Here is a 69154-nt window from a genome sequence, read left to right as displayed (position 1 = left end):
AGAACAAATGTACTAACATTTCCTATTTATTTATTTATTTTAGAAGGTGTCTCTCTATGTAGCCTAGGTGGCATAGAACTCACTGTATAGGCCAGGCTGGCCTAACACTCACAGAGATCTACCTGCCTCTTCCCCTGGAGTGCTGGGATTAAAGGTATGCACCATCATTCCGAGACTACTTTTTATTTATTTGTTTGTTTTTCAACAGGATTTCTCTGTGTAGTCCTGGCTGTTTTAAAACAGGGATTAAAAGCCTGGTGATGATGGTGCACGCCTTTAATCCCAGCACTCAGGAAGCAGAGGCAGGAGGAGCTTTGTGAGTTTGAGACCAGCCTGGTCTGCAAGAGCTAGTTCTAGGACAGCCTCCAGAGCTTCAGAAAAACCCTGTCTCGAAAAACCAAAAAACAAACACACAAACAAACAAAAACGTCGTGAGCCACCACTGCCTGGCTTTATTTTTATTCGTGTGTGTGTGTGTGTGTGTGTGTGTGTGTGTGTGTGTGTGTGTGTGTGTGTGTGTGTGTACATTCTCATTCGTACAAGTGTACAGGTGCTGATGGAGGTGTCAAAAGGCCAAAAGAGGGCATTGGATCCCCTGGAGCTGGAGTTATATGTACTCGTAAGCCACCTGATGTGCATGTTAGGAACTAAACTCTGATCCGTAGGAAAAGCCGCAAGCATTCTTTTTTAAATTTCATTTATTTTTATTTCATGTGCACTAATGTTTCTGCCTGCATGCATGTCTGTATGAGAGTGTTGGATTCCCTAGAACTGAAGTTAAAGACTATTGCGAGCTGTCATGTGGGTGTTAGGATTGAATCTGGGTCCTCTGGAAGAACTGCCAGTGCTCTTAACCACTGAGTCGTCTCTCCAGCTCCAGCAGCAAGCACTCTTACCACTAAGCAAATCCCTGCAACCCCAAATTTCATTACTTCAAACACACACACACACTTTTTAAAAGATTTATTTTTTAAAGATTTATTTATTTATTATACACACAGTGTTCTGGCATGCATGCCAGAAAGAGGGTATGAGATCTCATTATAGATGGTTGTGAGCCACCATGTGGTTGTTGGGAATTGAACTCAGGACCTCTGGAAGACAGTGTTCTTAATCTCTGAGCCATCTCTCCAGCCCAAGATTTATTTATTTTATATGTCTGAGTTCTGGAGGTTTCTTGAAGAGCTACTGATCTTCAGTGTGTATTGGAATCTCAAAGAAGTTGATTTTAATATCAGAGAAAGAATGCCTCAGCAACAGGATAGTTGAACTTGCCAGTGAAGATGAGGGCAAGCAGGCAAACAGCAATTTCCTTCTTCTGTGTCCTTTTGTCTGGGCTGCTATGAGAAGGTGCTGCCCACATTGAAGGGGGTCTCCCTGCTCCCAATAATCTGACTGAGAAATCCCCTCACGGGAGTGCGGAATGGCTTGCACTGCAGTTGGTTCCAGATGCAATCGAGCTGACGATGTAAACAGCAACACAAGATAGGAAGTAACCGAGAAAGACATCCAGTGTAGACCTCAGGCTTCCATAAGCACATGCAAACACACGAACATACATACACACATATATACACCACACACATAAAATAAGTAACACAGAGTACCTTCCTGACATCCACAAGGCTCTGGGTTAGATTCCTAGCATTAAAAAAAGAAGAAAGTGATAGGTAAATCCAATAGAAAGGAAAAATTCCAGTAACCCAGAGGGAGGCAATAAAAGGAAGCACAGACATGAAAAACAGAGACAAAAACAAAAACAAACAATATAACAAACAGCTAGTTCCAGGGCAGGCTCCAAAGCTATGCAGAGAAACCCTGTCTCAATAAACAAAAACAACAAACAAACAAGCAAAAAAAGAAGGCAGATCTCTCTGAGTTCAAGTCCAGCCTGCTCTGCAGAGTGAGTTCCAGGACAAGCAGGGCTACGCAAAGAGACCCTGTCTTGAAAAAAAAAATCAGATAAAAGGCAATTAGATCAGGCAGCACAGTAGGCAGAGGGTAGATTGGGTAGAAATTTTGAGAGTGAGAGAATGAAGTTCAGGAATTCCAGCTAGAGAAGATGGTTTTTTATTTTTTATTTTTATTTTTATTTTTTTTTGGTTTTACGAGACAGGGTTTCTCTGTATTGTTTTGGAGGTTATTGGGAGAAGATGGTTCTTAAATTTCATTATATTATTATGAAGATTAATTTTGAAAGTAAAGGGATTGAACCTAGGGCAAGCCAACTCTCATTGCTTTTTTTCTTCTTTCTTTCCTTTTTTTTTTTAAGGCAGGGTCTCACTAAGTCCTCCAGACTGGCCTTGAACTCATCAGCTTCCTGCCTCAGCCTGCAATTATAGGCATGTGCCACTAGCACAGGCTAAGTGGTCTCTTTTTTGTAGAAACTCATTTTTTCTTTGTGGCCGTACAACTCCTCCAAGTGTCTGGTGATAAAAGCAGTTCACTGGGATGACTCAAGTGCCAAGGACTTTATGAGCTGCTGTTTGAAGTAAAGCAGATGGGGTCAAGTTTGGAAGATGCATGGGAAGGTCAGGAGGTCATGGGAGGTCAGGAGGTCCATCTTAGCAGTGAGGAAGGGGAAAGCCACCTTCTTCTCCTGTAGCCCCATGACCTACCTTGCATACAATGTGGATTTCCGTGACAATCCTGGGGCATATTCTGGGGACAGGACTGAATCTCTGATGCCCCGGAGGCATCCATGCTTTGGTGCTGGGCTCCTGGTTCCTTCACGCACTAGGCGAATCCCTCATAGACAAGGGTTAAACTTGGGCATTTTCATTCTCAGGATTTCAGCCAATTGGGGACAACCTTTTGTTTTGTCTTGTACTTACGGCTTAAAGTAAGGGTCCTAGCATGTCAGCATTTGACAGAAGCACCTGGAGAGATATTGAACAGATTTGGCCTGCAACTACCACAAATTCTGATTTCACACAATTGGAGTGGGGTATGGAACTTATGTGTGCAGATGTAGCCAGGCATGGTGGCATCAGTAAGCCCCGTATCCAGAGGATGGAGGCGGGAGGACCCTGGGCTGGGGAGATGGCTCAATCGGAGTCAAAGCAAAGCACAGAGGGTATATATTTGTAACCCAGCACTGTGGGGCTGAGATAGATCCCAAGATCTCATGGACAACCAATTGCAGAGCTCCCGATCTCAAAATACAAGGTGGAGAACCAGCTGTCTGGAAGACACCCGGTATCAGACTCTGGCCTCTATCATGAATACACTGTACTACACTACACACATGCGCGAGCCAGGCGTTGGTGGTGCACGCCTTTAATCCCAGCACTCGGGAGGCAGAGGCAGGCGGATCTCTGTGAGTTCGAGACCAGCCCGGTTCCAGGACAGCCTCCAAAGCCACAGAGAAACCCTGTCTCAAAAAACCAAAAAAAAAAAAAAAAAAAAAAACACATATATGCACACACACACACACACACACACGACCTAGTTTCAAAAAATCTAAAAAAATAGCCGAGCAGTGGTGGAACATGTCTTTAATTACAGCACTCAGGAGGCAGAGGCAGGTGGATCCCTGTGAGTTCAAGGCCAGCATGATCTACAGAGCAAGTTCTGGGACAGACTCCAAAGCTACACAGAGAAGAACAAACAGACAAAATCTAAGTAAACAGATAAAAGTAAATAATAAAAAGTAAGTAAAAAATAAAGTGTGATGGTGTGGTCTGCCCGAGCTTGAGTAGGGAACAGGTGAGTGCAGCTGAGTGTGTGGTCGGTGGCAAAGTATCACAGTTGGACGAGGTAACACGGTATTGACTAGACGTTGGGAGGTGAGGTTCAAAGGCTGGGAGCTGATGTGGGATTCACCTCCAGAAGATGCAAGGCAACGTGGGCTTTGGAGCACAGGGAAGAGTTGGTGTGACTGAGCTGGTACTAGCAGTGAGAGGAGGGTTGGGTTGCCAGGTGGAAACTTCTGTCCTGCAGTTCGGAGGAATACGGCGTTGGCAGAGCTCGGGACCGGGTGTGGCTCCGGGAAGGGGCGTGACAGCGCCAGCGATGGGCGAGGGCGTGGTGGGGGCGTGGCGCGGCGCCAGGGCGGCGCGGGGCGTGGCCTCAAGGGGCGTGGCGTCCAGTGATCAGGAGAACCGGTGCCTCCCGAGTCTCCGCTGGATCCGGACCTGGCGACTGCGCCTCGCTCCAGTCTCCAATCCGAGCCGTGCGCCGCCACCCCGCTGCCACTGCCAGGCTGCGTCGAGACGCGGGCATGAGCCCGCCCTGCGACTTGCGGAGCCAGCGTCCCCGGCCCGGGCCTCGGCGCCCAGGTAAATAGGGGAGTGTGAGGCGGGGAGGTGGTCCCTAGGCCACACCGAGCTGTGAGATCCCGGCGACGCTCACCCTGGGGCGTCCTCGGTCACCTCGGGAACCTGCGGGCTCTCCCACCACGGGAGCGTCTTGCTTTAAAGGAGGAGGGCTCAGACGCGCCCCTCGAAGCCAGCGGGACCCTGTAACTCCCTGAGCCGTCCCCCACCCAGCTCCCATCTCTGGGAAGCCCAGGTCTGGACCTTACCTCACCTGCACCTCCACGTATCCCATCAGAGCAACCCAGATCCCCGGCTCCCTTAGCCTCTTTCAGGAAGCAGCCTTCCTCGCCTTCCTGCTCCCCAAATTCCAAGAGACTAACCCCTACCGGACTTGCAAGTGGTTTTCCTATTCATTGCAGTCCTCCGGGCCAGTCCTAAAAATCTTTCTCCTGGTTCTAGGATTCTGTCCACCTTCTTTTCTTGGAGCCAGCTAACTGGTTTCTGTCACTGCAAAGGGACAGGAGCAGAGCCTTGAGCAGACAGGGGCTCTGTTCAGCCTGCCTGCCTGGAGCTGTGGGAGCAGAAGTTGCCAAGCACTTGGATGGAGGGCTGGGGCGGAGGGCTTTGATAAGCCAGGCGCCCGGTGTCAGCTCCAGCACATTCCAACAGCCGCCAGGGGTTTTGCTTCCTGCACATTCTTTGCCGGCCCCTTTCAGGGAAATGTGGCTGCTGTGTAGGCATCCCAGGTGGATCCTGGAAGCCGTGTCCCTCTGTTGCTTTTCTCTGTTCCTGGGTGCTGGGTATTCCTGGGCAGGGCAACAGACTGAGCGTGACCTCATCCAACAACCCCAGCTAAGGTGGGGCCCCTAGCCGAGCTCAGAGACAGCGTCAGCAGCAGCACAAGTCCCCTGAGGCAGCTTTGAACCAAACTGTGGATCGTGGACCCCACTGGCTCTCCTGGTCTCTGGGACTTAGCTGGTCCTGCCAGTTGGTGCTGACATACAGAGAATTGAGAGCCTGCTGCTGCTTGCATTCTGGCAGCAGAGCTAAATAGTGGTAGTGGGGATGGGGGGAGGATGGGGACAGCCCTAGATAAAACCAGTGTCCCTCCCTAGATTGGGCACCCACTCTGTCCTCTGTCAGTGTCCTGGTCACTGGGATGGAGCTATAGCTAGACTGAAGAGACTCGGACATCAGGGACCTGTCATTGTAGGTGACCAAGTGATAGATAAGAACAGGAAAATCTCAGAGTGGCCGCCGAGTCCAGAGTGTCAGGAGGTTTCTGGGAGGAGGCAGACCTTCGGCTGAGATCTGAATGAGGCAGTGGAGCATCCTTGAGACCACGGGAGGAAACTGTGTTAGAGGCAGGGAAAGGCAAGTGCGGTGAGCTTCCCTGAGAAGGCATTTGCATATTGAGAAGTGGCGGGGTAGCAGTGGTGTAGGGCATTGGACCACGTGCCTGGGCAGCATGAGTGTTCAGATGTCCTGCCTTCCTGGCGCCCCTCTGCCCAGTTTAGTATTTGGTCTGTCTTTGTGGCCTTCTGGGGCAAGGGAACCTGTGGGAGCGCACCCTACTGGCCTTAGATAGCAACCACATAAGGATGGGGTAGCTGGGTCAGTAATGGGGAGTTCTTCATGCAGGAGACAACCCACCTGCAACCAGACCTCTGCTGTGAGGTAGAAAGATGGCTGACAGTGAGATGGTGTCCAGATAGGGCTGATCTGCAGCCCTAGTAAGATCTGATCTGTTGGGCGGGGCAGTGTGGCCAGGCAGGCAGTACTCAGGTTCTGCCACTGGTGGAGGAAGCCTCCTGTGTTTGTTCTAGAGCCAAAGCCTCCAGGCCAGATTCTGGGAGGGAGCACTCAGTGCTGCCCCTGGGGCCAGAGGGTAGGAGGGGCCCCAGGAGGCTTCCAGCATCCTCCTTATGGGATGCTGCCCTTCCTTAGGAGGGCAGCAGTGTGTTGTTCAGTTTGGCTCTTTGTAGTGGCCTGGCCCGGGCAGCTACTGTCCCTCCAAGGACAGCTAGTCACACTGATACCAGGATAGAGGAGAGGAAAATGTCTACTGGAAACCCCTCTTAGCCATCTAGGTAAGAATACAGTACTCAAGGGCTTTATGCCCAAAGCTGAGGTGCTACATCTCGGGTCCTGTCACATTGGAGGTATCTGTCCTTTTGAGAGGCTGGTGGTGGCCATGGAGGGACAGGGCCTTTCTCACTGCCCTAGTTCTTGCCTATTGAGCCTTTGAGGGACCTTCTTGGGGCAGGCTGGAGATGGCTTTCTGTTTAAGACTGTACTCCGTCTTGGCAGGGGGAGGGGTGGGCACAGATCCCTCTCCTGGTGCTCCCTTCTCCATCCTCGTCTTCCCAACCCTCTTTACACTCCATTGTGGGCCCCGGGTCAGTGTTTGCTCCTACAACCTGACTGGGGACTGAATGAGACCAGAGGCCAGAGCAGGCTGCCAGGTCTTGGGCTTCCCTATAAATGTTGCGTCTCAGTGGTTCTAGGGCTGGATGCTCTGTGGACAGACACAGCGGGAAGCTCTGAGACCTTGGTGACCCATTGGCCCATGGGTTGTACAGGGGAGATGGCGGATGGAGCCAACAAGGAGTGGCCTGCCCTGGGCATATGGAGGCTGGTTTGTAGTGGGTTTATGCCTGGACTGGGCAGGAGGGTCTGGAGAATATAGTTACCTGCTACTTTCTCATTTCAAGTGGAAAGATTGGCCTTGAACTCGTGGCATTCCTCCTGTTTCTTCCTCCCAGGTGTTGGGATTACAGGCATAGATCACCACATCCTACCCAGATCTTTTTTTTGGGGGGGGACCTAATGTGAGGGATTACACAGCTTACTAGAGTCATACTGTCTGGGCTACCTTAGATGAACGCTGAGCTTGGTGGCTTCTGGTAGGCAGGTCGGGAAACTGGCCTTCAGTGTTGTGGACTGACTGCCAGGGTCAGCTTGCTAGTCATCTTAGGAGGGAACTCCATGGAGCCAGAACGTGTTCTTGGGACAAAACAACCCCAGAGGCAGGCGGTGGAGACCCCTCTCTGGCTGCCAGAGCCCAGGTGTGCCAGGGCTGGTGAAGACTAGGCCTGAGAGAGGCAGAGCACTTGCTGTGGGGAGCATCCTAGACATGGGAGCTGCGAGAGGGTGTAGGCCAATGGGTATGGCTGAACACAGGGGAGAGGTAACCGCTCTACCCACCTCTTGTTTGCATGTGCCCACTGGGGTGCCCCATCTGTTCCTTGTTAGGGACTCAACAGACAGGCCTCCAAGAGATTAATTAGTGCCAAGATGCTGGCAGACTGAGATTCCTGCTTGCTTGCCCTAGGGCCCCATCCTGGAAACACAGATGTCCAGCTGACTCCAGAAATGCTATTGCATTGCCATTCAGTGTTCATGGAGACGTGGGGAGTGATGTTGCTTGCACAGCCCTGACTCCAGAGGCCTCATAGCAGAGAAAGCTTAGGTGGTAGCAGGCAGCCAAAAGGGACTTCAGGACAACGTTCCACTCGGGAGCCTCACATTCCTCTTTCTCTGTGTCCTGGGCTTGCCGTGTGACCTTAGGCTGGTGACTTACTCTCTCTGGGCAACTTTCTTTTCCAATGTATAGTATGAAGGTATAAGATTGGGTCACTGCTGGGAGTGCCTGAGTCCGTGTTAACGAATCCCAAATCTCCTCCTGCTGCCTCCATTTTTCCTGCGTTGCTCTGGGTCATCCTTCCTATAGTTAATGCCTTACCATGCTCAGGACATAACATTGTTTGGCTAAACCAAATGGCCTGCTGGGGCCGTGTGCCCCCTCTCAGGCTGGCCCACTGCTCCTAGCTCAGGGCCAGGGTAAGTGTCTACTTCCTCAGAAGCCACAGCCTACAGTCCCACACATTCCTCAGACTTATCTAGGAGCCCCACCCCCTGGACTCTGCCCTCCTACCCAGAAAACACCAGCGCCCAGAAGAGCTGCCCAAGAGTTCAGGGGCCAGGAGCAGATTCTGAATGACTTGAGCTGGTGACTCCCAGCCTCTCATCAGGGCTGGAGAGAACCAGGTATAGTGTTGTGACCAGAGGGCTTGGGGTCTGTGAAACCAAGAATGCATAGTCTATAACCTGGAAGTGCCGGCTTCTCTAGATACAGGATCCTGGGCCATTTCCTGGAAGTTCTCCACTGAGATTCCAGTACCCAGGAGCAGGTTGCTCTGGCAAGTTGCTTTAAGTCTGCCCCAAAGTTGTAACAGGATGGCCAGGCAGGCGCTGCCAAGCTGACGGGCCAGGCTCCTCCAGAGGCAGCTACCTCTGGTCCTTCCCCTCTTTTTTCTGTTTTTCCTTTATTTTTTTTTCCCCCATTACCTCCACAGTAAGCAGAAAGGAAGCCAGCCAGCCAGCCAGCCCAGGAAGGGGTTAACTGCCAGCCCCAGCCTTGAGGGAGGGGACTGGGCTGGACCATTTTCCTGCTCTGCCTCCACCTCGCTTTTCCTGAATGGTTCTGCCGTCCCGGGGTGGGGAGGAAGGGAAGGAGGAAGGGCGGGCGGACCGAGGGAGGGAGGAGTGTGGGAAGAGGAAGGAAAAAAGACCGAGACAGCCAGGGTAGAGAAAGATGTCACTGGCGCTAATCTTCCTGTCATTTGCGTTTCCAGCAGGAGCGGTGCGAAGGAGCTTCTAGAACAATGCTGAGGCGGGGGAGGTGAGGAGTGTCTTGAACAGGTGATCAGGGAAGACCAAGACACCTGGGCTTTTCACCTGGGCACCACTCCCGGCCTCAGCCCAGCCGGCACCCCAAAGACAGAGGGGCAACCATGGCGACCAATTTCAACGACATCGTCAAGCAAGGCTATGTGAAGATGAAGAGCAGGAAGCTTGGGGTGAGCCACCCTGGCGGGAGGGGGGCCCTTGTCAGTAAACAGTACTGAGGACGGGTCTGGAGGCACGGGTGTGTGAGGGCCCGCCAGCGCCGGGTGATTGTGGTTCAGGGCTTCTCAACACTGGCTGGCCAGCATGTGCCCAGCCAGCCTCTGCCTACTGCATCTCTTGCCCAGCTGGGCTGGCTGGCATCCCAGCCACTGGACGAGTAGTGGTAGCTGACGGTCTGGCAAAGGCATCCCTGCTATTGTTGAAGTTGTGGCCATGGCAGTGGCAGTGACTGACAGCAGTGGAGGTGGCAGTCACCCCCGGGTAGCAGCATAGCGGGGTAGCAGGAAGGACTGGAGAGTGAGGCTGTCAGAGAGAGAGCAGCTTCGACTCCTGGGCCTCCTCCCCTTGCTCCCACCCCCCTTCCTCTGCTTCCCACCTCTTCTGTCCCCTTTTCTTTAAAGTGACCCCCCACCGCCACCACCACAACCGCGCGCACCCTCTTCTCAACATGTTCTGAGCCTGGATTTACCGTATTTTAGGTGGTTGTTTTGGGTGCTAGAGATGTGTGTTAGGGGAGGAGAGTGCTTGTTGGGAGGTAAGGGTATGGGGGCGGGGCAGAGGCTGACACTTCCCCTGATGTGTGGGTGAAATGGCCCTTGCTCTGGGATAGGCTGCTTTCTTTGGAGTTGCTGGCATTGTTGGCCGTGGCCCTGAGCTGGGGCGTGGAGGGGCACGTACCCCTACTTGGCCCATGCAGCTTTCCAGCTGAGGAAAATCCCCCAGAGGCTAAGTCGGCCCCAGGGTCCTTTTGACACCTCTGTTCCCCTGCCCATCCCTTACTTCCAATGAGAGGCTTTTCCCAGCAGGAAAGCAAGCCCTGGTGACAGTGACTCAAATCTGATTTATTCAGGACTCCTGTCTCTCCCTGCTACCTTCATGGGTTAGGCTCCAGGCTTCCTGGGCTAGCTTGAAGGTGAGGAGATGCCCAGGGGATCACCTGGCTTCCTCAGGGCCACCTTGGAGGGCGTTGGTTCTTGTTCCTCCTGCCCCTTCTGGGGATGTCTTGTGTCCAGAAAAGGGCCAGCAGCTCACTGCCATCAGCTGGGTCATCAGTGATTGAGGCTGGGCCTGTTAGGTGTCTCACTGGCCCAAGCCTGGTAGAGACCTTGCTCTTTCTGAGACAGAACAAAGAAGGCGGCTGAGACCAGGTCCAGAGGCCCGGAGAACGAGGACCTTTTTTTTTTTTTTAATTTTTTTTAAAATTTTATTTTCCAGTTTAAATTTAGATAAGAAACAAGGTTGCTTCACAAGTCAGTTCCAGGTCCCTCTCCCATCCTGTCACCATTTCTTATTGCCATGCTTAGATCCAACAAGTCCCCAGGGGCTGGCAGAGCTGAGGCTCTGTCCAGGACAGGGCTTGCCAGGAAAGCACTGACTACAGTCTGTCAGGTGGGGGACAGTGTCAGCCCTGCTCCCAGGAATTCCTGGACCCCAAGTGGAGAGTGGACAGACCAGGGGAATGAACTGGCAGGTGGGGTGTGGCCTGGCCCAGACTTGTGTCTACTCTATCCAGGGACTTCTACTCTCCACAGACCTGAGCTTACCCTGCTAGCGTGAGGGGCTGAGTCTGCAGCTGCCCCAGGCAGCATTCTTGTCTGTCTCCAGAGAGCAGGGGTGGGGGTGCTGAAAGGTTGGAAAAGGGATAGAGCCTGCTCTCCCCTCCTACCTGCCAGGGCCTCCCTCCTTCCCTCCCTCCCTTCAGAGTAGCGCCTGGCAGAGTGCTTAGGAAGAGGGGATCAAAGACCTGTGAGAAGCTCTTGAGTGCATGGCTCCCTGGGGTTGTGAGTGTGTATCCTGTAACCAGGCAACCAGAGTGCTGGGGAGGGGGGCAGGCCTCTACTCCCATGTTGCTGCCTGCTGGGGGCGGGGGTGCTTGGGCAGCTCCCTCCCATTCATTTATCTTCCCATTCACCCGTCTGCCCATCTTCCTGTCCATCTGTCCTTCACATGGCCACTCACCTGCTCAGCACAACTGTTAGTAATTGCTAGCAGGTCTAAGCAAGGTGTGTGAGACTATGCTATCCATGTCTCTGCTTGAAACGTTCAAGTGGACAGACCAGGGCTGAGCTAGGGACAGGGATGCAGGGGCAGACACGCTTCCCAGGGTTCCAGACAGGACCTTTGTGACCTGCCTGCCAAAAGCCTGGTGTACCTATGGCATAGGCAGAGGAGGTAGCTGGGTTGGTGGCCAGCTCTTGGGACTGTGGCAGTGGCCTCCTCCCCTCCTCTACTCAGCCCAGACACCCTTTAGGAGCCTCTTGTTTGTAATGGCAGTGACAGGGATACCTGGGGAACAGACCTGCCAGTAGGAGAGAGGGGCCTTGCATGAAGAAGTCAGATGGGCATTTATGGAGGTGCTAGGACCACCTTTCGTGGTGTCTGACAGGTCACCTTGTCTCTGGAGAAAGCTCAGTGGCCTGGAGTACAGGGCATTAGCAGCTGGGACAGGCAAGAGACTGCTAAGGGAAGGAAGGAACTGTGCGGTGTGGTCACAGCTAGTTCTGAGCTCTGCCCCTTACCCTCTGTAGGCCTCTGGTCCCCACGGGAACCGTGGCACTGCTCGTACACTGGTGGCGAGGGAAAGCCGGGGGCTAGAGTGACGCCCCTCATGCCTTACCTGGGGTCAAGCACAGAGCCCAGCCGTGGTGAATCAGAGCTGGCTGAGTGCATGGGGCCTCACTGTCCCTGGAGACCCTGTATGGAGGCCACATCGGTCTGTCCTGTGGGGAGCGGTGTGTCCGTCTTAACAGGATCGGTCTGTCCTGTGGGGAGCGGTGTGTCCGTCTTAATAGGAGCCACACCACCTGTTAAGCTCCCTGCCTTCTGCACGGCCCACTTGTCTCTGAAATGGAGGCAGCAGTAGAAACTGGCCTCAGACCCTGACAGTGACTGGCTAGGAAGCTCCTTCCATTACCCCAGTCCTGTTCAGCACGCAGAGGATCATAAGCAGCTGACAGAGATGATCAACACCTGCCTTGGCCGTGTGGGGGTGGGCTGCCCCTCCGGTGACTGCTGTAGGGCAGTTACCGTCCCCAGCGTTTCTCTCGGCGAGGCTCCAGGAAAGGATGGAGTACTGTTCCCCCAGGAGGTTGGGGTAACTTCAGGGGTCCAGCAGCAACATGAACTCTGTTCTTGACCCACAGATCTACCGGAGGTGCTGGCTGGTGTTTCGGAAATCTTCCAGCAAGGGGCCCCAGCGGCTGGAGAAGTATCCCGATGAGAAATCAGTGTGCCTCCGAGGCTGCCCCAAGGTTAGGGGCCTGGGCCCTAGCTCCCCCCACCTGTGAGCAAAGATGACTTGCTGAGTCCTGAGGTCTGAGAGTACCTTCCTGGGGGGGGGGGCACAGCTTTGGGAGGTAGGGAGAAGTACCCCAGCCAGGCTAAGTCTCTTGGGATATCCTCCCAGGTGACCGAGATCAGCAATGTCAAGTGTGTCACACGGCTCCCCAAGGAAACCAAGAGGCAGGCAGTGGCTATCATATTCACGGACGACTCGGCTCGTACTTTCACCTGTGACTCAGGTGAGGCCCCAGGGCTGCAGGCTCTAACTGTTCTCCTCAGTGGTCCAGGCAGCAGGGTAACAGCAGGGCCAACCCTGTTAGGAAGGGCGGGAGAGGTGTGTCCCTGGTGAAATAGGCCCCCAGACTGAGGTGGGCAGGTAGCAGTAAGGCCTTGCCCTCCCTGCAAGGTGCAATGACTTAAGCCAAGGCAGACTGGGCAGGCTGCTGGGGACTTTGAGAGTTGGTAGAACTATGAAGCACAATTTCTCTCTAGAGCTGGAGGCAGAGGAGTGGTACAAGACCCTGTCCGTGGAATGTCTAGGGTCACGGCTCAATGACATCAGTCTGGGAGAGCCTGACCTCCTGGCCCCAGGAGTACAGTGCGAGCAGACAGGTAAGGCTGGTGCTGGGTCTCAAGGTGGGGAGGGGGAAGGCGGGGCCCCCAGTCAGCCCCGCTGTCATCCTCTGCCGCTGCAGACCGCTTCAATGTCTTCCTGTTGCCCTGCCCCAACCTGGACGTATATGGCGAGTGCAAGCTGCAGATCACCCACGAGAACATCTACCTCTGGGACATACACAACCCCCGCGTGAAGCTCGTCTCGTGGCCTCTCTGCTCCCTGCGCCGTTATGGCCGAGATGCCACACGCTTTACCTTTGAGGCGGGAAGGTAGTATTCTCTTTCCTCCTATCCTATCCCATCCCATCCCATCCCATCCTATCCTATCCTATCCTATCCTATCCTATCCTATCCTATCCCACACGGTCACTATGGAGACTGCGCTCTGCATGGCGTCAGGCATACTCACTCCCCAGCACCGCAACCCAGGGGGATATAATGCTCAGTTTTACAGACGAGGAACTCAAGGCCCAAAGAAGTAATTAGCTTCTAACAGGCAGGTAGAGCGAAGCACAGCTCTCTGGCTCAGCCACTGCCGCCTTTGTGACTGTGGCCTCAGTACCAGTTTCCTATAGGGAGTTAAAAAGCACCCAGCCTGATAGGGAAGGCCCTTGCTGGGACTCAACTAGCCCGCTTAGACTTCAGCTCTGACCACCCTCTGTGTAACCTTGGCTGAGCTACTCATACTGAGGAAACTCTTCAGTGTGCAGACCAGAAAAGCTGCCTTGGTTAACTCGCGCCAAGCTTTCAAACCTCCGCTGGGTACGTGGTAACTGCTCAGCCCATGTATACTGTGGCCCAGCCCCCAGACTGTGGCCACCCTGTCCCTGAAGGCCTTGGTCAACCAGAGCTGGCATTCAGAACCTGCACCTTCACACAGTGGAATTCCTGACACTTTGCCCTCCCTGCTACCCGTGTCCTTAGGATGTGCGACGCTGGGGAAGGACTCTACACCTTTCAGACACAGGAAGGGGAGCAGATTTACCAGCGGGTTCACAGTGCTACCCTGGCCATCGCTGAGCAACACAAGCGGGTCCTGCTGGAAATGGAGAAGAACGTGAGGGTGAGGCAGTGGCTGTTGCTCCCGGGCACTGGGAGGTGGGCAGACATGCCAGCTAAGTCCACCAGCGTGTTCACAGGTGAGGCAGGAGGGCCCTGGGCTGGCAGCAGTGTCCCGAGAACTAACACTAGGGACCCCTTCTCTGTGCCACAGCTGCTGAACAAGGGCACCGAACACTACTCGTATCCCTGCACACCCACCACAATGCTGCCCCGCAGTGCGTACTGGCACCACATCACAGGGTCCCAGAACATCGCGGAAGCCTCCAGCTATGGTGAGTCGTTGCTCAGTCCCCTCCCTGTGAAGGCCTCTTGGGCAAGGGGTCTTTGGTCCTGGATTCAAATTGTGAGCCTGCGTCTCGATCCACAGGTGAAGGGTATGGGGCAGCCCAGGCCAGCTCAGAAACAGACCTCCTGAACAGATTCATCCTGCTTAAGCCACAGCCCAGCCAGGAGGACAGCAGTGAGACCAAGACCCCTTCCCAGTGACAGCCGGACTGGTGGGTCAGATGACTGCTGGGCCACTTGTTGGAAGGCTAACTGCAGCAGCCCATGGACAGCCTTAAGGAGCTGTTGGCCACAAGCCTGAAGAGAGCAAGCTGTCCCTCCTTGCCCTCAAGGGTGAGGCTGGACCTCAGCACATGGCTGGCCACACCACCTGAGCATGAGGGGCTAGAGCCACCGTGGGACTATATACTGTTGATGGTTTTAATATATATGGCTTATGACATATTCTGTATTAATGAGGCTTCCCTTTATCCCTCCCCAACACATACCCATTTTTAATTCCATGACCAGTTATGGTCAAGGCTGTTTTTGAGTAAGAGGGCAGCCGTTCCTGTCCTCAGTGATACAGCTCTCTCCTGCTGCCAAGACTGTTTGAGCTGCCAGGGTCAGAGGAGGACAATCAGCCTGGTGCTGTCTGTAGGCTCTTCCTCAGAAGTCTAAGGGCCAAGATAGTAGGTAGCTTCTGTCCTCTGGGCCAAAAGTGACACAGGAAGGACCCAAACTTCACTGTACCACGTGGTAGCCTGGCTTTAAGCAGAGGTGGCATCTGGTTTTAAAATGCACTTTCTGCACTGGCTCCTTCCTGCTCAGTAGGCTGAAGATGTCTTCGGACAGGGTGCCCATTACCTCAGCGGTAGAGGATGGCTGGGCCAGCCCAGAGGCTGCAGCAGGATTGCTGTGGGGAGCACCTTGCTGCGCCCTTTTACTGAGCGGGGGCACAGTGCTCCACTAAGGGGAGTCCCTTGCCTGGGCCGGCCACCCCAGGCCAGATTCTAAAACTAAGACCTTCCCATCTCCCCACAAGGTGCTGAGGCTCCCTGCTGAAATGCAATTAAAGCAATTGATTTTCTAGTGCTGGTATTTATTGACTACCGTGCAGAAGGGCTATCTTTCTATTCACGTCAAACCTTTTGTTCCGTGTTTCTCTTTTTTAATACTTTAGGGTTCTGATTTGTGGGAACAGACCTTGTAAATAAGCACTGCTGACATCTGTGGCAGGATGCTATAAGGAGGCTCCTCCCAGAGAGGCCCTAGAGCCAGGGAGGTGACTCGGCCAGCCCAGCTCTGACTGTGACCTAGGCAATGACCACCCAGAGGTCAGCTAGTCTGTAAAAGAAACGGGCCCAAATCCTCCAGAGGGAGGCAGAGCTGGCTCAGTTAGTAGCACGATGACGCATGAAGGAGATTATGTTGTGCTCTTTATTGCCAAAAAATAAAAACCTGTAAAAAGACAACTACTGTTGATCAATAAATATCCCTTTCTTTCTGTGCTGGTGTGTGCTTCCCCACAGGCTGCCCGAAAACCACTATGGGCAGGTCTGCTCCTACCTGGAGACATGCTAAGGGCGGGGCCTGAATGTCACTAAAGAGAAAGGAAATGTGGGAGGGGTCTGTGGCAGCCCCCCCCCACCCCCAAAGTCAGGGCAAAGTGTCAAACAGCAAGTTTACCCGTGGACAGAGGGGTCTAATACTAGTCCTAAAGGGTGACATCTCAGCTTAGGGACGCCTGAAACTTTACGTGTCAGTAAAGTTGGCCTTGACCCTGGGAAGGACTTGAAAGGACACAGGCTGCTCCTATGAAAGTCCTAATACTCAGTCCCAACACCAGAAGCCTAAGACAGCTGTGAAAACTCCTTCCTTGGGTAGAGATTTAAAAAGCTGGAGTGACCAGATGTCTAGGCAGTGGCTCAACTAGGAAGCAATAAGGCTCCCTACAAGTGAGTTAGGAAATGGGATGGAAGGGGTACGTGGTGTTCTAAGGAATGCCATGGTGATCAACAAGGTAGGGCCCAGAATGCTAAATGCCTAGTGAAAGAAAAACTGCCCTGTCTAACACCAGTGGAACCCCTGGCAATCTCTCCACTGGCCTTCCAGGAAGCTTGAGCAGCTGTAGTCCAGAGCCCAGGAACCAGAAGGGCTCCCGAGACCTGAAGACCTTGAACCTAGTCTTCTGCAGCAGGCGAGCTACAGCTAGTTTATAGTGAGCACGTCACTCTGGATCTCATGGCTTAACTGAGTCTGTAAATCACTCAGCTTCTTCTTTAACCCAGAGAGGGCTGAGAGGACAATGGTTTCAGGGCGCAGTGAGCCACAGGACTCCACATTGTAGTAAAACCTGAGAGACAAGAGTAGGGTGAGAGCCGTCTTGAGGCAGGCTTCCCTTCTATCCTGTGAGACTTGATTTCATTCCAGGGAGGTGCTTATCTTAGGACAGAGCTGACTTCCCTTTACCTCAAACGTCTTATGCAGAGTGGTCAAGATCCACTTTGCAGTTCCTCAAGGAAGCTACAGCTACTTCAAAAGGGCATTGTTGAGCTGGGTAGTGACACAGACCTTTAATCCCAGCACTTGGGAGGCAGAGACAGGTAGATCTCTGTGTGTTCGAGGTCAGCCTGGTCTACAGAGCGAATTCGATGATAGCCAGGATTGTTACCCAGAGAAACCCTGTCTTGAATCCCTCCCCCCAAAAAGAGGGCATTGTTGGAAAACGCAAAATGACTGTGTATGTACAATTCTACACCAGAAACAGCAGGAAAAGAGAAAGAAATCACACATGACTGTGGCTACAGCTCTTCAGTTCTTCAGGGCAGGGCTAAGCATGGTCAGTTCTGCTCTGCCTGAGCCTCGACAGGCAGGCCAGAAACAGCATGAGGTAATAATAATAAGGCCCCTTTCTTCATGGTGACCAGAGAGGGATGAAGACCATCGCAGAATGTATATATGAATGACAGTTCTTCCATCACATGGGGAGGGGGCATGGGGGGGGGACTGACTATGTGACTGCCTAACAACTTCCCACACCTATACTCTTAACAATTATAGTCCCAAGCAGGACCGGGTTCTTACCTCTCTGGCTTGCCGTTGGGGTCATAGGGGGCCTGTGACTCATCCTCATCCAGCTCAGAGTACTCACTCTTTGGCCTGAGGGAAAGCGTGTGAAGCATGAGCGGCCACTTCCACTTTTAGCAAGGCTCTGGGAGCACCTACCCACCCCTCACTACAGCCCTTCCCCAGAGCATACCATTCCTCGGGCTTGGGATACACCGTGTGCCTAAGTGCGTTGTCTGGATCATATTCAAAAGCTACCCCTGCAGTGGGGTTCCACTTGGCATGTTCCTTGCCAAAGCCCTTCTTGGCATAGGCTCGAAGTCTCAGCTCCTGGCCCTTCCTCAGCTTGACAATAAGGATGTCTGCAGGGAGAGGGGAGAGTGAGCCAGGAACCAAAGCGGCCACTTCTCCAACTTCTGACCTGCAGTACTGCATGAAGACAACCCACAGCTGGGCAAACGGCCTAAAGATGCGCGACAGAGGCCAGGCAGCTCGAGAGGGTACATCTGGTCTCTGCACCTTCTGGCCACCAGCATGTCCACCCCCACCACCCCCACCACCCCCTACCACCCTGCCCCACCCCCTTGCCACCCTGCCCCACCACCCCCTACCACCCTGCCCCACCCCCTTGCCACCCTGCCCCACCACCCCCTACCACCCTGCCCCACCCCCTTGCCACCCTGCCCCACCCCTTACCACCCTGCCCCACCCCCTTACCATCCTGCTCCACATAGTCATTGGGGTCATTATCCCGGTTCCGGGATGTCACCTGTAGGAAGTCCAAACAAGTATGCATTAGCGTCTCACCTCTCAGTTCCCCTGGCAACTGTCTCCCATAAATCCAGGCTGTAGTCTGTCAAGCCAGGGAAAGGAAGCCCGAGGAGGAGGTGGCAGAGTTGTCCAAACAGCCCGATAGCCTTTAAGAGGGTCTTTGGACAACACAGGGCACATAACACCAATACGGTTCTGTTCAATCACTCAGGAACCAGCATTTCCAGGTGGCAGTTAAAGTAGTTGGTCACCGGGCAGGTGGCTTTATGACATCTCATAAAGATCCACTCCAATCTGTCCCACTTGGAGCCAGAAAGAGAAGAGCAAAGGCACTTACCGGAATAACCCGGGGGCTGTTGGAGATGAGATCTCGAGAAGTGACGTGGCGAGTCTGGTCTTCATTGCACCTCACGTCAAGAGTGAATTCCACAGAGCACTCCGGGCAGAACTCTTCACACGTGCAGTCCTGAGGTAGGAAGGGCAGTAGGAATGAACAGACTGGACTCCCTGCCTCTACTGACCAGCTCCCTTCAGTTTCTTCTGGCGAAAAGGGGCTGACCACAGTCCCAGGCCTCCCTGGGCTGTGACACCTGGTACATCATCCTCATGGTTGCTCAAGCTTATGGACATCCCATCTACTCCCTGACAACTACACTTTCTTTCCATGGCCACAGCTACAGGCTACCACTAGGGGGCACTCTGCTACAGAGGACCAAGGTTGCCAAACTGCAGTTCTGCAGTGCTAGGCAGACCAGCCTGGGAACTACTGAAAATACATCAAGCAAACGAAGAAGAGAAATTAAAATAGATAAATAAATAGGCTGGCCTGGAATACACTATATAGGTGAAGATTCCCCTGTTACTACTTCTCAAGTGCTAGGATTACATAGGCATTCAGCGAATCTTTACTTCAAATTTCAGAAATTACGGAAAATTTCACCCATATACAAAAACAGGACTGATTGCCACTTATCACATACCCACCTTCCAGCTTCTTAATTATCAACATTTGCTAGTCTCTGGGGTGTTTGGTACATTCCTAGACAGGGTATGTCTCACTAGGTAGCCTCTGAAATAGTGGGATACAGGCATTCAGGGTTATAGCACACTGACACGTGCTCAAGCAGTTAGAGAAGGGTCAGGATGCTGGTAGCTTATTTTCTAAAAGGTTAGGGGAACATAACACTATATAAAAAATAAGGCAAATGTAATGAAACATTACAGTCAGACATGTTAGCACATGCCTTTAATCCCAGCACTCAGGAGGCAAAGCAGGCGATCTCTGGGAGTTCAAGGCCAGCCAGGGCTAACATAGTGAGATCCTGCCTCAAAAACAAACAAACAAACAAACAAAGAAACAAACAAGCAGGGCTGGAGAGATGGCTCAGAGGTTAAGAGCGCTGACTGCTCTTCCAGGGGAGTTCAATTCCCAGCAACCACATGGTGGCTCACAACCATCTGTAATGAGATCTGGTGCCCTCTTCTGGCCTGCAGGCATACATGCAGGCAGAACAGTACATAAAAAAAGAAATCTTTAAAAAAGACAAAAAACAAAACAACAACAAAAAACCCCAAACCCCCAAAGAATGACTGTATGTGGGGAGGGGCTGGAGAGATGGCCCCGCTGGTAATGGCACTTGCTGCTCTTGCAGAGGACTCAGTTCTCTGAGTCTACATCTAGCGACTCACAACTGCCTGTAACTCTAGTTCCAGGGGCTGATGGCCTCTTTTGACCTGTCTAGCACCTAGCCCATCTGCACACACACACTGAAGCAGACACATACACACTTGTCACATAAAAGCGAAAAGGCTACCTTTAAAGAGAATTAAGAAGCCGGGCGTTGGTGGCACACGCCTTTAATCCCAGCACTCGGGAGGCAGAGGCAGGCGGATCTCTGTGAGTTGGAGGTCAGCCTGGTCTACAAGAGCTAGTTCCAGGACAGCCTCTAAAACAATATAGAGAAGCCCTGTCTCGAAAAACCGAGAGAGAGAGAGAGAGAGAGAGAGAGAGAGAGAGAGAGAGAGAGAGAGAGAGAGAGAGAGGCATTCCAGGGTGTGTATCCCCTTCTGTGAGGCTCACTGATGAAATGCCTGGATGTGCTGAGAACAATCATTTTGAAGCCCCATCAGAACCAAAGATCACAGTATTAAGACATCATTTCCACAATGGCTTTCTAAACTATGCTACAGTCAGTCAGAAAGAAGGAAGATTTCTGGGAGAACTAGTAAGCTCCCCCTCAGTGCCACACCCACGTCCTGTGCCTCCAATCTACCCATCAACACACATACCCGGGAGTACTGCAGCTTGTCCACAATGTCATCACTAGTGAGGGGGATCAATCCTGCAAGACACAGAAAAGTCGTTTTGTAGTACAGCTAAGCCATCACAAGAACCTACAAGTAAGTCCCTTGGGCAAGAGGGCAGGAAGCCCCCACTTTAATCCCTTCCCCTTTTCAATGCCCTGTCCAGACTCACCAAGCCTGTGAGCAATGAATTCATCGTGAAGGACTGAGGAATTGGCATCAATCTGAACCCAGTCAATGGCTGGAAAAGGCAACAGAACAGCACGAGTGAGACCAACCACCGTCTGAGACTCTGACATCCTCCAGCATCTCCGGACACAAAGCACTGCTCTCAAGACTCGAGAGTTACTCAGTGCCCAGCACCCAGAAGGCAGAGTCAGACAGATCTCTGTGAGTTCTAGGACAACCAGAGCAACACAGAGAAACCTTGTCTTGAAAAAAAACCAAAACCAACCAACCAACCAAATTAAAAAAAAAAAACCCAAAAACAAATAACTAAACAAAAAACCCCAAAACCGCTGGGCGTTGGTGGCGCACGCCTTTAATCCCAGCACTCGGGAGGCAGAGGCAGGCGGATCTCTGTGAGTTCGAGGCCAGCCTGGTCTACAGAGTGAGTTCCAGGACAGCCTCCAGAACAATACAGAGAAACCCTGTCTCATAAAAAAAAAAAAAAAAAAAAAACCCAAACCAAACAAACAAAAAACTCGCAAAAGAAAGAAAAGCCCAGGCCAAGCTACCATAGACTGCTTCCAAAGTGATAGCTTGAGGTTCAGGCACCCAATTTAATGAAACCACACATACACCATACCTAACACCTTCCTGCCCCCAGTGAATTGGGTACAGGACTTACTGGTACCATAAAAAGAAACACTCACTTAGAGAGTTATTTTAGGAGTGGGATATTTAGGGAATTGAATTTCCCTAAAGAACACTTTAAATCTGCTATCCACGTTAATGTCCTACCCAAGAACAAAAGCTATTTGGACACTTAGAAGTTGGGGTAAACATGGGCTGGAGGCATGGCTCAGTGGTTAAGAGGTTCCGAGCACTCATGGCAGGCGGCTCACAACTGCCTGGAACTCCAGCTCCAGGGGGATCTGAGACCCCTAGTCTCCCCTAGCACCTGCGTCTACCCGCACATACACAGACGCAGGGATGTAATTAAAAATAACTTTTTTAAGTTAGGGAAAACATCATAGAACTAACACTGCTATGGTCCACATCTCATTTTATGAAATAACCAGATCACCTCTTAGAATTTCAGTGTTACTACCATCAGTGGATGTTCACTGAGTGTCTTCAATAGGGAAAGAACACTAACAACAAAACCCGATCCCTCCCAGTTCATAGTTGGCAGTATAGGACTATGTGCTTATAGAGGCTTTACTTAAACACATCCCTAGTCATTCATAAGCAAACCACTGCATGTAAACAATGGAATTCAGAAATCAAATGGTGTCAGAGCCCAGTTCTCAAATAACTGGCATGGACACATGGAAGCGTTAGAAGACCAGACAATGATAGGCCCAACCTGCTCTGCCCTGCAGTACTTCCTCAACCCAAGCAAGGACCACATCCGAGCTTTCTCATGCCCTTACTCTACCTCCCCACCCTGGCAGGAAAGCTCCCAGTCTCTAAAAACCTCTACAGATGCTGCCCCTCCCTCCTTCTGAGCTCCTTCCTCTCTCAAACAAACAAACGAAAAACTGCTGAGAACCCCCAAGACACCTGTCATATTTTGCCTTGTGTTTGTCCACATCTTGTCTCTACATCTAGCTTGGAATTTATACATGCAGTGGAAGTAAGAGATCCATTTTTTAAAAAGAGACTTACCAGAACAGATAAAGAAAATGTGATATTACACAGAGAGAGAGAGAGAGAGACAGAGACAGCGACAGAGAGAGAGAGAGAATTATTCAACCATAAAGAACAAAAGTTTGGCCGGGCGGTGGTGGCGCACGCCTTTAATCCCAGCACTCGGGAGGCAGAGGCAGGCGGATCTCTGTGAGTTCAAGGCTGGGCTGGACCGATAGCCTCTGAAACAATACAGAGAAACCCTGTCTCGTAACCCCCCCCCCAAAAAAAAGAACAAAAGTTTGCCATTTGCAGGAGGAAGTCATAAGAACATGCTTTCTCTCATGTGGAATCTCAACTTTTTTTAATTTCCATTTTTGAATCTCAACTTTTAAGAAGGGTGAGTTCGGGGCTGGAGAGATGGCTCAGAGGTTAAGAGCACTCACTGGCTGTTCTGCCAGAGGTCCTGAGCTCAATTACTAGCAACTACATGGTGGCTCACAACCATCTTTATGAGATCTGGTGCCCTCTTATGGCGTGCGGGCATACATGCAGACAGAACACTGTATACCTACTAAATAAATAAGTCTTTTAGAAAGAGTTCCAGGCTGCGAGACGGATCAGCAGGGTAAAGGCACTTACTCGTCAAGACTTGAGTTCAATCCCTGGACTCATATGGTAGAAGAGACTCCCTCCCACAAGCTGTAGAACCTCCACACATGCACCGTGGCGCGCTCCTGCGCCCAGGGACATAATACATACATAACTAAATACAATGTTTTAAAGAGACAGGCAGAGACAAGAAAGTATTGCAGGGTACTATCAGGAAGGGCGGGAGATAACAGTGGGAGGGGAATAAAAGGAAGGGATGGAGAAATGAACACAATTCAAGTATTGTGTGTGGGCGGGAGTGTGTGAAAATGTCATAAGGAAGCCCATTCTTTTATACAACTAACATACATTTTCAAAAGACACCCACTAGTATCCAACTCTGATACTAAAGGCGCGATATCTACACGACTTCGGTAATCCCGGGTATCATCTGCTAACGACTCCTAGCGTCTACACCCTCCGGATGAGGAGGCCGCAGCTCTCAGCTGCTTAGTAGTGCTCAGTCTTAATTTATCCGTTGCTTTCGGGTAGTCAGAACCGTGCTGGAATCCACACTGCCGAGCAGGGCACGCACCGAGGCCGGCCTAGGCGGCCCCAGCGCTGCGTGCAGCACGGCAGTGTTCTCAGCCCCCCGCCTGGAGCGGAGGCCGGCGGCAGGGCCCCCGAGGGAGGGTCGCATACCTATTATGGGCACCTCGGCGATGAAGACCCTCCGAATGGAATTGGCCACCCTACAGGAGGAAAGCCAGACCGTGTGAGCGGCCCCGAAGCCACGGCCCCGCAGGGGGCCCGAGGACCCGACCGTCCGCCCGCCTCTTCCCCGCCGCCTTACGCCAGGTCCGTGTTCTCGATAATGAACTTGACGTTCTCTTCGGTGAGTTCCGTGATCCGCACCGTCGGCTGGTTGGCGTACGGCATTGCGACCCGCAGCCAATCTCCCGCGCCAAGTCACACAGCGCTCCTTCGCCGCCACCAGCAATTTGTCGGCGGGGTCCCCGGCGCTTCCGGCTAGACGTGCGCGCAGCGCCACCTGCTGACCGGAGGCCGGAACTCTCCTGGTCTGCGTTTTCTAACCAAACTCTCCAAAACGCACCAGGCCCTACGCTCTTGGAATCCCCAAGATATATAGCCCAAAGGTCAAAGGTACATGTACAAGGTTATTCATGCCAGTGCTTCTTGTAATTGCTAAAAATAACTCATTAGGCAATGATCGATGAAGACTTGGTTAAACATGCATTCATGTGGGGCAGGAGAGATAGCTCAATGGTTAAGAGCACCGGCTGCTTTTCTGTAAGACTCGGATTGGATTTCCAATACCCGAATGGCCGCTAATGTCTTTAACTCCAATTTCTGGGGATATGGTGCCCTCTCCTGGCATCTGAGGACACGAGGGTATGCACATGGTGCACAGACATACATGCAAGCAAAACCCCCGTATATATAAATGATTTAAAAAATACTCTCTGCCTGCTGTTCTTGGATCCAAATGTAAAGCTCTCAGCTCCCTGCCATGATGATAATGAACTAAGCCTCTGAAACTGTGTGAAACAAGGAGACATTTGACCAGTGTGTGAGGGCTTCACTTACTAATGTGAAAGAGAGATGGCAATTTGACACAGTCGTTTGAGGGGGCATCTGCTGGTTTTTGGAAGAAGGATCAAGGCTCTAAAGATTCTCAGGGGAACCATGTGAAGATACATATAGTTCTCACCTCTCATCAAAAAAAACTTTTCTTTGCAAAACACGGAGACCATTAGAAAAACAAAGCATCAAGAATAATAAAAACCCACAAGCAATTAAAATGCAGAGAACAGCCGGGCGTTGGTGGCACACACCTTTAATCACAGCACTCGGAAGGCAGAGGCAGGCGGATCTCTGTGAGTTCGAGGCCAGCCTGGTCTACCGAGCGAGTTCCAGGACAGCCTCCAAAGCCACAGGGAAACCCTGTCTCGAAAAGCCAAAAAAAAAAAAAAAAATGCAGAGAACAAGAGATTGCTGGGTGCCCAGTCTCAACTGATACATCTACAACTAATTTAACACCCACTGCTTGGGGATCATTGTGGAAGAGGGAGTGGAGTGACTACAAGAGCCAGAGGAATGTCAAGTGTGCCGTGAGATTGTCTCCGAGACATGTTACAAATAAACACATCAAGTCTCACCAACATGACTGCTCAAACGAGGCTTGGGCAATGACACCAATGGACATGTTAACATGGGAGAGAGAGGGATCTCAACCCTACACAAACAACCGGGGATGCTCAAAGTGGGAGAAATAACATTCCTCAGGGAAGAGCCCTGCAATGGGTTATCCAATACAATACCAAAAGCCCTGAGATCATATAAATACAGGTAAGGTTACAAGGACTGAACAGGTTGTATTCATGTATTAGGAACGTGTGTGTAACAATAATTAACATAAAACAGGACATGGATTTGAGAAGTATATACAAGGGGCAGGAGGGAAGAAAGGGAAAGGGGAAATGATGTGGTTATATTATCATTTTAAAAATAAACATAAAAATAATTTAAAAACATGGAATACAATGAAACCTTTTGAAAGAACGAGGTTGTGCATCTGTAGATAAACAAGAGGGCTGAGGAAAGTGACTCAATTGTGTTAAGATGATTTATATTCGAAAATGAGGACCCAAGTTCAAATCCTCAGGTCTCTTGTAAAGCAGGGCATGGCAATGCAGCTCTGTAATCTTAGTGCTCCTTTCAGTTGGAAGGTGGAGAGAGAAGAATCCCCTGAAGTTCTCAGCCAGTGAGACGATGAACAAGGGAAGTTCTCAGCCAGTGAGATGATGTACCATGACACAAACAACAAAATACCCACACCTGAGCTAACTTCAGCAAGAGAGCTCTCTCTCTCTCTCACACACACACACACACACAACTTCAGCAAGTGATGTAACACACACACACACAAATGTGTATTTTATTACATGTGTGTATGTACACGATCGTGTCAACACGTGTGTGGAAGTCAAAAACAATGTTGGAATCAATTCTCTCCTTTCACCCTGTGGGGTCCCTGGGACTGAACTCAGGATGTCAGGCCTGTCTGCAGGCGCCCTTACCCACTGAGCTGCCTCAAAGGTCCCCAAAGTATACTTCAACAATGCCCACGTGTTGAGTGATACACTTTCCTTTCTACTCTTGATCGTCCGATGTACTTCTGAAGCAAAGATATAATGCTGTCCACTTCTACAGATCTGTGAAGTTACACCTGAAGAGTTTAAACGGGCCTCAAAAAAGTGGCAGCTGCTCACACAGAGAAAAGAGGCCCTTAAACAGAACCCTGAAGGAACTGCACTCAGTGGGCACAAGTTACCAGAGGAAAAAAGTTTGCTGTAGCAGGGGTGACATTTCTTCGTGAGACAGAGGAAGGCCTTGACAGAGGGGGTCCTGCTCCAAAGCACACACCATCCCAGTGAATTATAAATCATGCTCGTCTGCCGAGAGACAGGGATTCTATGAAGGATAAAGTGTAATAGCTACGGAGGTAACTTATGGGACAGCAAGAGGCATGAAAAAGTCAGAGAGGTACAGAAGGAGTCCGACAGAAAGCCCAAAGACAAGATCTGCTTTAAACCGGAGAGTAACACAGAAGACAGAGCTCACCATGGGTACAAAGGAAACCCAGCCAGCATAGAGGCTGGAGGATCATAAAAGCTGAGGATTGCCCTCAAGTAGTCAGAGACTAAGGGAGACAAGGGAGCTCATGGCCTGGGAAAAGAGTCCTAATCCTCATGTGACTGACAGAATACCGGGCCCCAGAATGCAGAACTGTCACAGTGACCCTGTAGGTATGAGGCAGTGCCAAAGCCAGAACTCAGGCCTCCTCCATACACTGCTGTCTACTGCTGGGACCTAGGACACTCAACACTGTCTAGATGGAAACTGTACAACAGGAGATTGTTTCAAATGTATTTATTATTTTTACAGATTCTAAATACACTAGTGACCTTGCAATGCATGCTGGTGTCTGTGATGCGAGGCCTGGGATCACATTTCTGGCCAGGTTCAGCATGACTGTCCAGAAGGCACCTGTCTCAGGGTAGGCAGCTTTCTGAGGGGACCCAGAGGAGCAATAGCCAATGGCAAATATCTCTGTGAGCCACACAACTGGGGAGGCGCTGCCTGCCACTGTGTGGCGGTTTCCGACCTTGGTTGTGAGCTCCTAAGAATATCTGGAGATTTTGTTTGAGACAGGGTCACACTATGCAGCTCAAGCAGGCTTGTAATTCTCTACACAGACAAGCCTGGCTTTGAACTCTCAATCCTGCTGTGGCAGTCTCCTGAGTGCTGAGAATACAGGTACCATGCCTAGCTCCTGGAGAGCAGTTCTAAGGTTAAGACAGGATCAAAATTCCTGTGAGACCATGGCAGTCATGCCAAGTTCCTGTGGCTTGAAGGCCTGGATGTAAACCTCATTTTTCAATCACACGGCTGCAATGCAGAAAGGCATTAGGAGACCAGGCCCGGCATTAGGAACTGAAGAAGTGGCCCAATTCAGAGCAGTAGCAAGTGCACTGTGGTTTCCAGCCTCGAGGCTGTCATAGTGACTCCAAGTTCTTCTTCACGGTGTTCTCAATAACATGCTGTTCAATGGATGGTGCATGTTGTCAAAGCCCTTCATATCTACTGTTGCCTTCCAGGTACAGGGGTTCCCCCCTTCTCTCACCGGCGCTGGTTTAGACCTGTCAGGTTCTTGAGCTAACACAGGGATAGAAGCAGAGAGAGTGGTGAGGCTTGCCTTACCTCCAAGACGACAACGGGAAACCCTGGGTTATTCAAGGCAACAGGTACAGCTATGACATAGATTCAAGCATACTGGGGGCCCAGCAGAAGTGGTTTTGGTTTTGATGTTGTTGTGGCTTGTGTGTTTGTTTGGAGAAAGCTTGCCATGTGGCCAATCTGGCCTGGAACTTTTTATCCCTCTGCCGCAGCATGAGTGCGTGATGGAATACAGGTATGCATTGCTTCTCCTCCCCAGCCCTAGCAATTGTCTCTTGATGCCAGCAAAGAAAAGGTGGGGTATTCATTTGAGAATAAGCTACTGAGGCTACACCAAGGTCAGCTTTACTCAGCACGCAGTCCAAAGCTATCTGGGTTGGTGACATGTTACAAATAGCACGGGAGCAGAGGGGACCAGGAGGCAGGCAGTGGTGAACGGGGCAGTACTTACCGTGACTGCTGCACCCATCAGGCCTTGCACCAGTGCTTCTCCAGTGGACTTCACCTAAGAGGGATCTGAGTCAGAGTCTGCTAAGCCCCCAGAGTGAGCTCAAAGGTGAAACAGGTAAGTCACTCAGGAAGCCCATGAGCCCCACAGTGGAGTCAAGATGGTTTAATGTACTGGAAAAGAGCCTACAGACAACACAGGCACTGACAGACAAAGCAGACTTTTAAGGAAGGTCCAGCATGAGGAAGAAACAGCCAGCCTCCTTGGGAAGGACAACAGGAAGCAAGAGAACACCCAGGTTGATCACACGTGGCTTGAGGCAGACAGGTGTGCCTACTGAAAACGATTTCCAAATGGCCAGTCCCCAACTACCTGCTTAGCTGTGTGGCCCATGTTCATTGCATCATTAATCCGGTTTTCCAGGAAACGCCAAGTGTCTTCAAAGTCCGGGGAAGAGTCCTGCATCATGACCAGCTCTGTTGTGTTGTAGATGCCAGCCAGCACTGCACGGCGGGTGTACCAGTTAAACTGCGGAGAGACCCATCCGCCAGGCATGGAATCACTGTTCTGTGTATTACGGGGTCTTGGGTTTTTCCCACTCAAGACCTGAGGGACTCCCCAATTTCCTCCTCATTTCTTCTCTCTCTCACTGACATAAGGCACTCTGGACACCACCACTGCCCTGAACTTGGCTGGGCATCAAACCTGCCTGTGAGATTAAAACTGTAAGCTCCTGGCCCCAACCTCTTAGGTTGAGAGTAAGGGGTCTGAATTAAGTACTAGGAACCAGGAGGTTTAACAAGTAGCCGAGGTGATTTGACTGGTGAAATGCCCTGAGTCCTGGGGAGGTTCTACAATCCAACAGACATGACTAAGCCATATTGGGAGGGCTGACACAGGAATAGGGATGGGTTATAACATCTGGGTGAAGCTGAGGGTTCGAGTCCCTGGTGAACCTCTGCCAGCCCTGGTAATTGCTCTTCAGAGGACCAGCTCAGCTATTCAGTGTTTTATTCCTTTAATTTCTTTGCCTCTAATTTTGTTTTCCTGCCATCTCTGTTGGTGGTATATTCCCACACAGAGAAAGTTTATTAAAACACTTTGTTATAAGAATGCTGCGAGCATGTATCTGTGTACCTTCCCATCCCACGGACCACAAAATACTATCACATTTTAATTTCCTTTATGAAGGTGTGTATGTGTGTGTGTGTGTGTGTGTGTGTGTGTGTATATCCTACCAGAAGTATGGTAGCATTTAACAAGTCACATTCTTCCTGATGCCTCCTTAAAGGGGCTTATTGATCTCCTTGCAAAATGGGTCAAGATAGGGGGAGGAGTTTCTTTTTAAAGCAATGTCTCAAAGTCAGTCTCGGCAAAGGCAGACATGGAGGAATCTGCTGCAGAAACTCTGTCTTAGGATACTGAGAGAGATGGTTATGACAGAGCAGCCCTTTCATAAGGCCCCAAGGTCCCTGCCACCTCCACAAGTGGGAGGGGTAGTCATTGACTCATGCTCAAATGCTGGCCCCTGTAAGACAATGATCCACATGCCACTCTGCCTCATCAAGGACCTTTCCTCTTGAGATAAGAATGACACTGCTGCCCTTCCAGGCTTTTGATCAAAGAAATTTCACAAACGTCAAGAAATGCCTGACCCAACCCTTTGCTAGTAAGCTATGGGCCTATGGTAAGTACTCACATCAGTGGACTGGTCCCCAGCGTAATGCCACATGTCATCCACCATGCTGGTGAGCAGGCTCAGGCTGGGAGGGATGTTGTGAGGAAGCAGGAGGATGCTGAGGGCCTGAAGAACAAATGACAAAGGAGGTGCCATATGCAGGACAGCAGTACAACGCAGGGCTTACATGGGTAGTGGGAGGGAGTTGTCACAGGGATGGCTTAGTTCTGATTCTTTGAAACTAATCATGGGTGGAGGTAGCAGCAAGAAACCCTGACCAGAAGTGATGGGATCAGAAGCATGGTTTTATCCTAAGATGACTAATCAGAGTCTCCAGGCCAACACCTGAAACTGGGAATACTGACAGCTGAAGGGATCGCTCCTAAGAGTCCTGGAAGTAAGGACGGGAAGAGCACCCCATCCTCTCACAATATATTTCTGTTGCCTTGCTTGACTCAAGATGATTTCTGTTCCTCACAAAACACAAAATTCTCCCAGTTGTTACTAGAACCAATCTGAGAGCCTCCTTTAGCGAATACCAGCTTCTCCAGACCCAAATGAACAAGCTCTTGACACTTTACCAACTCTGTAATGCTCTTGGTTGTGGGGCTGGCAGACAGGTCCTTCACTAGCTGGAAAGAGACCCAGAAGGCAGCACTGTGCTGACCCAGGCAGGCAGCTGAAACCCGACCCTGCACTGCCCAGGCTTTGTGCTCCATAGGGGATCAAAGGCCATCAGGTGGCCGACCAAGGTCACACACTCAAGTCTTCCAGCTGGACAGAGGATACTGGGTGCTTGAGTCACCCTCATTTTTTATGTCCCCCACCATGACATGCTTCAGAAAGGAGAAAAAGAAGCTTCAGAAAATGGAGGCAGACCTTGTGATGAATACTCTTTTGGCAAGCATTTCCCTAGCAATACAACAAGAGGCCCAGCCCTCAAGACCTGAAACACGACAGGGCATTCACTGCATAAAGAGGGATGATACAAGCTTCTGACTGTTCTGACCTCTCTGAGGGAAGCCTGCTTCTCCTTGAAGGCCTGGTGGCACACGCGGGCTACTGGGTCTACCTGTGATATGAACTAGTATGCAGGGCCTTGACTCATACGGCACACCCTAGCAAGAAGCTAGCTCTGCCAAGTGTGTGAGGCTTTCCCGGCCTCACGGTAAAGAGCAGGAGCTAACTTCTCACAGAGTGCTACGTCCTCCCAGGCACAGGGCTAGGAGTGGGGCATCATTACTGCGGCTCTGGATTCCGTACCCGGGGCCAGTGCTCAATGTACGGGATCAGCATTCTCAGTCTGGTTTCCACTGCATCCCTCAGGAACTGGTCTGTCTTCCTCTTCCTGGAAGAGGAAAAGAAAACAGTGTGTCCACACTGCCTACTCAGCCCAGGAGGAATGTGCTGCCAGCTCCTGAGGAAAACCATCAGCTCAGCCTACTGACTGCAAACCCATCTAAGCTGTAGGCTGTTAGTACTGCCCTCTGCGCACTTCTTGTGCCGGCTTCCTGGGGACAGCTGGTATGGCAAGTGGCCCAGCCCCTGCTGCCACCCTAAGCTATAAAGCCGTGCAACTTACTCTGCCTGGCCCAGCTGCACCAGCTTCTGCTCCTCTTCCAGTATGTGGGTAAGGCGAGCATTGCACTGGGTAACGAAGTGCAGAATCAGCTCGCTGCCGTCACTCCCAAACATGCTGGCTGCTGCGCTGGACAGACCCAAGGACTACAGGAGAGACACCAGAAGAGTGAATAAGCCCGATTATCACAAATGCGTCTTTCCTAAACAGGGGCTAGATTTTCAACGGAGACCCCGGACCCTTCACTCTGAGCTCATGTGATTTCAGGCCCGCCACTGGTCCACCACGCCCCTCAGTTTATTCAGAGCATGGCTCCAGGTGTGCATGTTGGAACTCAGTGACTGCCTCATGATGGCTGCATGACCAAATATAGAACTCAGGAGTATACCTTGGGAATCTTTTTTTTTTTTTTGGTTTTTCGAGACAGGGTTTCTTTGTGGCTTTAGAGGCTGTCCTGGAACTCACTTTGTAGACCAGGCTGGCCTCGAACTCACAGAGATCCACCTGCCTCTGTGCTGGGATTAAAGGCATACCTTGGGGATCTTGCTTAGTACGGAAAGGTTCTAGTTTCATTTTTCTTGCTGTGGCAATATCCAGCACTCTGGAGGCAGAGGTAGGTGGGTCTCTAATTTCGAGGCCAGTCTGGTCTACAGATTGAGAGCCAGGACCATACATAGAAACTTTGTCTCTAAAACAATAACAATAACAACAACAACAACAACAAAAACCCCAACAACAAGCAAAAACAAAAACAACAAAACCAAAGCAACATGGAGAAGAAAGAGTTCATTTGGCTTCCGATTCCAGGTTTTATATGCTATCATTTTGGGGAACTCAAGCATCTAGTTGTTCTTGAGCAGAGAGAAACAGGTCCACCCACCCTAGCTGCTTGTCTGTTGCTGCTTAGTGCTCAGATAGCTTTCTCTGCCCTTACAGTCAAGAATAGCCACCCACATTCACCTCATTAACAATCCAGACAGTCCCCCAGAGGCATGCTCACAGGACAGCCTGATTTAGATCAATTTCTCAAGGATTCTCAGGTGACTCTAGGTTGTGGCAAATTGACAACTAAAAACTAAGAATCATGGGAAGGGATAGTCATCTTTCTGCTGGACTGCTGCTCCATTTCAGCCTAGCATGGGAGTCTGCTGCCAAGGAGCACAAAGAGGACTATTCTATGATCCTCTTGGTGAACACATTCTAGCTACACTGACTATGACACTGGACCAGGCTCCTTCCAGACTTCCCATCATTAAACGGGTGAAAATACCCCTTACTAACATAGGTCAGTTGGAGCTGAGCTGAAGCACTGAAACCTGGGGCTCTAACCAACACTGCAGGACTTGGAGACAGCATGCCCTTCCTGACACGCTCCTTTCACCCAGAGAGCCAGCAAAGAGGTCTGCCAGGTGTCTGTCTTTCAATCATTCAATTCCTTTTGAAGTATGGGGATTAAACTTAATCAGTGAGCCACAGCCCAAGTTTCTGTCAGTTGTTTAAACATACTTTTTTTCATTAGACCCACTGAGGAGTTAAACAAGCCAGAGATAGTCTTTGCTTTCCTAATCCATATTGATTGTTGAGCATCTACTGGAGGCAGGAACTTGATGGTAACAGGAACAAACAGCAGGAAAGGAACAAAAATACATTAATATGACTTTCTCCTGCAGGGCAGGGGAACTGCCTCTCTTCTGCAGGAGAGAGCAGCAGCACTGAGATGAATGGTAGCCACACGATCACTCCAGGCCACTGTGTACACTACAAACACCATCTCACTGCACCTCATACTAGCTCTAGTCAGTGGGCACATTGTGGCTAGATTTTACAAATCAGGAAACTGATGGGGGAAGTCCTGTGTATATGTCAATAAAGCACTGTTGGCCAATAGGGAAGCAAGATGGGTGGGACTAGGAGTCCAGGAGGACTCTGAGTAGGAGAAACAGAGAGTCAAGATGTAACCGCTATAGGGATAAGAAGCCCAGAAATTTCTCCGGTAAGAGAAATACTTATTAGATTAACAATTATGGGATAAATACCTAAGTCAGAGCTAGCCAATAAGAAACAAGCAAGGCCAACAGCTTCATAATTAATACAGTCTTGTGTGTTATTTGGGGACTACAATGCGGCAGAGCCCAGGCGACTGGGGGGGGGGGACCAAGCCACTGGCAAGGAAAAGGCTTCTCTTTACAGGAAACCAAGGCTTACAGTTCAAAAACTGGGTCAGCAGTCTATAGGTATCATGCATCCAGTATGAAAGAAGATAAGAGGGGCGGGGCGGTGGCGTGCATGCCTTTAATCCCAGCACTCGGGAGGCAGAGGCAGGCTGACCTATGTGAGTTCGAGGCCAGCCTGGTCTACAGCGTGACTCTGAAGACAGGTTCTATAGCTACCCAGAGAAACCATGTTTAGAAAAACAAAACAAAGAGGATAAGGGGAAAGCCAGTTAGCACAGTATCCCATTTCATCTGATTTTTCTAAACAATTCTATTAATTTCTCTCACATTTGTGAAATCTCCATCAATTTCTTCCCTCTCCCACAAATTTCTGTTTCCTCCTACTTCTTACTACCCTTAGGCTCCCCAGACTATTACATGTACTCTAAAAAGAAATCAAAAGTCATCCTATGGAAATTCCCTTAATGTTTAGAAATCAAGCCCAGTGAGGCCAGCATGGTCTACATAGTGAATTCCAGGACACTATATGGAGAGATCATGCCAAATAAAAAAAAAAAAAAAAAAGAAAGAAAGAAAAGAAAAGAAAAGAAAAGGAAAGAAAAAGAAACTAAACCCAAAGTTGTTTTCTCCAATATGTCTCAGGCCAGTCCTTCCACCTGTTTTCCAGATCTTACAACTCTTGCCTTAGGAATCTCATGGCTTTTATTTTGCCTGCCTTCTTCTATTGTGTTTTGCTTTTTTTTTATCCCTCACAAGTATTCAACCATACTCAACCTCCATCCCACTTCCCTAGCTTGGCCCAGTCTTCTCAGCCTAATGAAGCTTTACTTCTTCCACGCCACAGACCCTCCCTCTGACTTCTGACCAATACTCCAATAGCTAGTGCTACAAAAACCAATAACTCGCTGTGAAGACATGCTTTGTTCTCTCTCCAGTACCAAGATGCTCTAACCCAGACCTAACTCTATACTCTCCCTCCTTCCCAGCCTTTCTCTTGATAGGCTCTCAATATATATAGCCCAGGCTGGCGGCAAGTTTGCAGCAGTCTTCTTGTCTCAAATTCCCAAATGCTGGGAGTAGAGGTATGGGCCACCACACATAACTGGAGTTCTCTCCACTTTATACTCTTGTCTTATAATCTAATCCAATGCTCAAATAGCCAGCTGTAGTCCTACTAGCACCTCTTATTCAGACTCATCATACATGCTTGACACCCCCAGCTTGGAGGAGGGCAAGATGCTAACGAATCAAAAAGTTCAGAAGACAAAATGCCAGGCCCAGACAGTGTAGCATGTAAAAACTACTAGTACCCCCACCCCTAGTTTCTGGTAGCAGAGAACAGATGAGAACAGCTCTGGAACTTAACAACCTTAAGCCTAAGGTCAGTGGATGAATCAGCCTCTGGAGTCTGAAGGCTCACTACTACACAGCTTCATCTGACCAGCACAGTGAGTAAGGTTTAGCGGGTACTGAAGACAGACAAAGCACCTCAAGGCACAGGCAGAGTCAAGGACTTTCTGAAAAGGTCCAACATCACAGGAAACAATCAAAGAATTGACAGGATTACATCAAATTAAAAAGTCTTTGCAGAGCAAAGGAAACAATCAGAGTAGGGAGGCAGTCTTTGCTAAGTACTCATGACAAATAATGAATTTAGTATCTCTATAGAACTCCAGCTCTTTCACTCAGAGCAGACAGGAACACTACCATCAAGTTCAGGCGGGACTAAGATGAAGAACCGGTGCCTTCTTGGCAAGGATGAGCTGATGGAATGCTGGGACACCACAAGTGGAGCTGTCCCAGCTGCGTGTTACTAAAGAGACAAACAGCACAAAATCCTGGCTCTTCACACCCAAAGTTGCCTGCAGATCTGTCACTCATGTTTCCATAGTCATTAACCACAGTCACAATGTGCTGGGTGTGGTGGCACAGACATTCAATTGCAGAAGTCAAGGAGAAGAAAACCTCAAGGAATTCTACAATGGTGAGCCTCTGGAGCTGAGCTCGGGAGGATATGAACCACACTCTGTGCTCTAAGGCTCACACACAGAAGAAGCTGGAACAGAAGGAAAAAGCACCATGCACCAAGGTTCCCAACAAAACAAGCTGGAGACACGTGTCAAGTCCACAGAGCCCCTCAGTAAGGACTGAGCGTATTGTGACAACGAACACCAAGCTGGCATAAACAAGAACAAAATGAAACAAACCTCCATAAATTAAACAAAAAACAAATTATGTAATCAACAAATACACTAATGAACTGAATACAAAGTCCTCATGAGAAAAAAATGACAATGAATATTGGAAAAATATCCTTAACTATCAGAGAAACATGCTCAGAGGTTAAGAGCACTGACTGCTCTTCCAGAGGTCCTGAGTTCAATTCCCAGCAACCACATGGTGGTTCACAACCATCTGTAATGAGATCTGGTGCCCTCTTCTGGTCTGCAGGCATACATGGAAGCAGAATGTTGTATTAATAAATAAATCTTTAAAAAAAAAGGCTGCAATGAATGTTTAAAAAAAAAAAAGAAACATAATCTAAAAGTGCTTTGAGGGCAGGAGAGGTAGCCCAGTAGTTAAGAGTACTTTTTCTTTTCTCATAGCACCCACAACCACCTCCTCTAACCCCAGCTGCAGGCGAGCCAAAGCCTCCAAGTGGCATTGGCATACACACACATACTCCCAATAATAATAATAATAATAATAATAATAATAATAATTTTATTTAAAACAAAACTGCTTTGAGGGCAGGGCATGGTGACACAACTCCAGAGATCTTGGAAGGTGGAAGTAGGAGGATCAGTAGTTTGGAGTTCAAGGCCAACTTCAGATATATACAAATCTGAGAGCAGTCTAGCCAGCATCAGACTATCTTAAAAAATTGCTTTGGGATTCCACTCCACCCTGGTAAAAACGGCTAGGTTCAAGAAAACAAGTGACAAGAAATGATGTCAAGGATATAAGAGGAATTTGGGGAAGGTTTCTTTATGAAGCTCTGGCTGGCCTGGAACTGTGTAGTTCACTGGCCTCAAACTTGTAGTGATATTCTTGCCTCTTTCTGCCTCTCACATACTGGGATTACAGGCATGAGCTACTGTGTCTGTTGGTAAAGAAGACACGGACTTCAGACACTGCTGGTGGCAATGTAAACTAGTATAGGCACTGTGAAAATCAGTATGGAAGTCCTCAAAAAACAAAAAAAGAACTGCCATGCCATCTAGCAATACCACACCTGGTGTATACCTCAAGGAGTCTAAACTAGTGTTTCAGAGATACTTGTACATTCATGTTTATTGCTACACTACTCTCAACAGTCAAGATAGGGATCCAGTCCACAGACAGATAAAGAAAACATGTGTTAAACATACACAAAAGAACTGTATTCAGATGTAGAGAAGGAAACTGTTGTGGACTATTATTTTATTTTATTTTTATTTATTTATTTATTTGGTTTTTCAAGACAGGGTTTCTCTGTGGCTTTGGAGGCTGTCCTGTAACTAGCTCTGTAGACCAGGCTGGTCTCGAACTCACAGAGATCCGCCTGCCTCTGCCTCCCGAGTGCTGGGATTAAAGGCGTGAGCCACCAACGCCTGGCCGTGGACTATTATTTTAACTGGGCAAAGATATGCTACATTTGCTTATGCTGCAGAATATTACTTTAACTGTGTAAAGGTGTTACACTTGTTTATACTGCATTGTCTAATTATGTAGAGATGTATTGCATTTGTTTCACCTTGCCTGCCTAAGGCACCTGATTGGTTTAATAAAAAGCTGAATGGCCAATAGCTAGGCAGGAAAGGATGGGGGGACTGGTGGGCAGAGAGAATAAATAGGAGAAATCTAGGCTCACGAAGAGTGGGAGAAGAGAAGGAGGAGGAGAGGAGGAGGGAGAAAGAGAGGGACACACCCAGGGCTAGAAGCCAGGCCACCAGTCAGACACGAGAAGCAGAAAAGTGGGATAAAAGGGAGGTAAAAATCCCAGAGGCAAAATGCAGATGAAGAGAAAGAGACTAAGTTATAAGATCTAGCAAGAAATGAGCCGAAGTTAAGGCTGAGCATACATAACTAATAATACGTCTCAGTGTTATGATTTGGGAGCTGATTGGTGGCCCAAAAGAAAAAGCTGGCTACAGGAAATGAAGGCATTCACAGGAAAACTGATTCAGATTCAAAAGGACACATACTTGAATGTTTTCTCTCATGGGCAAAATTTAGACTCAAGTGCGTATGTAACATGAAAGCAGAAAGTGAACTCTAAGGGAGGAAGGGTCTAGAGGTGGAAGGGAGCAAGGGAGTGCAATTGAATTATGTCATGAAAGCAGATGCGAAACTATCTGGGGTGCAGGGAGAAAGGAGATCAACAAGAGAGAAAGAGGACAAAAGTGGGGGAGACACATGGAATACAAACACAGAATAATACTATATAGGTATGAAATGCCATAATGAAATCCATTTCTTTGTATGCTAGCCCCAAAACATAATGGATGGACACTCTAGGAGATGGACACTTGCTTAGTATGCTTTAGGTGAAGTTTCCACTCTCAACACAATAAAGAAAAGACTTGCCTGGGCTGGAGTGAGTGTAAGGCAATCTGAGTATTAGCAAGAGAAAACCCCGTCATAAAACAAAGGATAGGAACTGGAGATATGACTTAGCGGTTAAGAGCACTGGCTGCTCTTCCAGAGGACAGAGGGGTTCAATTCCCAGCACCTACATGGCAGCTTACAACCACCTATCAGTAACTCCAATTCCAGGAGATCTGACAACTTCTTCCAGCCTCTATAGGCACCAGGCATATATATATGGCGTGCAAAGACACAGAATCATAACACCCATACACATGGAAACAAAAGTAATTTAAAAATTCATTAAAAAATAAAATAAGCCAGGCAGTGGAGGCACACACCTTTAATCCCAGCACTCAGGAGGCAGAGACAAGTGGGTTTCTGTAAATTCAAGGCCAGCCTGGTCTATAGAGCAAGTTCCAGGACAGGCTCCAAAGCTACACAGAGAAACCCTATTTTGAAATAGATAAAAAGCAAACAAACAAATTTTTAAAGATTAAAAAAGAAACTGTGACTCACTGTTTTGTGGCAGAGTGCTTAACTAGCATGCACGAGGCGCTAATTCAATCCCAGCAACACACACATGAATGGTTCTAGACGTGGGCGACTGGAGAGAGCACTCAGCAGTTTAGAATACTTGCCGCTCTTATAGAGAACCTGGGCTCAGTTCCTAGCACTTAAGGCAGCTAATAGCCATCTGTAACCATTTGTTTCAAGAGATTCAACACTCCCTTCTGACCTTCTCATGTACAGGTACACATGTGGTATATATACACACATATGCAGACAACACATATACAAAACAAAAATAAATAAACCCTTAAATTTAAGGAAAAATATTGCTAGACATAGCTCAACAAGGAAAGGAACTATGTCATGTAAACACTGTCACTGTCCCTAGAACAGTGGCTGGTACACATCATTGCTCAATAAATACTTAAAGAATGACTAAGAGTTCTTAAATTATTTTTCACATGAAAAGAATAAGTGCTGGACAGTGGTAAGGCACACCTTCAATATTCAGGAGTCAGAGACAGGTGGATTTCTTAGTTCAAAACTAGAGTGAGCCGAGCGGTGGTGGCGCACGCCTTTAATCCCAGCACTCGGGAGGCAGAGGCAGGCGGATCTCTGTGAGTTCAAGGCCGGGCTGGACCGACAGCCTCCAAAACAATACAGAGAAACCCTGTCTCATAAAACCAACAACAACAACAACAAAAAAAACAAAAACAAAAACAAAAAAAAGAAAACTAGCGTGAACTACAGAGCAAGTTCCAGGACAGCCAGGGCGACACAGAGAAACCTTGTTTGGATGTTGAAAAGCGTGGGCCTAGCGGCACGTGCTGTAATCCTAGTATATGGGAGGCAGAGTCAGCAGGGCCACTGCAAGTCTGAGGCCAGCCTCGTCTACATAGTGAATTCCAGACTGACCCAGGCTACATAGTAAGGCCCTGTCTCTAAATTACAAAAAGAAAGAAAAAGAATAGGAGCTATCAAGATGGCTCAGCAGAGAAAGACCCCAAGGTTGCCAAGGCAAGCTGGACCACCTGAATTCAATCCCTCAGATCCACATGACAGGAGAGAGAGCCTCCTCTATACTCTGTGAGTTCCGGGCCAGCCTGGTCTACATAGAAAGCTCGGGTACAGAGAAGACGACTTAGAGAGACCCTGCTCAAACACAAACAAACAAAAGTTGTTGCTACAAAACAAGTTGCCTGAGTACATAACTCCCAAGAGCCAACTCTATGGTACTTTCTTTTAATAATTAAAAACTATAGCTGGGCATGGTGGCACATGCCTTTAATCCCAGCACTTGAAAGTCAGAGGCAGGAGGATCTCTGTGAATTGGAGGCTGGCCTGGTTTACACAATGAGCTCCAGGACAGCCAGGGCTATGTAGAGACTCTGTCTCTAAATAAATAAATAAGACAAATACATAAACAATAAGACAAATAAATAAGAATAAATAAGTAAATAAAGAAAGAAAGCCATTTCTATCTCATGGGGAAGAACGAGAGTAGCTGTGAAGCTCTGAGCTAGCCTGGAAGAAAGCACGAGGCCTTTGTGGTTGTGACTTGGGGTTCATTAGGGCCCGCTGCCCCACCCTCACCACTACCTACCTGGGCTCCTTCAGCAATGGCCTCCGCAGTCCAGCCATGGGCAGGCACAAACTCTAGCGCTGCTGTCAAGATGCGATGCTGCAGCTGCTCCTCACTCTCATAGTCCTCTTCCTCCTCTCCACTCTGGTCTGTGTACCTGAGGCACAGAGCCCAGCACACATCACCTGACTGTCTACAGCCTGGCACCAGAATGAGCCCAGTCAGAAACGGAGGTCCTGAGTCTCCTCTAAGCATGCTAAGAGGGACTTTACTTCTGCAATAGTATGGATGCTTTAATACCAACAAGGTTCAAATCCTATCATCCCTTCCCTCCTCCCATGGTAAGAAAATGTCCAAGGATCTTATGATATAAAGACAATGGCCCTGTATGAGCCTGGGTTTCTGCTTCTCATCCTTAGACAGTGTGCTCAACCTGGGGCCCACAGGCTCCATGTGCCCCAGGAGAGCTATGGATATGGCTCAACATATTTAGAGATGACAAGGTCATGTCACAGAGGCACAGGTTGGACACTCCTGCTAGCACATGGTGTTTAAAGGTTTTTCTTATGTCTGTGCCAGACTGTAACTCTAAGAGAGCAAGAAAAATGGTTATTTGATTCACAGATACAGATCCTCAAAAAAAAAATTTGCTGAGTTGCTTGTTATCTGCCAGCAATTCCAGCACATGGGAGGTTGAGACAGGAGGAAGTTCAGGAGTTTAAGACCAGTCTCAGCTACACAAGAACATGTCTCAAATCAATCATCAATCAATCAATCAATCAATCAAATAAACAACAGGACTGGAGAATATCTCAGCAGTTAGGAGCACTTACTACTCTTGCAGAGAGAGGATCTGAGCTCAGTTCCCAGAACCCACATCAGGCAGCTCACAACTGTCAGTAACTTAAGCTCTACAACAGCAGTTCTCAATCAAGCCCTTGGGGGTCAAACAACCCTTTCACAGAGGTCACTGAAAACACACAAGGAATATATTAAAGGACTGAAGCATTAGGAAGGTTGAAAACCATTGTACTAGGGGGGTCAGATGCCTTGTTCTGGTCATTTTGGCACCAGCACCCATGTACACATACCACAACAGACAGACACACACTTTTTTTTTGGTACTTTAAAAAAAACTAGAAAGACTGGGTTAGGCATGGACATATCTACCTTTAATTCAGCACTAGGAAGGCAGAGGTTGGCAGATCTCTGTGAGTTTTAGGACATCATAATCTATATGGAGAGTTCCAGCCCAGCCAGTCAGGGTTACATTGTGAGACCTTGTCTCAAAACAAGCAAACAAAATTTTGTAGAAAAAGTGATGAATCCTCTAATCTTCTATTGTGGAAAGTTCAATTTCCTGTTGCAGGCTCATGATAGAGGTAGTCAAAGGGCATGCCACCAGACCCCGTGTCTCCTTCCAACTGAGACATGTAGCAAATATCCAGCATACTAAGATTTAATAGTAAAGTGACTGTAAAATATCACACACACACACAGACAGAGAGAGAGACATGCCATGTAGTTGAGGAGGGAGCAAGAGGTCTGGGCATCACCACTAAGTCAAGACCATGTGGAGATACACAGATTAACAGAAATGGGTCAATATTTAAGAGAGAGCTAGCCAATAAGAAGCCTGAGCCACTGGCCAAACAGTTTATAATGAATATAAGCCTCTGTGTGTTTATTTGAGACAAAACAGCTGCAGGACTGGGCAGGACAGAAACTTCCATCCACACCAGCGTGCTCTGCATAGCTAATTCCAGTACAGTCAGAGTTACAAAGAGAGACTGTCTTAAAAAACAAAACAAACAAACAAAAAACCCTGATCTAATGGAAGTATAAATTATTATTACCTTGTGGAAGCCAAGTTTGGTCTACATAGGAAATGAAACTTTAAATGTGTTTATCTTTTGCCTCTATGCTCCCAATGCTCTGTAGCCCAGGCAAGCCTTGAACCTGTGATCCTGCTCCAGACTCCTTATGTGCTGGCTAGTTTTATGTCAACTTGACACAAACTCGAGTTATCTTAGAGGGAACCTCAAAGAGTTATCTTAGAGGAGGGAATCTCAATTGAGGAAATACCTTCATAAGTTCCAGCTGTAGGGAGACATTTTCTTAACTAGTGATTGACGGGGAAGTGGGTGGTACCATCCCTGGGCTGGTGGTCCTGGGTTCTACAAGAAATGCTGACCAAGTCATGAGGAGCAAGTCAGTAAGCAGCATCCTCAGTGGCCTCTGCCTCAGCGCCTGCCTCTGGGATCCTGCCCTGTTTGAGTAGGACTTCCTTCAGTGATGGACTATGAGTGGAAGTCTAAGCCAAATTAACCCTTTCCTCCCCGACTTGCTTTTTGGTCATGGTGTTTCATCACAGCAATAGAAATCCTCACTAAGATACAAGATACTTGAGGAGTTGGGATACTTCTTCCAAGTTCTTCACTTCAAAGTTCCCACTTCTACAGAGAGAGACACGTGCTTTATCATATTATGTCTCTACCAAACAACGGAATCTAAATAGTCATCAATAAGACAGGTTAAACACATTTTGGGTCATTCGTTACCAGAATGTTATACCACTACTAAAATGACTCAAACTGTGAAAAGCATTAATATAGTAATATAGATGTATAGATGTATATTACATCTATACATCTATATATTACTAGCACTTGGGAGGCTGAGTTAGGAAGATGCTGAGTTCAAAGTCTGCCTGGCTACAGAGTGAGATCAGCTTTAAATCAATGCTTATAGAAATATCTAAAAGGCATTTTTATGTCAAATGAGTTATCTCTGTGGATGGTTTCAAGTATTCTCCACAATGTCTGGATTTTCTAAAATGGAAAGGCACTCTTGTTATCCTTAAAAATAACTGAACATAGCTAGGCACAGTAGTTGATCCCTGGAATCCCAGTACTTTGGAGAGTGAGGCTGGAAGATTCCCAGAGTTCAAGGCCAAGTTTGGGCTGTCAGTCTGGGGATGCAGAGTAAGTACCACCAGCTCACCAAGAGCTAAATAACAAGACTCTATCAGAAAGAAAAGAGGGAAGGGTGGAAAGAGGGAAAGGGAAAAAGGGAAAGGGAGGGAGGTTCGGGACTAGAATAAAGGAAAAGAAGAAAAGTGGCTGAAGGCAAGAGGGGCTGATGAGGACACAGGCACCCTCTGAAGCACGCAAAGCACCCGGCAGCGGGTAGATGTGGACACTAACGCTTACCTGGGGGGCTGACGAGGAAACTCTGAGCCGGGTGCTTCCGGCCCCTGTGTCTCAGAATGCTGCTGAGAAAAAGACTGGGGAGGCTGCTGCTTCTGCTCTGAAGACCTGAAGCCCACAGAAGTGTGGAAGGCACGTGGCATCAGAGGTGATTGGCAGCGGGCCACTGGAACAGAACCGAGACTGTTGGTCAGGGACACCCACCATGGAACACCCTTTGAAATGCAGAATGCAGATGAGCATGAGGAGAAAATGCACAGTAGGGATGCCTCTGCAGCCACTCACTCCAGGGTTGAGTCCCCCACAGGCATCTTGAGAGACAGAAACCTTGAGAGACAGGTAAACCAGTTAACAGAAGACCTGGCTGTCTTCTTGGCCTGTTCCTATCACTGGTCAGCTGTATGGCTCTGCATAAAACATTTCCCTCGATATGCAATTAAATAATTATTTTAATTATTACTGTGTGTGCATGGATATCCATTCAGTGACACACACTGGGAGCTCAGAGGATTCCTCTGTGGAGTTGGTTCTCTTTTTACCGCTACATCCACTCTGGGAGTGGAACTTAGGCTGTCACCTTTATCCACTGAACCATCTTGCTGGCCCCATAATACACAGATTTTTAGAAGCCCACAGATTAAGAGTGTTAATCTCTACTTGTTTGATTACAGTGTTAAGGTACCCTCCGAAAGTGACATGCTACACTTATGTACATACAACAGTGCCCACCTCCCAAGTGTTTACATGGCACTTCTTTTCCTTCTTTTTCATGTTTGCGTGTATGTGGGTAGACGAGCATGCACAGATACGTGGAGGCTTGAGGTCAGTTTTGGGAATCACCCTCAATCTGCTCTTCCACTTTACTCACTGAGGCAGGGTCTCTCAATCAGACCCAGAGCTTACTGATACAGCTAGTCTTGCTAGCCAGCCTCAACTAGAGATGCCCAGTCTCCACCTTTGGGCTTCTTTTCTTTCATTTCTTTTTTATTTGTTTGCTTTGTTTCTGAGACACAATCTCACTATGTAGTCCTAGCTGTCCTGGAGCTCACTATGTAGACCTCAGAATCCCAGAAATCTGCCTCTCTGCCTGCTGAGTGCTGGGAAGGCGTGTGCCACCACACTCGGTATTTTATGTGGGTTCTGAAGACCAGAGCTCTGGTCCTCACACTCAAGCACCTTAACCCCTGAGCCATCCCCCTAGCCTTTGCAGCCCCATTACTTTGGGGAATATCAGTAGTACCTCCTGTGCAAGAACTCACACTATGCCCCCCAAAACATTTTATCAATAAAATCTGCAAACATGTAGACAAGCTGAAGGAACTGTGAACACCTGTATATCCACTCTAGCTTCAGCAGATTTATCACCCTCTACCTTGGTCCACTTTAATTTCTGATTATTTATTGCAGATCTCAGTGTCCCTCATCTCCAACATTTCAGCCTATGTATCATTAGCATTCACTGATTACTGTTCCTTCATGAACTGTTTATGTACGATGAGATATACAAATCTTAACATATCATCCTGTGAGTTATGCAAACACATACCCTTGTATAATGTGGATCCTATGTAGACAGACATTACTATCACCCCAGAAAACTCCCTTCCACCCTTTCAGTCCCCATAATTGTTCTGAAACTTATAACCTAGATTAGTTTTATCTACATGTTTTAAAATTTTCTCTCCTTTCTTTTGTTTCATATATATTTTTTGTTTGTTGCCGGGCTTTGGTGGCACACACCTTTAATCCCAGCACTTGGGAGGCAGAGGCAGGCAGATCTCTGTGAGTTTGAGGCCAGCCTGGTCTACAGAGGGAGTTCCAGGACAGCCTCCAAAACAATACAGAGAAACCCTGTCTCAAAAAACCAAAAAAAACTTTTTTTGTTTGTTTTTCAAGACAAGGTTTCTCTGTGTAGCCCTAGATGTCTGGGAACTCACTCTGTAGACTATGCTGCCTTCGAACTCAGAGATTCGCTGGGACCATTTGGCTAATTTTTAAAGATTTACTTAGGTGTATGAGTGTTTTGTCCGCCTGATGGCCACAAAGGTGAGAACCAAACCCTGGGCAACTATCTGCAAAAATAAGTGCTCTTAACTGATGAGTCATTTCTCCAGACCTGCTTAGTATATTTTTTTCAAAAATTTATTGTTTAGCTGGGCGGAGGTGGTGCACGACTTTAATCCCAGCACTCGGGAGGCAGAGGCAGGCAGATCTCTGTGAGTTTGAGGCTGGGCTGGACCGACAGCCTCCAAAACAATACAGAGAAACCCTGTCTTGTAAAAACTTAAAAAAATATTGTTTATTTATTTTCATGTGTGTGAGTCTTTTGCCCGCACGTATATATATGCACCATGTGAATGCCTTGTGTCCATGGTGGCCAGAAGAAACTCTGGATCCATGGGACTGGTAGGAACTGAACCTTGGTCCTCTGGACGAACAGCCAGTATTCTTAACCCATGGGCCATCTCTCCAACCCCATGCTTTTCTTTTTTATTACTTTTTTCTCTTTTGAATTTGTGTAGTCCTGTCTCAGCCTGAGCTACATAGGAAGACTGTCTCAAAATAATATAAGGTGATCTTTTGATATTTTGTGTGTATGTGTATTAGAAACAGGTTTTTTTGGTGTGTGTGTGTGTGTGTGTGTGTGTGTGTGTGTGTGTGTGTGTGTGTGTGTGTGTGTTTGGGGGGTGGTTCTCTGTGTAGCCCTGGCTGTCCTGGAACTCATAGAGATCCACCTGCCTCTGCCTCCTGAGAGTATTGGGATTAAAAGACCTGTGCTACCACCACCCAGCTTAAAACAGGGTTTAACTAAGAGATTTTAATGTAGGCTTAAGCACAAGGGTTAAGAAAAAAGGAGGCGCTGAAAAGAAAGTAAGACAAGTCCAGGAGCATGATCCTGAGTTCAATTCCCAGCAATCACTAGGTGGTTCCCAACAGTCTATAATGGGATCTGATGCCCTCTTCCGGCCTGCTGGAATACATGAAGACAGAGCTCTCATCTAAATAGATAAACATTATTTTTACTAAAAGGCAGGTTGGCACACTCTTTTAAGCACTCAGGAGGCAGGGACAGGCCAGTCTCTCTGAATTCAAGGTCAGTCATAGCAAGTTCCAGGTGGGCCAGGGACACAGAGTTAGACTGTCTCAAAAGTTTTAGAAAGGGGAGCCTACTGCAGAGTGCTTGCATAGTACTGCAAAAGATGGACGTTTGGCCTCTCAGGGTCCAGCCATTATAAAGTAGCTGTGAATACACCTCAACTTTTTATGGACACGATTTCTTGATTAAATGCCTATCAGTGGATTTGTTGGGCTCTGGTATCATTTTTAATACACATATCTTGTCTGAAACCTTAGGTAAAATGGACAAAAAGGAAACACAGAACACCATGCCTAAAAACATCAGCATTTTGGTATATGCACTGAAAATGGAGCAAGTATCCAAAAATTTGAAGCGAGGGAGGTCCCCAAAGTGTGGCTCTGAAATCACTGCAGGTCAGAAATTTTAGTTGCATATTTATGTTAAAGTGTCCATGCAGAGATATTCTATTTATGGACAGTGATTTTTGCTTTTCCACTTAATGGCATGTACAAAGTTTTTTTTTAAGTAAATGTCTCTATTAATGTGGAAATAAAAATACGGAGCATATGGCAGCAATGACGGTAAGAGAATGTCACTAACTTAGTGACGCGGAGTGGCAATGACTCCGGGGAAACACCGGCAGGACGCTCTCTGGCGGCTCCCTCGGTCCCTCCAGCAAGGCTGGCCCAGTGCCCATGGCAACGGAGCTGAGACCGCTTCTGCAACGGACGAGCTCTGTGACCTTGGGCACACCGAGCCCTCTCTGAAGCTCCACTGCCTCTGGGGAACCGGGGTGACAGGCCTGCCCCGCTGCTTTTTTCCCTCACAGCTCTAGTCTTGAAGTCGAATCCCACCAAGCGATCTTTTTTTTTTCCAGCTCGCGACTTCAGCGGGCTCCACGCCGATGCCCTTCATCTGCACCTCGCTATCCCCAACCACTGTCTTTCTCGCCCTACGCCAAGCCCGGGCCCGCGCCGTTCCTCCTTCCCCCGCCCTCCCCCGCGCCCGGCCTCGGCCGTCACCTCACCGGGCAGGCACCGCAACTGCAGGAGCCTCCAGCCCACCCGGCCGAGGACGCCAGACACTGCTGCCGTCGCCGCCATCTTGGAAGTGGGCACGCACGCTGACGGCGGCGACGCGCCGCTAGGCAGCGTCATGCCGTCACTGGGGCCGCGTGTGCCTTCTAGAACTAAGTGCTGTGCTGCCTCTTATCGCGAGAGACCGGAGACGAGAAGCCGGCGTTTGCGGAGCGGGTATTCAGGCTAGAAGGGAGGTGAGCGCCTTCGGGGAGTCTCGAGCCCCCGACCGGGCCTAACGGCCCTCCTCGCGCCCACTCTCGTCCTCCGTCCTCCTCCCGTTCCGGCTCCCGGCGCCGTCATTGGCTTGCCTGGGGAAGCCGGTGTGAGGGACCACGGCGGCCAGGGCCCTGCGAGCGGCGGCATTCCTGATGCCGGGGCTCGTCTGCCGCCTCTTTCCGCGTGAAACCCGGAGCGGGCATCGGGATCGCCAGTTTACTCTTAGCCATCTGTGGTGACCTTGGGTCTCCTTCAGGGCACCTGGCGGAAAGCACGAAAGCTGGGGAGATCCTGGAGTCAGTCACAGGTTGTCCATTTGAGCCTGGCACTTATTTCCGACTTACCTAGGATGCTTGCTTATAAAACGAACCCAGGCTTTTGTCCTGAGAGTTGACCCCGTGCCAGAGTGTGGTTCAGGTGTCTAGCATTAACAAACCGTTTGTAAGTTTGGAAGAGGCTTGCTTCTTAGCGCCTGGCTTGCCTGAGTCCAAGCTGCGGTCTTCAGAGTGGAGCGGAGCGCCTCGCTGCTCCACCAGGGAAGAAGTAAACTGTGTATTTACAGGTTGTTTAGGTCATGGAGGCAGCATGTATGTGTAGGTGCCTGTGCATGTGTGTGGATGCCAGGGGGCGACTTTGTTTTTCATCAGACTGTGTCCACCTCCCTTGTGACAGGGTCTCCGACGGCCTGAAGCTCACCAGCTAAGGCTGGACTCACTCACTGGTCAGCCTGTCCTCCTCCAGCTCCTCAGTGCAGGATTACATACCAGGTCGCATAAGCTTTTAAAAAAATTCTGTTTTGTATTTTTTGTGAGGGGATGGCATGTGCAGAGTGGACGTCGGGGGACAGCTTTCAGGAGTTGATTCTTGACTTCTACTTGGGGTTCTGAGAATTGAACTCAGGTGTGTCAGTCTTGTGTAGTAAGCACCCTTACCCATTGAATCACCTCGATGGCCCACACATTCTGTTTTTCCGTGTGGGTTAGGGGCTCAAACTCAAGGCCTTGTGCTTGCAAAGCATGGGCTCTACCCCCATCCCCAGAACCCTGATAATGGTTTTTGAGACAAGAGTTTGACTGAGGGGCCCAAGCTGTTCTCATGATCCTTCTCCAGTATCCTAGGGAGAGCCAGGTTTACAAGCAAGCTCCACCATTCTCGGCTCTTAAACTGGTGTTTATTTGTGGAGTCTGAATCCAGGGCCTTATACACGCTAGGTGAGCACACACCACTGCACTGTCTGTCCCCATCCCTAATCAGCGACGCCTGCGACAATGCATCCAGCCATCTCCAGCCCCTCAGCCACCTTAGATGGCACCACAAGCATCTGCTTGTTAGGTGTTTAAAGATAAGTAAGCCCATCCCCAGAAGTTGTTCGCAGATGTTTGCTTTTGCTCCTACTGCCTGATAGTAACTTTTTTTTTTTTTTTTGGAAATAAGAGTCTCACTAAATAGCCTTGGAACTTGGTGTGTAGACCAGATCCGCCTGCCTTTGTCTTGGAGATGGCGGTTTTAAAAGCAAACGCCACACATGGCTGCTAGTGACGTTTTTGAAAAGCCTTGTGGATGTTGTCAGTTGGAGAAGCATCTAACCGACAAGGTCAATTATGTGACATTGACTTCACCTCTTTGAAGTTGTGAAACAGCCCTGAGTCACAGCTCCTGAGTATGCTGGCTCAGGCACTGGATTTTTTAATAGTTTTGGTTTTGTTGTTTTTAAACAGATTTGTCACGGTAACAAAAAAGCTGATGAAAGTGATGAAAATTGTTACATTTTGGCTCTTAGAGCTGAGAAGAACATTGTCTGTTCAGGAAATGCTGACTGAAAGCTTTAGGGTTTCTGTGTGTGTGTGTGTGTGTGTGTGTGTGTGTGTGTGTGTGTGTGTGTGTGTTGGGGGAGGAGGGTATTTACAGTTTAATCTATTTATGAGGTCCATCTTGTTTACACTCTGATTTGCTGACACAGTCCTACGGGTACTGGGTGTCAAAGGTGAGACTCTCCTGTGAGGTTCCAGGGCATCTGTAAGGAGGAGAGAGGTTTTGCCAAGATGGTTGGAAACATTATTGCATTGAGTTCTGTGTACCAGCATCTGCTGAGTGCTTTACATAACTTACAGTTCCAGGGTTTGTCAGTCTTAAAAATATGAGGTCATTTACTGATCTTGTTTGTTGACAAGGAGACTCAGAAATGCTGACTTGTCATAGTCCTGAACCTGATGAAGCAAAGTAGTGGATAGATCTACAGGCTAATCATTTTAATAACTTACTACCAGCAGTAAGTACTCTGTCCACACGTGTCTTCCCCTGGCAGACTCTTAAAGGTGAGATTGATCCCAAGTTACCCAACTGAAGGATTTACAAGGATTCTTTCTCAAAATCATGTGGCAATTAAAAGCTTGGAAGTTTTCATTCTTGATGGTGTACTTTTTAGGGATTTAAAATCCGAAACCAAACAGCCAAAGACTCCTGCCTGCCCGATGACCACGTGGAAGCCTCTCGGGCTTTTTGCTGAGTCAGGATAGCTGGTGCTCACTGAGAAGCTAGGCAAAAAGATGTGGTTGAGAGAAAACACAGTAAGGAGAGAGTCCCTTTGGAATGGAAGTCAGACTTTGAAGCTGGCTAGTGAAGGACTTCGGTTTTGCTGTAGAAATTAAAACCATTGATAACTTATTTCTAACATGACAAAGCACTGTAGTCAAGGGTGACTCTGGCTAAAGGTCATAGTGTTTAGACACAAAGGAAAGGTATTCGAGGTGAACAGTTTCGAGGCAAGCATGATGTTGCATACCTGTAATCCTGGTACTTGAGGAGGCAGGATCAGAAGTTCAAAGCCAACCTGGGCTATATGAGACCCTGACTCCTCCCCCCAAAAAGTAACAGAAAAATGAAGTAAGTTACGTTTTATTTATTGGTGTGTGTGCCCACCTGTGCCACAGCTGCACATGTGAGGTCATAGGACAGCCTGTAGAAGTGAGTTCTCTTGCCCCATGTCGTGTGGGTACATGAAGATTGAACTCAGATCACCAAGCTTGGCAACAAGTGCCCTTACCGGCTGATGGGTCTTCTGGACCCTGATGTGAATGTTTGGGTTTTGTTTGCTTGTTTGTTTTTCTCTGGGTTTCTCAGTGTTACTCTGTAGACCAGGCTGGTCTCTAACTCACAAAGATCCGCCTGCCTCTGCCTCCCGAGTGCTGGAGTTAAAGGTGTGCACCACCAAGGCCTGGCTGAAGTGAACGTTCTTATAGAAGGAAAGTGTAATGCATGTGACTTACATTCAGCCTGGGAGTGTGGTGATGTCACTGTCACAGAGTTGGCCGTCTCTGCGGAAGTCAGGAGTGGTTGGCATACATCTCCTACCCCTGCTTCTTTGCCTCACGTATTTGAAGCTAGAAACTTGGTGTCATTAATGTTTAAGGAAGGAGGAGCTGAGCAGAGGTATCCCTTGGCCTCCTTCAGAGTAAGCATCTTGTATACAGTCCTGCATATCAAGTGGAAGAGAAAACTAACCCGAGGTGGGAAGTTTTCATAGTTACACAGGTTTGGATTCTTGTCCCAGCTTTTGTTTTACCCACACAATATTGCTGTGTATAATGTGGGCTGACCCAGATCCTTAACTGTACATTGGGAATAACCCAATATTGAGGTAAGTATGCATAAGGTGCTTCAAAGACGCTGGCTAATGTTAAATGTTGAAAACAGCATTGGCCACTGCAGATTCAGTGCAACTGAATTTTTATAAGTAATTAAAAATGACTTGCAAATTTTAGGTATCTTTTTTAAAGCTGTAACTATAGTTAGGATAGCTGATTGCCCTTCTATGTGAATCACTTCTGCCTGATGAATGCCCTGTTTGTTTTATAGTCAGCCTAAACTCTCTAGCCTTTTTACTTGATTCTAATCCCTCTTCTTGACTTTGCCATACCTGTCTTGTCTCCCTGTCATGTCAGGGAGTGTTGGGGTTATGAAGCCTTGAGGCTGTAGGTTTGTTGGTCAGACTCTTAGGGTCCAGCCGTGCTGTTACGCTTCCTTAGTGGGAGGTTGTTGGAAGTAGGTCATGATTCTAATCATACTTGATGGTAACCCATGGATTAAATTCCACTGCTGTCTTCTTTTCTTTTGTCAGTAGCTTTTAGGACCGGCAGCACTGCAGAAATGGCAGAGTTTGGGATCTCTCCTGGCCAGCTTGTGGCAGTGTTCTGGGACAAGTCATCTCCTGAGGAGGCCCTAAAAAAACTGGTAGATAGTCTTCAAGGGTTAACTGGCAGCGAGGGCCAAGTATTCACGGAAAACATCAGCCAGCTGTTGCAGTGTAAGTGCCTGCCTACCATTTTATTCTCAGGGTGAGAAGAGTTTTCCACGGGGTGCTCTTTGTCTGTAGTTCCTGATACTTGAGTTTTGTTTGGGGTCACCACATGTTTTTTCACACACTTGGGCATGTTGTTGGTAATTTCTGCATGTTCTTTTCTTTGGTGGCTGTTCCTTATTCTAAAAGGGTCCTTTTTTGCTTCGTCCCTGGTCTTATTAAGGTCGAGGAGTTAGTGAGATACGGAACAGAGCAGAGTCTTTTTTTTTCTTTTTTCTTTTTGGTTTTTCGAGACAGGGTTTCTCTGTAGCTTTGGAGGCTGTCCTGGAACTCACTTTGTAGACCAGGCTGGCCTCGAACTCACAGAGATCCGCCTGCCTCTGCCTCCCGAGTGCTGGGATTAAAGGCGTGCGCCACCAACGCCCGACTCAGAGCAGAGTCTTAACACCCACCCTTTTGCTAGTATCCGGGGCTTCTTATTTGCTGTGTAGGTTCATCCCCTGGGGTGATACTGTATCCTCTGTGGGAGGGTTGGGGGATCCATCCCTGGGTAGACAACTGTTAATTATTCCTTTCAGCTGCCCATAAAGAATCCAGCTTCGATGTTATTCTGTCGGGTGTAGTCCCAGGAAGCACCTCTCTGCACAGTGCTGAGGTTCTGGCTGAGATGGCCAGAATCCTCCGGCCAGGGGGATGCCTTTTTCTGAAAGAACCAGTGGAGACAGCTGTAGGTAAGTAAGGATATCTTTACTCAGAAGATGAACATTTTACATAGCTGAGTCTTTGCACATACATGCTGTCTCTCCTGAGCCAGAAGTACCATTTGGAGATCAGCATTCCTGTAGTAGTACCTTTTCAGGGATAGATATTACCCCAAGATCTGTGGCTAAGTGAAATTCACTTTGCAGTCCAGGTTGGCCTTGAACTCTTGTCAGTCCTTCTGTCTGCATATGAACATGAGTACAGGAGACCAGAAGTGTTGGAGCTAGAGTTAAGGTTGTTGTGAGCCTTGCAGTGTGGGTCTGGAAACCAAATTCCCATCCTCTGCAAGAACAGTATGTGCTTGGAACCACTGAGCTATCTCTCCAGCCTTTTTTTTTTTTTCTTTTTCCAGTTTCTCAAGACAGGGTTTTTCTGTGGCTTTGGAGCCTGCCCTGGAACTCGCTCTATAGATCAGGCCGGCCTCAAACTCACAGAGATCCGCCCTCCAGCCCCTTTCGGGAAATTTAAACCTTGGGTTACTGAATGGTGTCTATGATAGAGCACTACAGAGACAAACAGGTTTCTGTGTACTTCATAGTTTTTACCTTTGTTAATTATCCAACATTCTCTGGGGTTCCAAGACGCAGAATAATACATAATATTGTAATTATGACCTGTACTAGCCTAAGAAAGAATACCTGGAACAACCAAAAGATTTTTCAAGTTAAGATGCTGTCACTAAACTATAAGTTTTTACTGTTTGAGAGCCTGCTGACTCACATAGGATAGAGCCTTTATACTTTTCCCCAACTTTGCCATATGAAGCCATTAATTGGAGTTTTCCTTGACAGTGGACAATGACAAAATGAAGACGGCCTCTAAACTGTGTTCGGCCCTGACTCTTTCTGGCCTTGTGGAAGTAAAAGAGGTAGGTGTGTAGAGGTAGTCTTCCTTGTTAGGTTTGTAAACCTTGGATGACTCAAACCCAGAGAGTGTGTCCGTGTAGCTGGGGGCAAGTGAGGTTAGAGGTGCTCTACAGAATTAGGAAGCAATTGGAAACTTGCTGCCCAAGAGATAGAAGATGCCATAAAGAAGAAAACCCTGGGAGCAGATAGATCCCTTCTGAAGACTGAGTGACTGGTGTTGGTCTTCCTGCACCCGTTTAACAGTGATGGCTGTGCTGCAGGACACAGGAGGTTTCTGCCTCTGTCTGTCTCAGTGTACACAGCTCTTGGGCCTAGATGGAATACTGTCCCTTAGACCTTTTGGTGGGAGTCTAGACTAAGGACAGGGGCTGTGCATTTATGAGTAGAGATATTCAATTAAGCAGCGGAATTTATAGTTCCATATTCTTCTCCAGAAACAAAATTTTAAAATATTAGCATTTCCTTGGTTTTGGAGAGGTATTATTCCATGATAACTGTTATTGTTATATTTCTGTTTTTTTGTTTGTTTGTTTGTTTATTTTTGTTTTTCAAGACAGGGTTTCTCTGTATTGTTTTGGAGGCTGTCCTGGAACTCGCTCTGTAGACCAGACTGGCCTTGAGCTCACAGAGATCCACCTACCTCTGCCTCCTGAGTGCTGGGATTTAAGACCTGCACCAGCAAGCCCGGTTTGATTTTTTTGGTTTTTAAATGTGATTCAAGGCCTTAAATTCCTTTTTGAGACAGATACACTGTTGGCTGTTGTCCAGGCTGGCCACAAGGCTGGTATGGGGAAACAGAGACGGAGAAGTGTGACTGATGCGTTAGGTATCTTCAATTGCAGTTGCAGCGGGAGTCCTTAAGCTCCGAGGAGGTGCAATCTGTCCAGGAACACCTGGGCTACCACAGTGACAGCCTGCTCTCAGTTCGTATCACTGGCAAGAAGCCAAACTTTGAAGTGGGCTCTTCCAGCCAGCTTAAGCTTTTCAACAAGAAGCCTTCATCAGGTAAGACTAGCCTGGAGACATTCTGTGTAGGTGGGCCCGAGGAGCATGTTAGAAATTGAACCATGATCTAAGTATTGTTAAATTAACCCTTTAATTTCTGTCATTTGCAAATTGCAGAATGCTTACATATTAGTATCCAACCCTGAAGCAATATGTAGATATTTTCTAGTGCTCTGAGGCCACCTCATTTTGGATGCCTGAGTCACTTGTTCAGGCCCTGGGAGGATGGCTAGGAGGATAGGTTTATCCTCGGGAGACCTTGCAATGGTGGTAATGTTGTACAGGGTCCCTTGTTCAATTTCCAAAGTGTCTATGTCTCTTGTCTCTGTCTCTCTGTCTCTCTCTCTTTCCCCTCCCCTCCCCTCCCCTCCCCTTCCGTCCCTTCCTCTCCCCTTCTTTTTAGGTAGGGTTTCTCTGTGTAGCCCTGGCTGTCCTGGAACTTAACTTCATAGACCAGGCTGGACTCAAAGTCACTCACAGAGATCTGCCCACCTCTGCCTCCCCAGTGCTAGGATTAAAGGTACACACCACCACTGCCAGGTTCTAGGGCTTTTTCTATGCCTGTAGTCACAACACTTATTTCTAAAGATTGCTTGCTAGTTTGATTTGTGCATGTTTTGTATATTTCAGAATTTGAAAAATGTAATGTTTAATTTTTTATATGTACAACGGCCATTTTAGCATACCTTTTTAAGTTAACATTTTCATACACAGCTTATTGATACAGAAAAATGTTTTTTTTTTAATTTTATTTTCCAGTTTAAATTTAGATAAGAATCAAGGTTGCTTCACAAGTCAGTTCCAGGTCGCTCTCCCTTTCCCTCCCCTCCTCCCGTGCCCTCCCCCCCCGTTATCCTCTCATTTCTCCAGGGAGGGTGAGGCCCTCCATGGGGGTGTCCATAGTGTGTCATTTCATATAGGGCAGGGCCTAGACCCTTTCCCAAGAGTTCAGGGTGAGAGTGCACCTCACATTGTTCTATTGGAGTCCAAAGTCCGTGTGTATACTTGGGATGGGTACTGATCTGCTGCCCAAGGCTCAATAGATTCCCTAGGCCTCTTCACTGACACCCAGATTCAGGGGGTCTTGATCAGTCTCATGCTGGCTTCCCAGGCTAATGCCTGGGATTCAAGAGTTAACCTTTGTCTGGTCAGCTGTTTCTGGGGGTTAAACCAGCCCTGTCTTAATCCCTTTGATCATCAGTCCTCCCTCTCTGTTACTGGCTTTCTTGAGTTCAGCTCAGTACTTAACCAAGGGAGTCTGCCTCTTCTTCGATCAGCCACTAAGTAAAGTTTGTTTCCCAGACTCTCTGGCCATAGGATTGTAGGCTGGCACTCCCCAGATCTATGTCTAAAATCCATATATGAGAGAGTACATGCCATGTTTCTCTTTTTGTGACTGGGTTACCTCACTCAGGATGGTTTCTTCTAGTGTCATCCATTTGCCTGCGAATCTCATGATTCCATTATTTTTTTTCTGCTGAATAGTACTCCATTGTGTAGATGTACCACATTTTCTCTATCCACTCTTCAGGTGAGGGACATCTAGGTTGCTTCCATGTTCTGGCAATTACAAATAAAGCTGCTATGAACATAGTGGAACAGACATCTTTGTTGTATGAATGGGCATCTTTTGGATATATGCCTAAGAGTGGAGTTGCTGGGTCTTGTGGTAGGTTTATTCCCATTTTTCTGAGGAATCTCCACACTGATTTCCAAAGTGGCTGAACCAGTTGGCACTCCCACCAGCAATGGAGGAGTGTCCCCCTTTCACCACATCCTCTCCAGCATAAATTGTCATTGGTGTTTTTGATTTTAGCCATTCTGACAGGGGTGAGATGGTATCTGAGAGTTGTTTTGATTTGCATTTCCCGGATGGCTAAGGATGTTGAGCACTTTCTCAAGTGCCTCTCAGCCATTTTAGACTCCTCTATTGAAAACTCTCTATTTAGTTCTGCAGCCCACTTTTTAATAGGGTCCTTTGGTGTTTTGGAGACTTGCTTCTTGAGTTCTTTGTAAATTTTAGAGATCAACCCTCTGTCAGATGTGGGATTAGTGAATATTTTTTCCCATTCTGTGGGCTGCCTTTTTGTCTTGCTGACTGTGTCCTTTGCCTTACAGAAGCTTCTCAGTTTCAGTAGGTCCCATTTATTAATTGTTGATCTCACAGTCTGTGCTACTGGTGTTATGTTCAGGAAGCTGTCTCCTGTACCAATTCGTTCAAGGGTACCACCCACTTTCTCTTCTAAGAGGTTCAGTGTGGCTGGATTTATGTTGAGGTCTTTGATCCATTTGGACTTAAGTTTTGTGCATGGCGATAAACATGGATCGATCCGCATTCTTCTACATGCCAGTCTCCAATTATGCCAGCACCATTTGTTGAAGATGCTTTCTTTATTCCATTGTATATTTTTAGCTTCTTTGTCAAAGATCAGATGTTCGTACGTGTGTGGGTTAATACCCGGGTTTTCAATTCGATTCCATTGGTCTACCTGTCTATTTTTGTGCCAATACCAAGCTGTTTTCAGGACTATAGCTCTATAATAGAGCTTGAGGCCTCCGGACGTTGCCTTGTTGAACAGGGTTGTTTTGGCTATCCTGGGTCTTTTGTTTTTCCATACAAAATTGATTATTGTCTTTCAAGGTCTGTGAAGAACTGTGCTGGGATTTTAATGGGGATTGCATTGAATCTGTAGATTTAGATTGCTTTTGGCAGGATTGCCATTTTTACTACATTGATCCTACCTATCCAAGAGCATGGGAGATCTTTCCATTTTCTGAGGGCTTCTTTAATTTCTTTCTTTAAAGATTCAAAGTTCTTACGATACAGGTCTTTCACTTGTTTGGTTAGCGTTACCTCAAGGTATTTTATGTTGTTTGTGGCAATTGTAAAGGGTGATGTTTCTCTGATTTCTCTTTCAGCCCTTTTATCATCTGTATATAGTAGGGCTACTGATTTTCTTGAGTTGATCTTGTAGCCTGCCACTTTGCTGAAGGTGTTAATCAGCTGTAAGAGTTCCCTGGTAGAGTTCTTTGGGTCATTGATGTAAACTATCATATCGTCTGCAAACAGTGAAAGTTTGACCTCTTCCTTCCCAATTTGTATCCCCTTGGTCCCCCTTTGTTGTCGTATGGCAATAGCTAGAACTTCAAGTACCATGTTGAAAAGGTATGGAGAGAGTGGACAGCCTTGTTTTGTTCCTGATTTTAGAGGAATTGCGTTGAGTTTCTGTCCATTTAGTTTGATGTTGGCTGTTGGTTTACTGTATATAGCTTTTATTATGTTTAAGTATGTCCCTGTTATCCCAGATCTCTCCAAGACCTTTATCATGAAGGGGTGTTGGATTTTGTCAAAGGCTTTTTCAGCATCTAGTGAGATGATCATGTGATTTTTGTTTTTCAGCTTGTTTATATGGTGGATTACGTTGATGGATTTTCGTATGTTGAACCATCCCTGCATCCCTGGGATGAAACCTACTTGATCGTGGTGAATGATTGTTTTGATGTGTTCTTGGATCCGATTTGCCAGTATTTTATTGAGTATTTTTGCATCAATGTTCATGAGGGATATTGGTCTGAAGTTCTCTTTCTTAGTTGTATCTTTGTGTGGCTTGGGGATCAAGGTTATTGAAGCCTCATAGAAAGAGTTTGGCAAAGACCCTTCTGCTTCTATTGTGTGGAACACTTTGAGAAGAATTGGTATAAGCTGTCCTTTGAATTTCTGGTAGAATTCTGCAGTGAGGCCATCTGGACTTGGGCTTTTTTTGGTTGGGAGACTTTTGATGACAGCTTCTATTTCCATAGGGGTTATAGGTCTATTTAAATTGCTTATCTGTTCTTGATTTAGTTTTGGCAATTGATAGCTGTCCAGGAAGTCATCCATTTCCTTTAAATTTTCGAATTTTGTGGAGTACAGGTTTTCAAAGTATGACCTAACGATTCTCTGGATTTCCTCAGAGTCTGTTGTTATGTCCCCCTTTTCATTTCTAATTTTGTTAATTTGCGTGTTCACTCTCTGCTGTTTGGTAAGTTTGGACAAAGGTTTGTCTATCTTGTTGATTTTCTCAAAGAACCAACTCTTCGTTGCATTGATTCTTTGTATTGTTTTCCTGGTTTCTACTTTATTGATTTCAGCCCTCAATTTGATTATTTCCTGGCGTCTACTCCTCCTGGGGAGTGTGCTTCTTTGTGTTCTAGAGCTTTCAGCTGTGATGTTAATTCTCTGGTATAACTGTTCTCCTGTTTCTTCATGTGAGCATTTAGCGCTATGAACTTCCCCGTAGCACTGCTTTCAAAGTGTCCCATAGGTTTGGGTATGTTGTGTCTTCATTCTCATTGAATTCGAGGAAGTCTTTAATTTCTTTTTTTATTTCCTCTTTGACCCAGGGATGGTGCAGTTGAGCATTATTCAATTTCCATGAGTTTGTAGGTTTTCTGCAATTTGTGTTGTTGTTGAATTCTAATTTTAAAGCATGGTGGTCTGATAAGATGCATGGAGTTATTCCAATTTTTTTGTAGCTGCTGAGGTTTGATATGTTGCCAAGTATGTGGTCGATTTTTGAGAAGGTTCCATGTGGTGGTGAGAAGAAGGTATATTCTTTTTTATGTGGATGAAATGTTCTATAGATATCTGTTAATCCCAGTTGGGTCATTACTTCTATTAGCCCTTTTGCTTCTTTGTTGAGTTTCTGTTTGGTATTCCTGTCTAGTGGTGAGAGTGGTGTGTTGAAATCTCCCATTATAACTGTGTGGGGCTTTAGATGAGATTTAAGTTCTAATAATGTTTTTTTAACGAATGTGGATGCCTTTGTATTTGGGGCATAGATGTTCAGAATAGACACTTCCTCTTGGTGGGTTTCACCTGTGATAAGTATGTAATGACCTCCTTCATCTCTTTTGATTGATTTTATTTTAAAGTCTAGTTTGTTAGATATTAGGATTGCTACCCCGGCTTGTTTCTTGGGTCCATTCGATTGAAAAATTTTTTCCCAACCTTTAATTCTCAGGTAATGTCTGTCTTTAAGGGTGAGGTGTGTTTCCTGTATGCAGCAGAAGGAAGGGTTCTGTCTTCGAATCCAATCTGCTAGTCTGTGTCTTTTTATGGGTGAGTTAAGGCCATTAATATTGAGGGATATTAATGACCAATGATTGCTCATCCTTCTTCGATTTGCGATGGTTGTTGTTGGTGGAATTATGTGTGGAATTTCACCCCTTTGTTCTTTTGGCTGTTGGTAGAGAGAGATTCTCTAATGCTTATGTTTTTCTGGTTGTAGTTAGCTTCCTTGGGTTGGAGTTTTCCTTCCAAAATTTTCTGTAGGGCTGGGTTAGTGGACACATATTGCTTGAATCTAGTTTTGTCATGGAATATATTGTTTTCTCCCTCTATAGTGATTGAGAGCTTTGCCGGGTATAGTAGTCTGGGCTGGCATCCGTGGTCTCTTAGTGTAGGTAGAATATCTATCCAGGACCTTCTGGCTTTCAGCGTTTCCATGGAGAAATCAGGTGTAATTCTGATAGGTCTGCCTTTATATGTTACTTGACCTTTTTCCTTAGCTGCTCTTAATATTCTTTCTTTATTCTGTATGTTTGGGGTCTTGATTATTATGTGGCGAGGGGATTTTTTTGTGGTCCACTCTATTTGGTGTTCTGTAGGCTTCTTGTACCTTCATTGGCATGGCTTTCTTAAGGTTGGGAAAGTTTTCTTCTATGATTTTGTTGAATATGCCTTCTGCCCCTTTGAGCTGGATTTCTTCTCCTTCTTCTATACCTATTATTCTTAGGTTTGGTCTTTTCATGGTGTCCCATATTTCCTGGATGTTTTGTGTTAAGGATTTGTTGGATTTAAGGTTTTCTTTGGTTGATAAATCCATTTCTCCTAGCGTATCTTCAACACTTGAGATTCTCTCTTCCATCTCTTCTATTCTGTTGGTAATGCTTGTATTGGTAGTGCCTGTCTGTTTGTCCAGCTTTTCTATTTTCTGCCTTTCTTCAGATTGTGTTTTTTTTAATGACTCTATTTCAGTTTTCAACCCTTGCAGTGTTTGCATTGCTTCTTGCAATTTTCTGTTTATCTGTTCGTCCGTTTGTTGCCTTTTATGAATTTTTTGGTTTGTTCTTTCTTCCATTTCTTGCATTTTTTGGTTTGTTTTTTGTTCCATTTCTCGCATTTTGTGCTTTGTTTCTTCTTCCATTTCCTGCCTTTTTTGGTTTGTTTCTTCTTCCATTTTTTGCTTTGTTTTTTCTACCATTTCTTGCATTTTTTGCTTTGTTTCTTCTTCCATTTCCTGCCTTTTTTGGTATGATTCTTCTTCCAATTCTTGCATTTTTTGCTTTGTTTTTTCTTCCATTTCTTGCATTTTTTGCTTCATTTCTTCTTCCATTTTCTGCCTTTTTTGGTTTGTTTTTTCTTCCAATTCTTGCATTTTTTGGTTTGTTTTTTCTTCCGTTTCTTTGAGGGATTTTCCAATATCCTCTTTTAGGGCCTCTATCATTTTCATGAAAGTGCTTTTAAGGTCGTTCTCTTCTGCTTCGTCCGCATTGGAATGTTGGGGTCTTGCTGGTGTGGAGTCTCCAGAATCTGGCGGTGTCATATTTGTTTTTCTGTTGCTGACTGTGTTTTTGTATTGTCTTTTTCCCATCTCTTCTTCTAGTGGGTGCAGAAAGAGCCCCTTACTGGTCTGGGGACCAGAGTTCCCTTTTGGTGGGTGCTAGCAAGTCCAATAATCTGGTGGTTCTTCTATTCCTTGTCCGAATGCTGGTCCCGTGGGTGGAGAAGAAGAACAGGAATCTGGGGCGCTTATCCTCTTACCTGGTCCCCTGGACCCTATGCTGGGTCCTGTTGTACTTAATCCAGAATAGCTACTCCCCTGGTTTCCCTGGGTCGTCTGGTTTCCTGGTCTCGTTGGTGTGAGCAAAGATCCGGAGTCTGGGGTGCTTGGCTCCCGCCGGGATTGGGAGCTCTGTGCAGGTCCCAGGCGATCTGCAGGCACTGGAGCACAGGCCGGGAAGCCGGCCTGTTTACCTGATGCTGCTGGAAGCCAGAAAAATGGTTTTTGTCATGACATTTTCATAGGCATCATTGCCTTGCTGCTGCAATCTCCTGCAGATGCAGTTTTCATGTTGGTTTGATTTTGATGTACATCCTCCAGGATGCGTCCTGTTGAAATGCTTAAAAACAAAACCTGTGTTTCTTCTGCTTTAAAAATATGTGCGCAAGTTTGTTTACATGCTCACGTTACTCATCTCTCATCCTTCCTATTAAAGTTTTCACTTGCCCCAGTTGTTCCTTGGCTGTGAGGAATGCGTAGATTTAACGGATGTTTGCTGGCATATCCATACTGCATTCTTTTGCTGTCTAGTCTCAATCTTCTTTTTCTTCTTCTTCTTCTTTTTTTTTTTTTTTTTTTCCTTGTTTCTCCAGACAGGGTTTCTCTGTTTAGTCCTGGCTGTCCTGGAACTAACTCTGTAGACCAGGCTGGCCTCAAACTCACAGAGATCTTCCTTCCTCTGCCTCCCAGGTGCTGAGATTAAAGGTGCATGCCACCACCACCACCTAGCTAGCTTCAATCTTGAAGTACTTTGATTTCAATTTCTGGTCCTCACTTCTCTGCCCTGTGAATGGTAGGAATTAGAGGATCATGTTCTCATGGCCTCAGGAAATACTTGGACCTTGTATTTCACAGTTCTTGGAGGGTTGGGACAGTTCAGATCAGCAGTTGACCTTGTGGATGTTCTGAGCATCAGCTGTGGCAGTGATGATCCCTGGTTGTGTGCTAACCCAAAGGCCTTACTGAGGATTTGCCCCTCAAATCCCCAGCTCTGAGTCTCATAGATTTCTTTCTGATGTCCTGACCCAGATGGAAAATGTTCTGTCACTGACTTATCTGGCTACCAACAGCACTGGAGTCTGTTTTCTTACGTTACAGGCTTAAGTGAGACTAAATCTTTGCTGTTTTTTGAAGTTGTTGTTACTTCTCTCATTTAATTCTCAAAATACCTGCAGTGGCCAGAGGGAGTGCTACAACCCATGTTACAGAGGTGTAAACTCAGGTAGCCAGGAAAGGGCAGCAAGGAATGGAGGTTGTCGCGTCACATGGCCACATTGTAGAACTAGGGCGGCAGGCACCTCACGGGTTCTTAGGGTAGGTGAGGTGATGGAAGCATTGGTGGAGTGCCTAGCACAAAGCAAGCATGTAATGCATGCAGACTGCTTTGCTGTGGAGCTGAGTGTATAGCCTCCCCTCTCAGTCTGTCCAGTCATTGTCTTCTAGTCTCCACAGGTGCTGGGGCTTGCTTTGTGGTTTGCTTCTGACTGCTTAGAGTTCTTTTTCTTTTATGGTTGGACTCAGTGAAGCCTGTTGTGGATCCTGCTGCTGCCAAGCTCTGGACCCTCTCAGCCAATGACATGGAGGATGACAGCATGGTGAGTTGGCTCTGTGGTCACTTGACTGCTCCCTCTCAGGCCTTGGATTAAGTGTAACAGGCCTCGGATTAAGTGTAACAACTATAGTGAGAAATGGCCTTAAATTTCTTGTTTTTTTTTAGTTTAATTTCATGTGTATGAGTGTCTGTCTGTCTGTGCACTATGCATGCCTGGTGCCCTTACAGCCCAGAAGAGGGTGTTGGATCCCTAGGAACTAGAGTCGAGTTACAGGTAGTTATCAGCAGCTGAGTAGGTACTTGAAACCAAACCCACATCCTCTGCAAGAGCAGAAAGTACTTCTAACCACTGAGCCATGTCTCCAGTTTCCTGACAGTGGCCTTTTAGATTTGTAGGTGTGAATGAATTTAAGGCCCAGCATGTAACATTGCCTGACTTTGGTGTCTTTTATTAAGACATTCCATATTTGTAGCATTTTACATTTTTTTTAGTATCTTTTTCCCCACTACGGATTTTTTGTCTTCCCCTTACATGAAATAGTAGATTCTTGTAGGCATAAACCAGGAAAGAATTTGTCAGCTGAGATATTTTATTGACCTCTGTCTAGGCACTTGAATGCTCACTGAATGAAATTCAGTGAAATTTATTGAATGCTCGCTGCCTTAAACTCAGTGTTTGCATCTTTGATCTGCTAAATCTATAAGAAAATTAAACTGGGTCGTAGTGAATACCTTTAACTCAGGAGACAGAAGCAGAGTCACTTGCTCTCAGAATTTATAGGTATAGCTGTCTTCACATTTACCAAGAAAATTATGCAAATATATGTATAATTATTTTATGTAAATAATTATTTGCTTTTATTCCTCTAGAATTTTTATGGAAAATGTTTTACTTCCTTTGATTTTATTCCCAAGATTATTCATATATTGAAATAAATACAACACTTTTCTTCATTTCACCTGGTCCTACCCTCACCATGAACACGCACGCACACACGCACACACGCGCACTGCACACATTCTCTACATAGTACCAGCCAATCATGCAGCTGTCTGTGACCTCATGCAGTCTTCCATGGACTGTTGCTCTCTTCAGCCGATGGCGTAGTTCACATCAGGGGTAGCTTTGTCTTTGCCTTGTGCAAGCATGCTGTCAGCCTGTGATTACCTCAGCGTTTCTCAGACACCATGGCTGTGGTGTTATTGTTTTATCACTCTCCAGGATCTCATTGACTCAGATGAACTGCTAGATCCAGAAGATTTGAAGAAGCCCGATCCAGCCTCCCTGAAGGCTCCTTCATGTGGGGAAGGGAAAAAGAGGAAGGCTTGTAAGAACTGGTGAGTGCTGAGGGAGCAGGTCTGGGCTGCAGCTTCTTCTCCAGACCCATCTCTGTGTCCCCCACCCCCGCTCCCCCCCAGTCTGTTGAGAATGGGATTTCCTGTGAGGTGTACAGAGGGGTAAACCAAGCAGGTAACCTTAAAGAAAAGACCGGCACACCATGGTCTAGAGTAAGAAATGGAAGCATCATGGTTGGGTGTCCCAGCACTCAGGAGGCAGAAGTAGGCAGATCTCTCTTGAGTTTGAAGTTAACCTGGTCTACATGGTGTTCCAGGACAGCAAAGGCTCCACAGTGAGACCCCCGCCTCAAAACAACCAAAGGAAAAAGAAAGGAAATGGAAGTATCATAGTAGTTGTCCTAGTTCCGAGGTCAGAAGTTGTTTTTCTGTATGGTTTAAGCTCTCAGAGACAGTTCTGCTATCTCCTGTCTCTGGTGACCCTGATAATAAGGCTGAAGCCAGCTGGCTTTTTTTTTTTTTTTTTTTTTTTTGAGACAAGGTTTCTTTGTGGCTTTGGAGGCTGTCTTGGAACTCACTCTGTAGACCAGGCTGGCCTCGAACTCACAGAGATCCGCCTGCCTCCGCCTTCCGAGTGCTGGGATTAAAGGTGTGCGCCACCAACGCCTGGCTGAAGCCAGCTGGCTTTAACCCTTCCCTAAAGCCTTGACCTGGAAGACCACTTTTTCAATTTTGGAAAGAAACCCCTGGGGTCTTCGTTTCCTTGATATCTCCTATGCACTAACCACCCAGTGCAGCTCTGCAGTCTTTTTGCTGAGTTTTTTCTCTCTTTCTTTCTTTATTTTATTTTTTGTTTTTCAAAACAGGGTTTCATGTGTAGCCTTGGCTGTCCTGGAACTAGCTCTGTAGAGTGGCCTCGAACTCAGATTGACTTGCTCTGTCTCCCGAGTGCTGGGATTAAAGGCATGCACCACCACCAACCGACTAATTTTTCTTTTTTAATTGGGTGTATACACTGGCGCCTATGAAGGGAACCAAACTCGGGCCTCTGCAAGGGCAGTATGCACTGTTAACTGCTGATCTGTCTCTTCAGCCCTTTCTGTCCTTAGTCTGTTTCTTCCAAGCTGCCATTTTCTTTTAGCTGGCCTCTGACTCCTTGGTTAGAGGATTTCTTGGGATCCTTGGTGGTCGTGGTCTTCATAATTGAAAAGTGGAGAACAGAGTCAGGTGTGGTGATGCACACTTAAATCCCAGCATGCAGGTGGTTGAGGAAGGATTGCAAGTTCATAGCTAGCTTGGACTGTATCACAAGACTGACTCAAAAAACTTCTTAAAATAAGCAAAAACAAGCTGATTATGTTAACTGAGCATCAGAGGTGAATTGATGTGTTTACTTTTATTGAAGGGAACTTAGGTAGATGTTGGGGGTAGGGAGGCTCCAAATCCCAGAGCCCTGTATAGACTGACTCTGAGTAGACTGGCTGGATTGCTCAGGGAAGTCTTCCAATGTATGCCACCAGCCCTTTGGCACCTTAAGGTTTCAGGTGTGGCAGGAGTGCTGGTTTGTCTGTTAAGCTGATTCTCCAACAGTGCATTACTGTTTCTGTAGTTTTGATGGGGGTTTGAGAGATGGAATTTCACCTGTGTCAGTCTGTCCTAACGTGGAAGCCTTGCATTGGTGCCTGTACTAGTGTTAGGCAGACTTGGCTTATTTATTCACCCACTGTTTGGTTGATTTGATTTTTTTTTTTTTCAAGACAGGGTTTCTCTGTGGCTTTAGAGGGTGTCCTGGAACTCGCTCTGTAGACCAGGCTGGTCTCAAACTCACAGAGATCTTCCTGCCTTTGCCTCCCAAGCGCTGGGATTAAAGGCTTGCACCACCACCTCCCGGCCTGGTTGTTTTTATTGTTTTGCTTTTTAAGAAAGAGTCACGCCGGGCGTTGGTGGCGCACGCCTTTAATCCCAGCACTCGGGAGGCAGAGGCAGGCGGATCTCTGTGAGTTCGAGGCCAGCCTAGTCTACAAGAGCTAGTTCCAGGACAGCCTCCAAAGCCAGAGAGAAACCCTGTTTCGAAAAAAACCAAAAAAAAAGAAAAAAAAGAAAAAAAAGAAAGAGTCACAATGTAGTTCAGGCTGACCTTGAACTTGGAGCTGTTCTTTAACTTCCCGGTATGGGATTTCAGGCCTGACTGCCACGTGCAGCCCTTGTCAGGCTTTAGGTGTTCCAGTTTCCAACATTTACAAATGAGCGGATTCTAAGTAACAGTCCAGATTTTTATCATGGCATTGGAGATTAAGCCCAGGGTCCTGCACATGCTAGGCAAGTGCTGTACCACTGAGCTGCATCTCGGTCCTTCTGTTGTTGAATTTGGAAACTACGGTGACTCTGCTGTCTTCCCCAGCAGCCTCACCCCTAGCCTGCTGGTTCCGTAGCATTGACTTGATGCTTGGCAGAAAGAGAAAAGTCTTCAATTGTGTGTTAGCACTGTTAGAGATTGGAAGTTTCTGGGTGGTGGCAAGTCTGATTCATCAGCCATTGGTTTCCCCCTAGCACCTGTGGCCTTGCAGAAGAGCTGGAGAGAGAGAAGTCAAAGGAGCAGGGCACTCAGCCCAAGTCTGCCTGTGGAAATGTACGTACCTGCACACACCACGCGCACCCACTCCTGGTGACATGGAGACATTAGCTGAACCTAAGGGGTTTGTCATCAGGTTTTGCCATAGTAGGCCAGCGTGAAAGGCTGTGGACATAGCTATGATGAGAAGAGGTTATCCTGGGGCAGGAGGGGTTAGCATTCTGGTGCCAGTGCTGAGGGGTGCTCCCCTCCTCCTCCTCCCTTTTCTCCTTCTCTTCCTCCTCCTCCTTTTTTTTTTTTTTTTTTTTTTTTTTAACTTTGTTAGCCTTTGTCTCTTCCTTGTGTGGGATGTGGTTTGCTTAGCCATTTGGCTGACCTTGCTGTGATCCTATACTAAACCCTGATGGGGCTACTAGTCCTCTTGTCTCCTGACGGGGCTGGCTGTGTAGTTGAGGCAGGCCGTAAACGTGCCTCAGCCCCCCAAGCACAGCAGTTCCAAGTGTGTACACCTCACCAGTAAGACTGGAACCCTTACTGACTGACTTCATAAAACAAGAGCTGTGGGCATGCTAAGATGTCCTTTCCTTTAGCCGCTGGCCTCCGTGACTCCTGTTCTCTCCACAGTGCTATCTGGGGGACGCTTTCCGCTGCGCCAACTGCCCCTACCTTGGGATGCCAGCCTTCAAGCCTGGAGAGCAGGTGCTCCTGAGCACTAGCAATCTCCAGGATGCCTAGGAGGAGCCTCAAGCACACACCTGCTCCTCCAGCCAACTCCTGTCCCTCAGCCGCCACTGCCTCTTCCCACACTGGATTGTAGCAGAGTGAAGCTTCCGGGTGCAGTGGTGTGTGGTGCTGCTATGTCTTGGAAGACCAAGGTGTGAGGGGACCTGCGTCTTATAGTGTTAGGAGAAGGGGTGTACCTCAGGGTCCCCTCCTGATGTGACAGTGCTGACCCTCTCCACCCTTGAATATTTATGCTGTACAAGCTGCAGGCTCCGCTCAGTGATGCTGGCTGCCACCTGCTGGTCTTCCTCGGTGTGTAATTCTTGGAGCTATGGGTCAGCCGTCAAAGGGCCTCAGGGGTACTAAAGAAGTCACTCCCCAGTTGCTTGATCCATCTGTGTCCTCTGCCCTTCCCACCTCGCCCCATTTTGCTGTAGTGTGGATCTGTGTCCTGTTGTCATTTCTGTCAAACAATAGATAGTAAACGTTCATGTTTCTATGTATCCCTTGCCATGTGTGTATTTGTGTGGGAGTCTGTCACAGTCATCCACATTCAACTTGGACTATGAAACTTGTTCTTGAAGAAGCCAATGTCACTGATGTCTCACGGGAGTGGGGCCAGAACTGACCTTGCAGATTAGGACCTGTCTCCATCTCCTGTAGGAGAGTCCAGGTTGAGAATGGGGGGAGGGGCGAGGCAGGCTGGGCCAGCAGCAGCAGTGTCAGTACAGGAACCCTTCCTTCTCCCTGCTGCCTGCCCACACTCCTATAATCCATCCTGCCTGATCTTTGTTTCAAATAAAAGTATCCACTGTTTCCTGTCCTTGAAACTTGTTTCCCCTGGCTTGAATCTGCTTGTCCCGCTGCCGAAGTTTAGCTGTGGGTGTAAGGAAAAGCCCCTTTGAGAAGCAGAATTGCACTGACCCCAGTGACCTGAATGACCTTGGGGTTTCTCTTCTGGGCCTGAGTGGAGAAGCCCCAATAAAGGGAAAGGATTTGCAGGTGGACTCACGGTTCCTGCTGGATTTAGAGTTAATTACCAGGGAGATTATCCTGAGTGAGCATGGCCGACTCTGTTGATCCTTTAAAAGACTAGAAAACAAGCATTTGTCTTGCTGCCCATGCAGCAGTTAGTTGTGAAGGTTTTATTTTCTTATGTACATAGGCATAAGTGTTTCAGATCCCCTGGAACTGGAGTTACAGACAGCTGTGAGCTGCCATGTGGTTGCTGGAAATTGAACCCGGGTCCTCTGGAAGAGCAGCCAGTGCTCTTAACTGCTAAGTCATCTCTTCAGCCCCTAGCTGTGAAGTTTTGAGAAGTATATGATGTAGCAAGAAAAATAAAGGACCCAGAGACTGATGTTGGGGTTCAAGCTTTAAGTTGAAGATCAGAAAAGCAAAGCAGCCAGTCTCCAGCTCTTTCTCTACCTCAGAATGAAAGGCAATCC

General features: G+C 47.7%; 4 protein-coding genes across 7 annotated transcripts; 2 read left to right on the top strand and 2 right to left on the bottom strand.

The window, feature by feature from the left end:
- The first annotated feature begins 8800 nt into the window (after nucleotides 1-8800).
- On the top strand, nucleotides 8801-15900 carry Dok4 (docking protein 4). Its single transcript, XM_013119500.3, has 8 exons — nucleotides 8801-9121; nucleotides 12314-12421; nucleotides 12577-12691; nucleotides 12945-13064; nucleotides 13148-13337; nucleotides 13992-14130; nucleotides 14281-14401; nucleotides 14497-15900. Exons 1-8 carry the CDS (start codon nucleotides 9056-9058, stop codon nucleotides 14613-14615), a joined length of 978 nt encoding a protein of 325 aa, XP_012974954.1. The 5' UTR covers nucleotides 8801-9055; the 3' UTR covers nucleotides 14616-15900.
- Polr2c (RNA polymerase II subunit C) lies at nucleotides 15816-23936 on the bottom strand. Its single transcript, XM_040740763.1, has 9 exons — nucleotides 23776-23936; nucleotides 23625-23674; nucleotides 20710-20778; nucleotides 20523-20575; nucleotides 18571-18699; nucleotides 18180-18231; nucleotides 17656-17824; nucleotides 17481-17555; nucleotides 15816-16749 (listed from the first exon to the last, which is right to left on the bottom strand). Exons 1-9 carry the CDS (start codon nucleotides 23859-23861, stop codon nucleotides 16605-16607), a joined length of 828 nt encoding a protein of 275 aa, XP_040596697.1. The 5' UTR covers nucleotides 23862-23936; the 3' UTR covers nucleotides 15816-16604.
- A 2925-nt stretch (nucleotides 23937-26861) lies between these two features.
- Coq9 (coenzyme Q9) lies at nucleotides 26862-47685 on the bottom strand. The gene is made up of 9 exons (XM_005078620.3): nucleotides 47542-47685; nucleotides 43439-43601; nucleotides 40248-40383; nucleotides 31392-31534; nucleotides 31073-31157; nucleotides 29831-29935; nucleotides 28504-28659; nucleotides 28135-28188; nucleotides 26862-27662 (listed from the first exon to the last, which is right to left on the bottom strand). The coding sequence occupies exons 1-9, from the start codon at nucleotides 47669-47671 to the stop codon at nucleotides 27627-27629; spliced, it is 1008 nt and encodes a 335-aa protein (XP_005078677.2). The 5' UTR covers nucleotides 47672-47685; the 3' UTR covers nucleotides 26862-27626.
- Ciapin1 (cytokine induced apoptosis inhibitor 1) lies at nucleotides 47661-68536 on the top strand. 4 transcript variants are annotated; one of them, XM_021232130.2, is made up of 9 exons: nucleotides 47661-47787; nucleotides 51927-52112; nucleotides 52685-52837; nucleotides 53660-53736; nucleotides 54577-54739; nucleotides 63085-63158; nucleotides 64338-64453; nucleotides 66962-67040; nucleotides 67608-68536. In XM_021232130.2, the coding sequence occupies exons 2-9, from the start codon at nucleotides 51956-51958 to the stop codon at nucleotides 67716-67718; spliced, it is 930 nt and encodes a 309-aa protein (XP_021087789.1). In that variant the 5' UTR covers nucleotides 47661-47787; nucleotides 51927-51955; the 3' UTR covers nucleotides 67719-68536. The 4 variants fall into 4 exon arrangements, with proteins under 4 accessions (XP_021087789.1, XP_012974942.1, XP_012974944.1 ...); XM_013119488.3 differs by having other exon boundaries at nucleotides 47674-47787; nucleotides 51930-52112; XM_013119490.3 differs by lacking the exon at nucleotides 47661-47787 and adding an exon at nucleotides 47821-48116 and having other exon boundaries at nucleotides 51930-52112.
- Nucleotides 68537-69154: the final 618 nt, after the last annotated feature.

Source organism: Mesocricetus auratus, unplaced genomic scaffold, assembly GCF_017639785.1.
Source record: "Mesocricetus auratus isolate SY011 unplaced genomic scaffold, BCM_Maur_2.0 Super-Scaffold_100714, whole genome shotgun sequence".
In the NCBI taxonomy this organism is placed as follows: domain Eukaryota; kingdom Metazoa; phylum Chordata; class Mammalia; order Rodentia; family Cricetidae; genus Mesocricetus; species Mesocricetus auratus.
The sequence above is the reverse complement of the archived record's forward strand: the minus strand, read 5'-3'. Positions and strand labels throughout refer to the sequence as shown.

Coding starts and splice junctions, on each gene's coding strand:
- Polr2c (XM_040740763.1), bottom strand. CDS start 23,861: ATGCCGTACGCCAACCAGCCGACGGTGCGGATCACGGAACTCACCGAA. Junction 20,779..23,624: donor CGCCGAGGTGCCCATAATAG/GTATGCGACCCT, acceptor TGCCTTTTCCAG/CCATTGACTGGGTTCAGATT. Junction 18,232..18,570: donor ACAGCCCCCGGGTTATTCCG/GTAAGTGCCTTT, acceptor GACTTCCTACAG/GTGACATCCCGGAACCGGGA.
- Dok4 (XM_013119500.3), top strand. CDS start 9,056: ATGGCGACCAATTTCAACGACATCGTCAAGCAAGGCTATGTGAAGATG. Junction 13,338..13,991: donor TTTACCTTTGAGGCGGGAAG/GTAGTATTCTCT, acceptor CCGTGTCCTTAG/GATGTGCGACGCTGGGGAAG. Junction 14,402..14,496: donor CGCGGAAGCCTCCAGCTATG/GTGAGTCGTTGC, acceptor CTCGATCCACAG/GTGAAGGGTATGGGGCAGCC.
- Ciapin1 (XM_021232130.2), top strand. CDS start 51,956: ATGGCAGAGTTTGGGATCTCTCCTGGCCAGCTTGTGGCAGTGTTCTGG. Junction 54,740..63,084: donor CAACAAGAAGCCTTCATCAG/GTAAGACTAGCC, acceptor GGTTGGACTCAG/TGAAGCCTGTTGTGGATCCT. Junction 63,159..64,337: donor ACATGGAGGATGACAGCATG/GTGAGTTGGCTC, acceptor ATCACTCTCCAG/GATCTCATTGACTCAGATGA.
- Coq9 (XM_005078620.3), bottom strand. CDS start 47,671: ATGACGCTGCCTAGCGGCGCGTCGCCGCCGTCAGCGTGCGTGCCCACT. Junction 40,384..43,438: donor TTTCCTCGTCAGCCCCCCAG/GTAAGCGTTAGT, acceptor TCTGTGCCTCAG/GTACACAGACCAGAGTGGAG. Junction 31,158..31,391: donor GTGCAGCTGGGCCAGGCAGA/GTAAGTTGCACG, acceptor TTCCTCTTCCAG/GAAGAGGAAGACAGACCAGT.